General features: G+C 39.9%; 3 protein-coding genes and 1 pseudogene across 4 annotated transcripts; 2 read left to right on the top strand and 2 right to left on the bottom strand.

Annotated features, from left to right (window-relative positions):
• Positions 1-5,309: 5,309 nt before the first annotated feature.
• Positions 5,310-6,227, bottom strand: LOC311090397 (olfactory receptor 51I2-like; the record flags this gene model as incomplete). The annotated part of the gene is made up of 1 exon (XM_084125652.1): positions 5,310-6,227. The coding sequence occupies one exon, from the start codon at positions 6,225-6,227 to the stop codon at positions 5,310-5,312; it is 918 nt and encodes a 305-aa protein (XP_083981778.1).
• Positions 6,228-25,770: 19,543 nt separating this feature from the next.
• Positions 25,771-26,691, top strand: LOC311091052 (olfactory receptor 51I2-like; the record flags this gene model as incomplete). The annotated part of the gene is made up of 1 exon (XM_084126783.1): positions 25,771-26,691. One exon carries the CDS (start codon positions 25,771-25,773, stop codon positions 26,686-26,688), a length of 918 nt encoding a protein of 305 aa, XP_083982909.1. The 3' UTR covers positions 26,689-26,691.
• Positions 26,692-41,789: 15,098 nt separating this feature from the next.
• Positions 41,790-42,707, bottom strand: LOC311090396 (olfactory receptor 51I2-like; the record flags this gene model as incomplete). The annotated part of the gene is made up of 1 exon (XM_084125651.1): positions 41,790-42,707. One exon carries the CDS (start codon positions 42,705-42,707, stop codon positions 41,790-41,792), a length of 918 nt encoding a protein of 305 aa, XP_083981777.1.
• A 12,315-nt stretch (positions 42,708-55,022) lies between these two features.
• LOC311090394 (olfactory receptor 52D1-like) lies at positions 55,023-55,876 on the top strand (annotated as a pseudogene). The gene has a single exon. The product of its transcript is annotated as an olfactory receptor 52D1-like (transcript).
• Positions 55,877-72,089: the final 16,213 nt, after the last annotated feature.

The raw sequence follows: 72,089 nt of genomic DNA, 5'->3' as shown, positions 1-72,089 counted from the left end.
ATGTTAACCAATTCTGTTGTAGCATAATAGGCCTATATTTTTTCCCTAAAAGTTTGTTTTATTCTCTGCTTTGTTTGTTTATATTTTTACATATTCAATCAGTCTCATTTTTGTTCAAATAATGAAAAACGTTTTTTTTTTTACAAGATCTTGCGTCATGTTTTTTTAAATTATTTTTAAAAAAAAAATAAACATATAGGAAACTTACCTTTTCAAATGCCGCAGTTGCTGCTGTTTTGTTTAGCCTAATGACTAAGTCATTTCGCGAACGACTTTGAAATTCGACTGGTTTATTTTTGCTGCGGCAGTAATAGGCATTGTGGTTGATTATTTATTAAAGAATTCAATTGATAATCATAACAACATGTAAGCCTATTTAATTCTGAATATAACAAAGAATGCTTAAACCGACTAACATCGGTTAGTAACTGCAAGTCCTGAAAATGTTTTAATTTTACGGTAAATTATTTTAATTTATTTCACTGTTATGTTTCAGTTAATAAATCTACAAACACATTAAAATAACACAAAGTAAATGACAAGTAACCTATTGACATAGCCTTTCTAAATTATAGAAAAACTGGGCACACAATGTTAACGTGTGTCTACTTTGTTTAAATTTAATGAATTTGAATTCGTTTAACCACAATATTTATCTTGAATTTATCTGTGACCTCAGCTCAGATTACTGCCGCGGCAGATTACGTCATAAAGAGAATAAACGGACACTTTTCAAAGTCTGTGATTACAGCGCCACTCAGCGGTAAAAGGCAGCAAATACACATCCCAATTTTACCGCCGCGGGAACGGCGGCGGTAAAAGTCTCATTCTGGTTGGGCACCATCTGTATATCAAAGAGATCACAAGGAGGAGTGGGACTCCACATGAAGACTTTCAGAAACTGTGACAGAGCAAAGGGTGCACATCGGTGGACACATCCTACACATGCCCAAACAACAACAACCAAAGACAGTGATGAAGTGGACACCACCAGGAGGATGCAGGAGACAGGGAAGACCAAGGAAAACATGGAGACAGATGTTTCAAGATCTGAAGAATGTCAGTGTCCCATGGGAAGATGTGGAGAACTTGGCCACGGATCGAATACGTTGGAGGACACTTGTTGCCCAATGTGCCCAGCAAGGCACAGCACTTGATGATGATGTTGTGAGTTTATCCATAACTGTGGGATATTTTTCTGTAAAGAGTGTTGCATAATTAAATGTTAAAAGCATTTTTATGTAATAAGTTCACTGATATGTGGGCATTTCTATGAATAAAAGTATGTCTTTAATAGCAAGCAATAATCATATGAACTTGTTTAAAAATAACATGATTTACATGCTAACGGGACAGTTATCAGCAGTGTAACTGATCTGATTATGACAAAATAATCGAATATATTATGTCATGTGACAAGTCAGATAAGCTTTTCCAATCTTGCAAACAGAGGTAGGTTATGAGTTGTGGAGAGACATCATGTATCATTGGAACATAAACAGACAGGGACCAATTTGTAATAATTTTAATAAATACAATGCAATTAATATAAACTTTCTGACAGTGTGTGGGACATCCGAGAAGGGGCGCAACTGATTTACAAATATCGCAAATAAATATGTACAGGAATTGAGGCAGTAGCCAATGACAGCACTAGGAGTAAAAGCTGCAGGATTGTGTACGAGTATACAAATATGTACGAGTATTGTGTGAATTTGACAACTTGTTAAATCTTGTGAATTATTAAGACTTTGACCAGCAAGCACAGTACGTCAATGTGACGTCAGGAAGACGTTGGACTCCAACTAATCCAACGTCAGTCAGACATCATATTTTGGTTGAAAATGAAAGTCAGGTTGACGTCTAAACCCAACGTTTGTTTGGCATCAAGCTCCAACGTCAGACAGATGTTGAATTTTGGTTGGAATAAGCACCGCAAAAATATATGACATGCATGGCAGCACATTAAATCTGTGAAGATCTCAGCAGAGGAGGATTAAACAACTCCACAAACAGCATTACCAGCTTCACTTATTACTAACCAGATTTACTTGATTTAATTTCCGGTTTAAAGAAATGAATAGTTGTATTTTAAAGTCACCGTGATGGTGGTTAGCGTTTGCTTTAGTTGGATTCTTGACCCTTGACTTTTTAGTATAGCATTTTCTCTGGCTGCTATAATTTTGTGTTTATAAAGCACATTTATTGCGGCAAAAAAGCCTAGAGAAATGAGATTAGGTGATGTTGGCTGTTTATTGATGATGAAGTCATTATAATGTGATTGCCTGAATTCCTGATCTTATTCAGAATCTGATGTTTTGATTATATTGGACTTGTGTTTTTAATGTTGTTTTATAATAGAAGCTATTTAATTTTACAGCATGAGAGCAATGTTGTTTATAAAATATAAAGGATTTCAAAAACATTTAGTGCATTCAATTTTTTCCTCTACATTATTACTTAGCCATCAAGAATCAGTGTATGACTCTAAACAATGGTGACAATCAATGAAATGCTTCATGCTGCAGTGCATGCTGGGTACCACCAATCAAAACGCACCCATATCTCCTAGCATGCATTGCGGCATTACTAAATTATGCAGCTGGATTTTTTGTAGCTTGTTTTATGCTCAGAGTTGATCTGATTATCTGGATATTTTGTTTGATTGTCACCATTGTTGAGATTCATATGCTGTGTCTTGATGTATGTGTGTGTCTAAGTAATGCCATAGATGAAAGGTTTTTGTGCACTAAATAGTTTTAAAAACCAAGTATATTTTTTGATAAAGAACACTACTAGATATGCTGTAGAATCAAATGGCTTCTATTATGAATAAAACAATATTAAAACCACAAGTCCTATATAATCAAAGCACTAGACGCTGAAAAAGATCAGGGATTCACGCAATTACATTATGACAGTCAACATCACCTGATCTCATTTTCTAATGGCGTTTTTAGCTACAACAATTGTGCTTTATAAACACACAATTATTATATTAAAGAGTCAAGGGTCAAGAGCACAACTAAAGCAAACGCTAACCACCATCATGGTGACTTTAAAATACAAAATATGATTTCATTAAAATGGAAATTAAATAAAGTAAATCTGGTTAGTTTTAAGTGAAGCTGGTAATAAGTGTATGGCCATGCATTTCACCTTTTTGTTTGGTTTATTCCAACCAAAATTCAACGACTGTCCAACGCTGGAGCTTGACGTCAAACAAACATTGGATTCAGACATCAACCCAACTTTCATTTTCAACCAAAATCCAACGTCTGACCGACGTTGTAGTCTATATCCTGTGCCTGCTACACAATGATGAAGTGATGTTTCACTCATAGTTACCACAGGCAGAAAACAAAATAATAATAAGTATCAACAGCAAAAATTGAAATGGCTCAGCGATTTACTGCAGAGCAAGTACTGAACATAATAAAATAATAATGTCACTGTCACTTGATGGTGGATCTGGTGGAGAAGCTGTCAGCGATTAAAATATTGATATTTGAAGATGTTGAAAATTATAGTTTTGAGATTATGTTTCAGTTCGCAAATATGAGCCAGATGCTGAATATATTGTGAAATTAGTTCTATCGAGGACAATGATGATGATATAAAAAATCTTCTTAAACTGAACCCTTCCAAGCTCTAATCTCCTGATTGAGTTTTCTATTATCGCGACAGGTAGAGTTCCATCCATGTTAGATATAGATCTGGGATGCTAAAGACCCGAAAATGTAATAATGATTGGCAAAACCTTCATGCATAGTTCACAGAATTTTTTTTTAATTCTGTCATCATTTACTCACCCTCAAGTTTTTCCAAACATGTATAATTGGTTTTTTGTTCTGCTTAACACAAAGGAAGATATTTTGAAGGAAGTTTGTAACCAAGCCATTTTGGGGCACCATTGACTTCCAATACTAAAAATGTCAATGGTGCCCCAAAATAAAAAAATAAAAAAAAATAAAAAAAATCAAATTATGTATCTTGCACTCAAGCAGCCATTACTAATTTGAAAGCACAACTTTAGAACTATTAATGCGGCTTGGGAAATTATTATAGAAACAAACATATACTTGCTATAGGTCTTTGTCTGCCCTGTTTGCATCCCCAATTTGATTAAATGGCAATGAGTGGGAGAATGACCATATGGAAGGCAAAGAAATGCAAAAGCATGTGATCTAGGCGTATATCAAAATATTTTCTAAATGATGACAGGTCTGAGTTTTTCCAAAACACATTGTGGTCAAAACACATGCATACATATAGACAGTTTTTGAACAGCACTTTATATGTATGTTTTATTTTACATGAACAAAAATTGACTGAGTGCACCTGAATGCAAGAAAAGTTCACCCCAAAATAAAAATTATAATATTTTTTTGTTTCTTCCAAACATAGTTGTGTTGTCAAGGCTGTGCAGCACAGAGATTTTATAGTGGCTAAGTGGGTTTAAATCCATCTACTTCATTTCATGGTAAAACTTTAGAATAACGGTCCGTCATTAATAAGTAATGCAAGACTAATGAATAATATTACATTAACACTTCAGCTACTATTTTTAACTAATACAGAAACACGCTTATAAGTTCACTTAGAAAGTATAAGCAAATAATTAATATACTATTTAAATGTACATATAAAATGTACATATGCTGGTTATAAACAGAACAGTGTTAGTATTCTAGCATTTAATCACTTTAATTATTATTATTTCTATTGAAAATAGATACAACTACACCAAATATCATGATTTGTAATTATTTGATTTAAAGTATGTTGACAGCTATTGTTTGAAGTTCTCCTAAATCCTTATTTATACAAATAAGCCAGGTTCAGTCTGACAGTGTAATGCTTTGCATTCAGAATAACACAATGTCAATTATTTTATTTTTAAATGATACAATTATAAAGAATTAGTTACACTAATAGTCTGTCATTTTTAAAAGATTTAATTGAAGCTCATATTCTATAGTTAAGCTATATTCTAGCTATATTAGCTATATTCTATAGTAAAGTTATTAATCCAAGCTCATATGATATTGATGGCTTCTTTATTCAGTCAATTCTGATTGTGTTTCTAAATCCCTTATACATTTTTTTTTTTTTTTTACACAAATGTACAGTATTTACTGAGGAGGTAATTTAAAGGAAATCTGTATATAATTCAGAAGGGTGAAAACTATCACATTTAGCAGTCACTCACAACTAGAAGGTGAGTGACTACTTGATTGAACAATTATCTTTAAATTTCTTCAAACTTGATTTTCTGTGTTACAGTATTACAACAGAAACAAAGCAGGCTATTTGGAGGCTTTTAAAAGATGCCTAATTTTTTGGCGAATATCAGGAAAGTTTAGTCCATAAACAATAGGGTTTACAAAGGGTGGTATAATAATAAATTCAAGTGAAATGACAACACTCAGCGCTATAGGAAGTTCCCCATTCACAAATCGACTCAAAGTGAGCTCACAAAAAATAGCAACTGAGAAATTTAAAAGGATCACCATGTGTGGAATACAAGTTTTATATGCTTTGCTCCTGAACTCTCGTGTGCTTCTTTGACAAATTATAATAATTCTGGCATAGGTATAAAATATAAAACTCAAAGGGATACAAATTGTTGTGATCGTTACAATCAGGCCATAAATATTATTAATATTATTGTTCACACATGAGAGTTTGACAATTTCATAGTTGTGGCAGTACACCTTTAGCAATTTGTTACCACAGATTGTCAGCCTTGCAGTTAAAAGACCACTAATACCAACAAAAGTAATTGGATAAAACCATGCTATAACTATTAGAAAAGTTAGAAACCGTGTGGTAATTATGTTGTTGTAATGCAAAGGTTTACTGATTGCAACAAACCTATCAAATGCCATTAGCATCAATATTGTAAGCTCAAAAGCTGCATATGAGTAAATGACAAAACTCTGTATGAGACATGCTTCATAGGAGATGCTATGTGCATCATAGAGCAGGTCTGTCAATAACCTTGGGAAAAAGCCAGCTGTACCATATACAGAGTTGATGGACAAGCATGAAATCAAAATGTACATGGGCTGGTGCAATTTCTTCTCCAGAATTATGACAAGAATAATAAGAACATTAAAGTATATGACAGCACAGTAAAAAATAAACCCCAAAGTGAAGAAAGCATATCTTATGCACCCAATATTTTCAAACAACATGAAGTAAAAATATGTTCCATTTTCCATTTTCCTTACACAAGGAAAACTTTCATTGACCTGAGGAAGAGAGCAAACAAAGTCCATATGCTTTTAGACCATAAATAAATAAACACACAAACATTCAGCTTAGAATGTTAAGCCACAGTGTCTTATACCATGTAATGTGACCCCAACTGTAACGTCTTGTTTGATTAGTAATATAATAATTAATTCAGTTAAATGAATGGTTAGCACAGCAATAATTCATCAAAGTCTAAGAAAAAAAAATATTGTTGTTGTTGTTTTTAACATTACAAACATTATTAGAAATACCTTCTGTTATATACTCTGAAATGCCCATCATTGCATCTTCATTAAAATTGCAGGTAATGAACTCTATTTGTGTTTTGATTTAGTTGGACTGTGGAGTCACCAGTGTATGCTAGTGTTTTTATACTATCTAACACATCTCAGGGGCCTGTTGTGGCCTCTCAAGTCCTCTGAAGTTTGATCTCACTAACAACACAAATTAATAGCATATATGTTAAACATAAATAAATATAACATATCAATTAATCATAATTCTGCTTTCCAAACTTTCCACTGCAGATAATAATTATTAACTCTTTCCTCACTAGCATTTTTTTTTAAATATCATTATCACAAAACATTCATGGCCCCCAGAGTATGTTGTAGTATGAATGTCTGGACATGCAATATATCAAAAGAAAAAACAGAGCTTCTGCTTAAACACCTTTTAATTCTGGCTTTATGACATATTGGATTCAGAACAATATTCAAAACATAGATGGAGTAGATCGAGTCCATAAACACCCCTACAGCTTCACAGTCCTATAACTCTTCCTAGGTCAACATTTCATTCGGTAATGTTAGGCCATTTTTATTTATATACTGTTTGATGTTTGATGTTCATGTTATTTTCCATGTGGATTATCAATGCTTCTATCTCTTGTGGATGACAAACAGCAGATAGACCCAAGGGCAGAAGAATAACTTGCAGGCTTAGATGACTGATCAAGAGGTGCTTTTACTGAAGAGTCCAAGTTTAAAAGTACAACAAAAGGGAAACAAAAGGGAGCTTCCACAGAAAAAATACAATAAACAAAAGATGAGCAAAAGGCAAATCCAAATGTAATATTTGTGGAGGAACAATAACACACGCAGAGACGGAGCCAAGGTGAGTGCTGTTTACTTCGTAGTACTTCACTGATACAGATAAGTTCTGGGCGAGAGTGCCCCATCCCCTTTACCGTATTTACTCTAGTACTGATACTATCATTACCGTACAGTATAAACTACTACACTCCTTCCCCCTAGATTTGAACCCATAACAAGAAATAACTGTACTGTTATCACTATTTTGTAACATAATATGCAGTGCTAAAATTATACCACATATACAAACCTCATTAACCTAACAGTAAGCACTCAGAACATGAATACTGTATTCATAACTCATCTCTAATGAACACTTAGAGATTCAATCTAGTTGGTGCTGTCCGCTGCCTTTCTGGATAGCGCCGCTCTTGTTGCACTTCCGAAGATGGACCAGCAGCAACATTTTCTGGCTCTGTGCTTTCTACTGGATCCCCACAGCCTGCTGAGTACTCCAAGAAATCATCGTCATCCCTTCTGCTTGGTGAATATGAAGCTTTAGATGCACGCAGGTGATCCACATGCACATTGACTTGACGATGATCAACTTGTACCTCATAGGTCAGAGATCCTCTTCGTTGCAGAATCGTCCCTGAAACCCACAGCTTCTTTGGATGTCTGAAATCCCGAACTAACACCCTCTCTCCCCGTTTAAACGTCCGGAGTGGCTTTGCTCGCTTGTCATGAGCCTTTTTCTGCTGTAGCTGATGCTTGAGCACTACTTCCGATATGTCCGGCTTCAATAATGACAGGCGAGTGCGAGGTAGTCTCTTTAGAAATATTTCAGCCGGGGTGCGCTCAGTGACTGTGTGAGGAGTGTTTCTGTATGTGAACAGGAACCGAGCAAGCCGTTGCTGGGGTGACACAGACTGAGCTTCCAGTCGAGTCCAGGCTTTCTTGAATGTCTGCACAGCTCGCTCCACTGCTCCATTGGATGCAGGATGGTAGGGTGGTGATAGAACATGGTGGACTCCATTATTCTTGAGGAACTGCTCAAACTCTACTAATGTAAATGTAGGGCCATTATCTGACACCAACACCTTTGGCAGGCCATAGAATGAAAATAGGTTTCTGAGAAGATGTGCAGTCTTCTCAGCTGTTGTCTGCTGTGTAGGCAGAACTTCTAGCCACTTTGAATAGACATCCACTACCAGCAAGTAGTGCTGCTTATTGATCTCAGCGAAATCAACATGTATTCTTTCCCACGGTGATGTAGCCCATGACCAAGGATGGAGGGGTGCTACTGCTGGCCTGTTCAGTGTAATCTCACATGCAGCACAATGACCTACAAAGTTCTCTACTTCTTGATCTAGTCCTGGCCACCACAGGAAACTTCGGGCTAATGCCTTCATTTGTGTTATTCCAGGATGTCCATCATGTATATCAGACAATAGTCTCCATCTGAACTTTGGTGGTATAACCACCCTTGACCCCCAGAGAATACATCCCTGGTCTGTAGACAACTGATCCTTTCTCAGATAGAATGGTTTAAGATCTGGATTTGGCACAAACTTCGGCCAACCTGACAATGTCAGATCAAGAACTTTGGAAAGGACTGGGTCATGTCTTGTCTCTTCTGCAATGTCTTTTGCTGACACAGGCAGCTCATCAATGTGTGAGACACAGAGTACTCCGCCTTCATCTGTAGCGTCATCCGTGTCATGATCACAAGGAAGACGTGACAATGCATCCGCATTGGCGTGGTCACTGGATCGTCTGTACTGAATGTCATAATCATACGCCAACAGGATTAAAGACCAGCGTTGCATGCGAAGTGCAGCGAGAGTTGGAACTGCACATTTGGGGCCTAGAATTGTCAGAAGTGGTTTGTGGTCTGTCAACAACTCAAACTTTCTACCGTATAAGTACTTATGGAACTTCTTGACACCGAAAATTATGCTCAATGCTTCCTTCTCAATTTGAGCATAATTCTTCTCACTAGATGAGAGAGTTCTTGATGCAAAAGCAATTGGTTGCTCTTCACCGGATGGAAACACATGAGAAATTACTGCTCCGACACCATATGGACTGGCGTCACAAGCAAGCCTGAGAGGCTTCTCTGGATCATAGTGTGCAAGGCATTTGCTATTCAAGAGACGTTGTTTACAGCCCTGAAATGCATCTTCACATTGTGGAGACCACTTCCATGGTGCTTCAGCTTGTAGCAGCTGGTGAAGTGGGTGCAGCAATGTGGACAGATTTGCCAAACATTTTCCATAGTAATTAAGCAACCCCAAAAATGATCTTAACTCTGTAACATTTTGCGGAGCTGGTGCGTTTACTATGGCCTCGACCTTGCTTGTGGTTGGGTGCAGTCCCTGTGCATCTATTCTGTACCCTAGGTACTCCAGTCTTGCAGGAATGCACATTTGGAAAGCTTGATTCTCACACCATACTTTTCCAGTCTTGCCATCACTTGATCCAAAATTTCCAGGTGTTCTTCCTTTGTAGGTGCTGACACAAGAATGTCATCCATAAAGCCTCCATCTGGGACTCCATCCCATTCAGTATTTGATCCATTGTGTGTTGAAACACTGCTGGAGCTGTGGAAACTCCATAGGCAAGGCGATGGAATCTGAAGAGGCCTTTGTGTGTGTTCACTGTAAGATACTGCTCTGACTCTGGATCTAATTGCAGTTGTTGATAAGCGAAAGACAGGTCTAGCTTACTGAAAACTCTCCCACCTGCCAAAGTAGCAAACAAATCCTCAGCATTTGGAAGTGGATATTCTTCCGGGAGTATGCATCGATTCACGGTCACTTTGTAATCACCGCACAATCGCACTGCCTTGTCTTTCTTTGGTACCACGACAACAGGTGCCGCCCATTCACTCCTTTCCACTTGTGTTATGATGCCATTCTTCTGTAAGCATTCCAGCTCTTTTTCCACTGATTCCCTCAACGCATAAGGTACTGGTCGTGGTTTGTGGAAGATGGGCTTGGCCTCACTTTGCACTCTAATCTTCGCTCTGAAGTCTTTAATCTTCCCATATCCGTCTTTGAAGAGATCTTTGTGCTTTTCAAGCATTGCTTGCAGGGTGAGCTGTTCATTTTTCTCGCCGCCTTGAAGACTGAAGATCTTACCCCAGTTCAGCTTTATCTTCTGCATCCAATTTCTTCCCAGTAGTGGTGGTTTACTGCCTTTCACCACCACAAGTGGCAGCTTCCACTCAAATCCCTCATACTTCACTGGCACTAGAATTTTCCCAAGCACAGGAATGGTTTCTCCTGTGTATGAAGACAGATGAATGGCTACTGGCTGCAGAGAACAGTCCTTCAGTTAGTCATGATAGAGAGACTCTGAAATTAAGGACACAGATGCGCCGGTATCAACTTGCATTTTCACTGGGTTCCCAGCTTCTTCAACTTTGACAAAAATTCCATCTTTTGTTCCTTGAGCGGTGTACACCGTAAACAAGTCCAGTACATCATCTTTACAATCATCAGAGTCATCAATTACTCCAGTTGCATTCACCATTTTAGCTTTGTCCCTATGCTTTATTTTCTTGCAGACTCTTTTTAGATGTCCGACTTTTCCACAGCCATGGCAGGTTTCGGTGCGATAGTAGCATTCAGTTGATTGATGATTGTCCTTGCCACATTGATAGCACTTCTGCTTTTTCTCTGTAGAGAAGCGTTGTTTAGCTCTTCCATCATCCTGCCGGTTGTAAAATGAACTGTTACTCTTCTTGTGATGCCGCCGGTCACCAGAAGTGTTAAAGACTCTGTGAACTGCCCCTTTTGGTTTTTCAGCATGTTCTCTCAATTCCATAGTGTCTTTGTAAGCCAACTCAAGAGCAAGTGCAATATCGCAGGCCTTTTTGAATGTAAGATCTTTTTCAGATAATAGCCGCTTGTGATATCCCTCCCCAGAGAGGCCGCAAACAAACTGATCTCTGAGGGCATCATTTAAAAATTGTCCAAACTCACAAGTGCTCGCTAATGTCTTCAGTACAAGAATGTATTAAGCCACAGTTTCATCTTGCTTTTGCTGTCTTTTGTAGAATCTGAATCGTTCTGCAATCAAAATGGGCTTTGGCTTAAAATGCAGTGACAGGGCACTTGTGATATTGTCATATGACACTTCTGTAACCTTCTGAGGTGCAATCAAATTTTTCAACAGTCCATATTCAGTGGGACCCAAGACACTCAGAAACACGTCTGCTTTCTTCCCAGCATCAATCTCATTTGCTGACAGTCATCTTTCAAATTGTTCTAAATATGAATCAAAATCTTCTTTCTTACTTTCAAATTCTGGAACTCTTCCTATAAATGCCATCTCTTCAGGTGTTTTCTTTATTTAATTTCTTTACAATTTCCCCTCTTCCAGCACACTTCTTCCTATGGCTCCTTCTGTTAATCTCCACTTTTCATTTATAACTTGCTTCGTCTTGCAAGACACTTTTTTTTTTCTCAGTTACATCCACTCACCACAGGAGGGCGCTCATGCGCTTTCATGCGCTGTCCCTGTCCTAGCCGTTTGAGTAGCTAGCAGTCTCGGTTTCCTCTGAACCTGAAAACAGGCGGAATGTTGCCTTTTTTACTGAGTTTCACTTGTCAGATATCTTCAATATCTTTCCTGATGTGGATTCATTAACTCTATTACCTCGTCGCCACTGTAATATTTGTGGAGGAACAATAACACACGCAGAGACGGAGCCAAGGTGAGTGCTGTTTACTTCGTAGTACTTCACTGATACAGATAAGTTCCGGGCGAGAGTGCCCCATCCCCTTTACCGTATTTACTCTAGTACTGATACTATCATTACCGTACAGTATAAACTACTACACCAAAAATACAACAGACTTAGCTTTCTTGGCAAGAAAATTCAAGCATAGTAGGCTCAAGACTAAACACAACTGAAAGAAAGAGGCATGCTTATATGGGCCAACACAAAGAAGCTAATGAGCCCTACAGCTGGGAGAAATCAAATACTAATGAGTAGCAACACAATTAATTCTACAGAAGCTGGGGCCACCTAGTGGCTGGGAGAATCATTACAGGTCAGCGCCAACTAGAGGCTGGGACAGTCATTACAAGCTGTAGCCTTACAGGAGCCCCTCCTCCAGGAAGTGAACCGCCGGATGTAGGTGAGGTTCCTGTGATCCGTCCAGATAAGTAATGGGTGTTTAGCACCCTCCAGCCACTGTCTCCACTCTTCAAGTGCCAACTTCACTGCCAACAGCTCCCGGTTAACGATGTCGTAATTCTCTCAGCTGGGGAAAGTCGAGGTGAGTGATGAAGTTTGTGGTCATTCCTTGCTCTCTGCGACAAGACCGCTCCTACCCCAACGTCCGAAGCATCCACATCGACTACAAAGGGCACTTCAGGATCTGGAAAAGTTCAATTGGTTGTGGAAGTGAAGAGCTGCTTGAGTCGGTCAAATGTAGGGCTGCAACTAACAATTATTTTAATAATTGATTAATCTGTCGATTATTTTTTCAATTAATCGATGAATTGGATAAAAAATTAAATAAAAAATAAACATTAATTTCCAAACCTTTATCCAAAAACAAATCCCAGAAAACTAGCAAATCCTAGAAAACGTTGGACCTCATTGACGAAGCCTGGTTGGGGCCAGTTCAGAACCACCTGAATCTTGCCAGGATCCATCTGGACATTGCCACTAGAGACAATGAATCCAAGAAAAGAGACAGTGGGGACATGAATTTCGCTCTTCTCTAGTTTGACAAATAATCCATTCCTCAGCAGTTGAGATAGGACGAGTGGGACATACTCTTCATAACAACGAGAGAAGATGAAAATGTCATCAAGATAAACAAATACAAACTTGTTTAGCATATCTCGTAACACATCATTAATAAGTGGCGCGTTTTGCTGGATTTTCTTCACATTGTAGCACAATAAACTTAAATTACTCCGTCATTTATGGTCATACAGAAAAAAGAAATATGAAAAAAGAATCTGTGAGATGTCTACTTTTGTATGTGTCCACTGACAATCAAATCAAAACATTATGCTTTTTTAAAATAAAGAAAATAAACAGGGTGTGCTTTCTGCCTCTCCGTCTCGGTGAACTTTTTTTTCTTGAGCACGTCTATAAACTGAAACAAAACTCAGCGAATACTTGTCACACATTTATGAGCCATATATCTTTATAAACATTTAAGTGTGCACTTTTAAATGGTCGGATTCAAACTGAAAACAAATATTCTCTGTTTAAGTAATTTGTATAAAACCAACAAGATGTCCAGTTTCTCAAACCCTTGCTCATTATTTTTGCCCACACGCGCAAAAGAGATTGACTTGCAAATCGTCCACGTGTCACACAACGCGCTCGTTACCTCAAAAACAAAGCACCAAACTTCATTAGTCTCTGCTTTTCATCGAGTTTGGAAGACATTGGATTTACCTCAGAAGAAGAAGAACGCAATTTGAAGACAAGAAAGATGTAAGGTAAGAAAATTTTAATTATATAGGCTATTATTGTTGCATAAACTTCACATTGCAGTTGAACTGTTGCTAGATATATGGTGAATATTATAATATTTAGACCCGTGTTTACTGTTAAATACTGTGTTTGTGGATATCTGCTCAAACGTAGATATGTATAATATGGTAACCATAATGTTTCATATTTTGGAGCGTGCTGTGCGTTTGAATGTTTCATATTCAAAACGCGTTGTGCGTTTGAAAAGCAAAACGCACCAAACAATAGGCTTCATGTTTTTACTCCAATCTCATTTCATAACATCATGGAAACATTTGAAGTAACATATGATAATCAATATATTTTTCTCTTGCGTAGTTGTTACTGAAGTGTTCCTTTTTAACGATTTATAGGCTGCTATAGGTTATTGTTATTATTATTATTTTATGCAGCACTGCGCATAGCCTATGCCTACAAGGCACAACAAACCTGGTGTTCATTATATCTTGTTGGAAACATTTGTGTGTGTGTGTATTGTGTGAATTTTAAAAAGCAATTTTAACCAGAAAAATCTAAAATCTATTCCCAAAATCGTGCAGCACTACTATGGAGGCAGATTAGTCTCAAATATAAATCACGCAAAAAACATGATTCACAAATGCGTAGACAATTTCACATGCATGAAACCTAATTCACGTACACACAAAAAAAATCCACGTGCGTGAAAAAAAAATTTTTTTCACAAAAAGCAATTCACATGCGCAAAATAAATTTATATACTCATAAAATACATTTCACAAATGCAAAACACAATTCGTAGATATACAACTGTGCACAAAAACCTTTGAATGTTTAAAATGTACGAGTGTATGCATGTGAATGTGCAAATCGTCATTCACGTACGAATCGCCTTAGATATGTGTGTGTGTGTTTTTGAGACTTTCCTGGCAGCATAACACTCGTAACACAGAGCAGAGGGCGGGCCTACCTGCATGTTACATCATCAGCTTTCGACCAGTTCATGGCTGAGCAGAGGTAAGTGCAGTTAATCGTTCATTTCTGTGTTTAGAAGTTAGAGATCAGTTGAAGCAATAGTTTATTAACTGCTGTTTAGTCCACATGTGAATATAAACATTTATTTTTAGTATTGATGGATTTTCATGTCCTGTCCACCACACATTCAACTGATGATAATGTATGTAATGACGTGCATATATAGGAGACATGTTTTGATCTGCATATATTATGTAGTTTTATTGTTTCAGATTTCCAAGACAGATGATGTATGAAGTTGCAGACAACCAGTACTGTTATCTTACCATTTCTACTGTAATTCTTTGAAAACAGTCATGTTGCAAGCCATCCATTTTGACAGTTGTTTCAACAAGTGGTTGAAAGTGATGCATTGTTACTGTATTAATTTGTCTCCTGCGGACTATATGTACACGCTTTAGGAATAAAGCCTTGCTATGCATGCATTATTAAATGTTCTTGTAAGAATTCAGACATAGATTCAGACATAGTTTAATTTGATGTACACGTTTTATTAATTTGAAAGTTTCCGAATCCTTTGGGAATAAAATATATAAAATGACTTGATCATGATTAATGTTCCTGTTACATATGAAGATCATGAACTGACAGTCTAAACTGTGAAGCACAATATTCAGTACAGAGAAATATACGTCTCTTCAGGAGTTGTGAGATCCAGTCAGAGTGTACTTTGCTTTTAAAGTATATAAATATAAGTGCAATACATCAAGTGAAAAGTTAAAAAATGCATTGTGTTCAGTCCGGTCATCAGTAGACCTCTCTGTTAGGACATATAAGATTTTGTCCTGATATTTAAAGTACTAAAACCCTATAGTACAAGAGGTGCAGACAGAGGACGTGGGAAATTAAGTGATGGTATTTGAATAGAGTTTACTGAGTAATCTTAGTCGCATAATCTTAATTGCCTTTCTATGATAAGTACCTTTGTCTTATCAGCATAAAATCAGATTTGCCTATTTTACTAGGCAAAGTAAAATTAATGCTTCACAATATTGTCCTGTGAGACCTTAAGATGACAATAAAAAACCTTATTTAAAAACCTTGAGATTAGAATACAGCACAAAACATAAGGAAATGCATGTCGAATATATTGGTAACACTCTACAATAAGGTACAATAACTAAGTTAACATTAGTTCATGTATTAAATAACCATGAGCAATACATTTGTTGGCTGTGTTTGTTAATCTTTGTTAACGTTAGTTAAAAATACAGCTGTTCATTGTTAGTTTACAGTGCATTTACTAATGTTAACAAGATTTTAATTAAGTATTAGTAAATGTTAACATTAACAAAAAATAATAAAAAAATGGCTGTTCACGTGCAGTTCATTATTAGTTCATGTTAACTAATGAAACGTTTTAATAAAGTGTTCTCTTACGAGAGGTTCAGTAAGTCCTGCAGCTGGGTTTACTTCGAATGCGCCCGCTTCAATGCTGGCTAAAGTCGGAAGTGCCCCGCAAAGCATGGATTTCGGGCCGTGCACCAGTCAGAGTGACTCAGCGCTGTGTCTCAGCCCTGCAGCCCTGGCTGGCGGCCGAATGGTATCAGCGGGGAGTGACGATGGGGGTCATCGCACACCGCAAAGTGGTCTCGACAGACGCGTCCAACATGGGTTGGGGAGCGACTCACGAGGGCAGTCCGATTTGCGGCCCATGGTCGAATACGGAGAAAAACCTTCACATAAACTGTCTAGAGATGCTGGCGGTCGAGAAAGCGCTGAAGCACTTTCTACCGCTTCTACGGGGACACCATGTGCTAGTTCGCTCAGACAACATGTCAGTGGTGTCTTACGTGAACCGCCAGGGCGGAATCAGATCCAGAACCCTGCGCGCTCTCACAGAGCGCCTCCTATCCTGGGCTCAGGGCCCGCTGCGCTCCCTAAGGGCAGCTCATGTACCCGGTCATCTGAACGACGGCCCGGACAGACTGTCCAGGGACAACGTTCCCCCAGGGGAATGGTCTCTACACCGCCAGACGGTCCAAACGCTTTGGCGTCGTTTCGGCGAAGCGGAGATCGACCTCTTCGTCGCGAGCGAGAACGCTCAGTGCCAGAGGTTTTTCTCAAAACACGAGGACGCGCTGGCCCAGACCTGGCCCAGCGTTCCGCTGTATGCGTTCCCCCCGATCTCGATGCTGCCTCAAGTGCTAGCGAGGATCAGGGAGGCGGACTGCGCAGTGCTCCTCATAGCTCCGCGCTGGGAAAACCAACCATGGTTCCCCGAGCTAATAAGACTGGCAGACACAGCCCCATGGCCGATTCCGGTGAGGAGAGATCTTCTCTCTCAAGCCCGAGGATCGATTCTGCATCCCCATCCAGAGCACTGGTCTCTGCATGCGTGGGAAATCAACGGATATTCGTTGATCTGCCAGAAGGGGTAATTAACACGATCACGCAGTCCAGAGCCCCCTCGACGATGCGGCTCTATGCGTCTAAATGGTCGGTGTTTAGCAAATGGTGTGTGGAAAAGGGTTCTAATGCTCAGTCCTGTGGAGTCCCACAGGTATTAAACTTTCTCCAAGAGATGTTGGACGCGGGCAGGTCCCCCTCCACGCTCAAGGTTTACGTCGCGGCCATAGCAGCGTTCGCCGATTCGGCGCGCGGCCGCTCGCTGGGCAGGAACGAACTCATTAACCGCTTTCTGCGCGGGGCCAGGAGGATGAACCCTCCTCGGCCCCCGTCAGTCCCTATTTGGGACCTGTCTCTGGTCCTAGAGTCCCTAAAAGTGCATCCCTTCGAGCCTTTGGACTCTGTGGAGTTGAAATACTTGACACTTAAAACCGTTTTTCTGCTAGCTCTGGCTTCAGTCAAACGAGTGGGTGATTTGCATGCGCTGTCCGTCAGCGCGTCGTGCCTCGAGTTTGGACCTAACGACTCGTTAGCCATTCTCAAACCGAAGCACGGTTATGTACCCAAAGTGTTAGGTACTCCCTTTAGGGCTCAAGTCATTACCCTATCGGCCCTGCCGTCATCCGGCAGTGAGGAGGGTGTTAACCGCCTTTGCCCGGTCAGGGCGTTAAGGTGTTATGTCATGCGCTCTGCAGCCTTCAGGCTCTCAGAGCAGCTTTTCGTCTCGTTTGGAGGGCGCGCTAAGGGTCGCGCCGCCTCGAAACAGACGCTATCCAGATGGATAGTGGATGCTATTGCAGCAGCATATGCGTCAAAAGATTGGGCTGGTGGCTTTAGAGGAATGGGCATCAAGCTTGGAGGTGGCTGGTCATGAATAAGTAGGTGTCTTCAGTAACTCGGAAAATGAACAGAGAGAGATACCTGAAATACCACAATTAGTGCCACAAGCAGTCACTACCCTAGCGGTCCAATCTATATGTGGATTGTGAAGGGATAACCATTGAGCACATCAGGTCCACCAATCGTTTAAACCCTAGGCATTTTGCCATTTTGTCGAGTTCTCCACTGTTGCTTAGTTACCTATGATCACACGCGTGAACTCGACAATCGACTACTGTGGACTTCGACCGAAAACAGGAAGTAAATACAGGTATGTGCGCTGGCTGAATTAACATCACTTTTATTCATATCTTTTACATCTAATGCAGTCAGATTCACCGTGTTCACTCTGAAGGAATCAACTCACATGGCTGGGCACTTGTAATGACACATCAAGGATGTTAAGAGGCTAAAAGCAGGTTTAAAACTTGCCCCATTTAAGTCAACAGGGTGCAAATTTTAAAAAGAGAATAACACGGTGTAGGCAACACCGATTTTTGTCGTTGTTCTCTGTACTGACAGTACTCCAAATTTACAAAATAATGAGCTCAATGTTAAAATTGACCGGAGTTCTCCTTTAAGGCCCATTTCCCGAAGGAAAATGTAAATGTTCTCACGTATTGCCTTATTTTTACTAATACAAATATTTGTTCCTTGCATTGTAAGTCAATTTGTGAAGTAAGTGCTGGCTAACAACATAATAGAACATTTTTAAATAATTTTGTAAAGAATTGTATTATATATTACAAGTATATTTTATGTACTGTTGGAACTGATGTATTGACAGGAATATGGTTGGCAAATTTAAAAGACAGGTAATGCTTGCGTAGACAGGTAAATCTATTTGCGGGTATAGATTGGCAGTTATTTCAAATTAAGGGTCAAAAAGCCTTTAGAGAGCTTGTTAACACTGCTTCTCTTACGAGAGGTTCTCTCGTATTGCGTAAGTTGCTTACGCATCGGGAAAGTCTTCTTTCTTCGAGATCTGAAGCCAAAAATTATCCTTAATTTTGTATTCATTGTCAACGCAGTGCGGCAGCCGGCAGACCATGGCAGGCTGTATAAGCGTGCTCATTGGCTGCTCAGCGGCAACTGCTTAAGCCTACCAGTGAGCCCTGTGTGACGTCACATCCAATGAGGGCGCTTCGCACCCTCCACACCCCTCTAACCGTCAAGATGGGTGTGGCCAGTGTGTATATAAGGAGGGCTCACAGGCTGAAATATCTGATTTTCTAGTCTTCAGCGAAGCTCTACGCATCGCTGGATCTTGAGAGCTTAGGACAGCGCCTGAGGAAGCCGGACGCCTTCGCCGCCTTCAGCCATCCGTGCCTGCTACGCTATCCGGCGACATATCCTTTTATTACTGCTGTGTGTGTTCGCCCTGCGACACACACTTTCTCTCACTGTTCTAAAAGAGCACGAGGCGTTTTTGTCAAAATGTCTCGTTTTTCCTGCGGCTCGTGCCGCGCCCCGCTCAGCAACGGAGACCGCCACCTCATCTGCGCTCTCTGCCTGGGCCGCGAGCACGCCGCCACCGCACTCTCTACGGGCGGCTGCCCCGAGTGCAAAGAACTTTCAATGTTTCAACTTTCGACTTGAAGTTTTCGACCAAGCTGTCGCTCCGCCTGTCCCTGCTGGGCCGCGCAAGAAGAAGCGCCGCTCAAAGAGACCACCGGAGACTGATGTGACTGAGGAGCTCACCGGAACCTCTCCCTCAAGCTTCTCTCTCGCCCTCTCCGCCCCCCCCTCCCGGCCGCTCAACCGCCGGCTCTCGCCCGTGCCGCCGCCGCGTCGGGATGAGGCGAATGAGATAGACACCCTCCCTCTGTTCGAGCCGCGCTACTGCGCCGCTCACAAGGGATGGTAGAAGCGGACGATCTCGGAGCGAGCTTCCTCTCCCTCTGTTCGAGCCGCGCAAACTGTGCCGCTCACAAGGGATGGCATAAGCGGACGGTCTTGGAGCTCTCTTTACGTTACAAGAAAGCTACTCCGTCCTCGCGCGTCACTCACCGGCGAAAAGGACCTCTGTGGCCAGACCTACCTCCATTTCTCACACATTTCTCAGTCCCCTCTTAAGTTCAGGCGACTGGAATTGTTCATATCGCAGTATACGAGCCTGTTATAAATACACGCACGCCTCGCTCTAACCAAAAGCTAATGTATTCTCCCCTGTGGCTCAGTGGCGGAATCTTAGGCTTTCGTGCCAGAGACCCGTGTTCGATCCTAGCTCTCGTGGCAGTTAAAAATTTATGCTGTTCGCTTCTCCGAGCTCGCGGCCAGCTTTTCTTACATACAGAAAGCGAACCCGCTCTCCCCCTTGTTGGGCCGCGCAGATTGCGGCGTTTACAAGGGATGACAGAGCGGACGGTCACGAGCAATGTTCAGCGCGCGCGCCTCATTTACCGACGAAAAGAGGAGAGAGAGTGTTTTAGTCCCGCTGTGGCCGGACAAACCGCCAATTCTCACACATTTCTCAGTCCCCTCTTAAGTTCAGGCGGCTGGAAATATTACTATTGCAGTAAACGAGCCTGTTTTAATACACGCACGCCTGCAAACAAACATGAGGTCGCTCTCTTATATCCTCGCGCTAACTGAAAGGTAATGTGTTCTCCCCTGTGGTTCAGTGGCAGAATCATAGGCTTTCGCGCTAGAGACCCGTGTTCGCTCTCGCGGCAGATAAAAATTTATGCTGTTCGCTTCTCCGAGCTCGCGGCCAGTTTTTCATAAATACAGAAAACGAACCCGCCTCTCGTACCACTCCTACTCATGGTGCTCGAGTATTTATGAGCGTCTAAACACGAGGGAAGAAAAGACGGTTAAGTCCCGCTGCGGCTGGACCACTACCAAAGCTTCACGCTCTGTCAGTCCCCGTTGCCACGGCTACTGCAGATGTTTACCTCGCAGTCAACGAGCCGGTATATCTACCCGCTCGCCTGCGCGCAACCACCGTTCTCACGACGACCCAGAGAAATCTCAAATGAGCATAATGTCTGGTTGCACGGCTCACGCCGTATGTGTTTCAAATGCAGTGAATGTGCCCACGTTTCCATGTTCACCCCTGCACACAAGCACTATAAATCCCGTGTCTCTCACAGAGCCCACTCTCATAAAGCAGGCAGAAGCCGCTTGAGTGTTAAAAGTAGGTCACGTGTCCACCTCACCGTGCCCACACCTACTCACTGCCTGCTCTGTCACACGGCCTCTCACGACCGGTCATGTTTTAAATGTAAGTCCTGTGCCCGGCCTCGAGCGCTCACACATACTAACGAACATTTCGCCCCCGACGCCGCCCTCGCGCGTCGCGCCTCACACTATATGTTCCCCGTCCAAAGCCACCGGGACACTGTGTGTAAAACGGCCAGCTATCGCTGCGTGCGATCCGCCGTATCTAAGCACCAAGAGCGCGCGCGCTGCGCCCACCCCTCCGTTTCGAGCTCTCGAGCCTGCGACGCGCGGCGATCAGAGCCCGGAGGCCATTCTGCCCCTGGCTTCACACTCAAAAGCGTGGGAAGCTATTCCAGGCGCATCAGAATGGGTGCTAAGCACAGTAAAAAAGGGCTATACTCTGCAGTTCGCTCGCCGCCCCCTGCGCTTTCAGGCGCGTACCAAGACGAGAGTGAATGGAGAAGTAGCACATCTACTTCGAGCAGAAATAGCGACACTTCTGTGCAAAGGGGCTATAGAACCGGTTTCCCCCTTCTATGAGTGAGTCGGGCTTTTACAGCCATTCACTCTCGTCTTTTACAGCGTACCAAGACGAGAGTGAATGGAGAAGTAGCACATCTACTTCGAGCAGAAATAGCGACACTTCTGTGCAAAGGGGCTATAGAACCGGTTTCCCCCTTCTATGAGCGAGTCGGGCTTTTACAGCCATTATTTCCTCGTTCCCAAGAAGGACGGAGCTCTCAGAATGATTTTGGATCTGAGATATTTGAACAAAGCTCTTATGAGAAGACCGTTCAAAATGCTCACAACCAGGCAGATCCTCGCGCAGATTCGCCCGAGGGACTGGTTTATCTCTCTCGATCTAAAAGACGCGTACTTTCAGATCCAGATAATACCCCGTCACAGGCCATTCTTGAGATTCGCCTTCGACGGTCAGGTATATCAATACACCGTCCTGCAGTTCGGCCTGTCTTTAGCACCCCGTACATTCACGAAGTGCATGGACACGGCTCTCGCTCCCCTGAGAGGTCAGGGAATGCAAATTTTGAACTATTTGGACGATTGGCTGATTCTAGCACAGTCAGAGGCCGAACTCATCGCCCACAGGACAGTGCTCCTCAGCCACCTGGAAAGCCTGGGGCTCACGGTCAACTGGACCAAGAGCTCATTAGTGCCCAGTCAATCAACCTCTTTTCTGGGTTTGGATCTGGACACTGTGGCAATGACGGCCCGCCTGTCGACTCAGCGCGCGCGCTGCATTCGACTCCTGGCCGCGTCCTTCCAGCCGGGCAGCACCGCACCTCTCAAGACATTTCAGAGGATGCTGGGTTGTATGGCTTCAGCTGCAGCAGTGCTTCAGCTAGGTCTATCGCGTATGCGCCCGCTACAACGCTCGCTGAACGCCCGAGTGCCTCACAGAGCCTGGGCTTCCGGCGGCATTCGAATCAGAGTGACTCAGAGCTGCGTTTCAGCACTGAAGCCCTGGTTAGCGGCCGACTGGTACCAACGGGGAGTGACAATGGGAGCCGTCTCACACTGCAAAGTTATCTCGACGGACGCTTCCACCTCAGGTTGGGGCGTTCTTTTTGAGGGCAAACCGGTCTTTGGCCTGTGGTCAGACCCGGATAAATGCCTCCACATAAACTGTTTGGAGATGATAGCGGTCGAGAACGCGCTCAAGCGCTTTCTCCCATTCATACGGGATCACCATGTGCTAGTCCGCTCGGACAACATGTCCGTGGTGTCCTATGTGAACCGACAGGGTGGTGTCAGGTCCAGGAACCTGTACAAACTGACAGAACGCCTTCTCGTGTGGGCTCACCGCTCGTTGCGCTCGCTGAGAGCCGCGCACGTGCCGGGCCACCTGAATGTCGGCCCAGACAGACTGTCCAGAGACAACATTCCCCCGGGAGAATGGTCCCTGAACCCTCAGACAGTCCAGTTCCTCTGGCGCCTATTCGGCAGAGCGGAGGTCGACCTCTTTGCGTCGAAAGACAATGCTCATTGCCCGATATTTTTTTCGAAAAGCATGGACGCGCTGTCCCAAATCTGGTCCAGCCTCCCGCTGTACGCTTTCCCTCCGATCTCCCTGTTACCACAGGTCATAGCAAGGATCAGGGAAACGCACCACCCAGTGCTTCTTATAGCCCCGTGTTGGGAGAACCAAATCTGGTACCCAGAGCTAGTGAGGCTGTCGCACTCACCCCCATGGCCGATCCCGGTGAGGAAGGATCTGCTCTCTCAAGCCGGTGGATCGATCTGGCATCCCCATCCGGAACGATGGTCTCTGCATGCATGGGTAATCAACGGATACCCGTTGGCGGTATCCACGAGGCGGCTCTATGCGTCTAAATGGTCTGTGTTCTCTAAATGGTGCGCTACTAAGAGCTTGGATCCACGTACATGTGGGGTTCCGCGAGTGCTCTCCTTCCTACAGGAGCTGTTGGATAAGGGCAGGTCCCCTTCCACGCTCGAAGTATATGTGGCGGCTATTGCAGCGTTCGCTGAGACGACGCGCAGCCGAGCAATAGGAAGGAACGAGCTTATTATCCGTTTCCTCAGAGGAGCAAGACGGATGAATCACCCGCGGCCCCCCTCGGTTCCTATTTGGGATCTGTCCTTGGTCCTGGAGGCCCTGAAGGCTTTTGCCTTTGAACCGCTTGAATCCGTGGATCCAAAGTACCTTTCGCTCAAAACCGTTTTTCTGATAGCTCTGTCTTCAGTAAAACACGTGGGGGATCTGCACGCGCTATCTGTTAGCCCTGCATGTCTTGAGTTCGGACCAAATGACTCAAAAGTCATTCTCAGACCGAGACACGGTTACATCCCCAAAGCGATTGGAACCCCCTTTAGGGCACAAATCATCTCCCTTTCGGCTCTGCCAGCATCCGATAACGGGGACAGTGATAACCTCCTATGACCTGTTAGGGCGCTGAGAGTTTACATCACGCGCTCCGCCGCTTTCAGGCGTTCCGATCAGCCCTTCATTTCTTTCGGCGGACGCACCAAGGGTCTCGCCGCCTCGAAACAGAGCCTGTCCAGGTGGATAGTGGACGCGATTGCAGCAGCTTACGCCGCCAAACACCTGCAGTGCCCTTTGGGTATCAGAGCCCACTCCACTAGAGGCATGGCCTCTTCGTGGGCCTTGTCCAGCGGAATTTCTATTCACGATATTTGTATGGCGGCGGGCTGGGCTCCCCATCGACATTCGTGAGGTTTTATAACCTGGAAGTTCCTGCCTTGCAGGCTAAACTGAACAGACTACGTTCATATACTGGTGATATTTCTGGTATGGCACCAAGGGAAGGAGTATTTTGCACTCAGACCGGCTGTGCCGCTCTGTTCCTTATTCCCCGTTACGCGCTTGTGAACCGGTGCTGGCCCGCGCTGCTGGCCGCCCGTCTTACACTCTGTCGCGCCGGGGATTATTCTCCCCACAAATAGACTGGTAAAGCCGCTCTATTTCTTTCCCTAATATGTGCTTATGTACTGTGTGGGCCCGCGCTGCCGGCCGCACTGTTTACATTGATATGTATAGACTGGCTGTGCCGCTCTATCTATATACGAAGTGAAGTGCTTTGTACATGTGTTGGCCCGTTTCTCCGACCGGCCACCTGTTTTCAGCGTTATGTTTTCCCCGGTCTCCCTGGGATTCATGTGCTGGATGCTCGGCGCGCACGGCGTTGACAAGGGGTTCCCGATGCGTAAGCAACTTACGCAATACGAGAGAACCTCTTGTAAGAGAACGTACTCGGTTACCTAATGTAACCTCGGTTCTCTCTAGAAGAGGGAACGAGTATTGCGTAACCTGCCGTGACGTGCCACGAGCTTTTGTGCTTCAGACTATGAAAACCAGATATTTCAGCCTGTGAGCCCTCCTTATATACACACTGGCCACACCCATCTTAACGGTTAGAGGGGTGTGGAGGGTGCGAAGCGCCCTCATTGGATGTGACGTCACACAGGGCTCACTGGTAGGCTTAAGCAGTTGCCGCTGAGCAGCCAATGAGCACGCTTATACAGCCTGCCATGGTCTGCCGGCTGCCGCACTGCGTTGACAATGAATACAAAATTAAGGATAATTTTTGGCTTCAGATCTCGAAGAAAGAAGACTTTCCCGATGCGTAAGCAACTTACGCAATACTCATTCCCTCTTCTAGAGAGAACCGAGGTTACATTAGGTAACCGAGTACGTTATTTCAAGCTGTATCACAGAAGGTATTTCAATTATGTCATGTGTGTTTTAAGGTATAGAAAAATTTGCCTGATGTTCAAAATACATTTCAAAGTTGTTTATTGATATCTCACAAATATATTTTTAAACCAAATTAACCTGGATATTATACGTATACACTTTAAAGTAAATATTAATCTAATGTTAATTTATAAATATTGTATTGTTCATTGATGATTCATGTGTGTTCATAATTCATTAAATAATGAATTATGCTAACAAATTTAACTTTATTGTTCTCAAGTTAATAATGCAAACTGTTTTTTTTTTAAATGGTTTAAAAATCATAGAAACATTGTGTCCTTTCTTCTTCAGGTAAATGAAGTAACTCTGCCTGATGCAAAATGGAAAATGGGACATATTTTTACTTCATGTTGTTTGAAAATCTCGGATACATAAGATATGCTTTCTTCAGTTTAGGATTTTTTCTGTACTGTGCTATCATATTATTTAATGTCCTTATTATGCTTGCAATATTTATGGAACGGACTTTACACCAGCCCATGTACATTCTGATTTCATGTTTGTCTTTCAACTCTGTGTTTGGATCAGCTGGCTTTTTCCCAAGAGTACTGATAGACTTGCTGTCTGATACACACTCAATCTCCCGTGAAGCATGTGTCTTACAGTCTTATGTCATTTTCACGTATGCAGCAAATGAATTTACAATATTAATGTTAATGGCAATTGACAGATTTGCTGCAATCAGTAAACCTTTACAATACCACAACATAATTACACCAAGGTTTTTGATTGTTTCAGTAGGTATAAACGTGGCTTATCCAATGATTTTACTTGGTATTAGTGGTCTTTTAGGTACAAAACTGAGAATGTGTGGTAACAAATTGTTTAGAGTGTACTGCCACAACTATGAAGTAGTCAAGCTTTCTTGCGAAAGCACAATAATTAATAATGTTTTAGGATTGTTTATATTAATCACAACTACTGTCATCCCTTTAAGTTTAATAATATATTCTTATGCAAAAATTCTTATTGTTTGTCAAAAAAGCTCATCACAGTTCAAGGGCAAAGCTTTTCAAACTTGTATTCCACACATAGTGGTCCTTTTGATTTTCTCAATTGCTGTTATTTCTGATGTCACTTTGAGTCGAGTTGTGACCTTACAAATTCCTATATGGCTGTCAGTTTTTCTTTCACTGGAGTTCCTTATTATACCACCCATCCTGAACCCCCTTGTTTATGCTTTAAACCTGCCTGATATTCGCAAAAAGATTATTTGTCTTATAAACCCCTCCAGGTAGATGTTTTTTTTTCTTTCTTTTTTTTTTTTTTTTTTTCTGGTGTAATGTTACACAGAATAATATACAGACTATTATTAATATTATTTTATAACCAAATTAAAAGTTTAACACTCTAAAGTTATGCCTTCCATGCTACACTGTTAACCCTTGCTGTAAACAAAGGCCAAATTCTGACAATATCATACCAGTTTCCATTAAAACAGTAATATACCTTAGAAAACAAAAACAGCCTACAGGAATATACTGTAAATTAACAGTGCTCAAAATCGACACTCAGAGGCTGTTTTCCCAATCACACCCTCTACCCTCATTCACTATTCCCTACATTAGTTCACTAATATAGTCACCTTGACAGAGTAAATGAAAAGAAGTGAGTGAATTGAGACTCTGATGAACACCTGATAAGCAGAATCACTGAAGGACAGAGAAACAAGAACAGAAAAAAGAGAAACACAAGAATAATGAACTGACTTCCAGCCACCGAGTGTGAAACCAGTTTACAAACCAGTTTAACATTATTTCTTTCACACATGTACAAAAGTTCTTGTTGAGAATTAACAGATATTTAGTTGGTGATATTTTATTGAAAATAATAAAGTTTGTTGTCACCATAATGGAGATCAGTATTTGCTTTGGTCTCTTGACCCTTGACTTTATAACATTACTTTATCTCTGGCTGCTGTAACTCTGAGTTAAAAAAACACATTTGTTATGGCAAGAAAAAGAGGAAGATGAAGTTGATCAGATGTTTTAGGTTGTTGAGATGATGCCATAATCATCCTGGATATGTCTGATTCTCTGATCATAGCCTGTACATAAGCTTTGAATTTATGGGTATTTAATATTTATCATATATCTGTTAATCTACAACATGAAATCTGCAATTAGTTATTCTGAAGAATATTGAAATCATATAGTGCATTAAAACATTTTAAACTCCTGCTTAACTCAGACACACACAGACATCATAAATCAGCACATGATTCTCAACAATGGTGACAGTCAAAAGTTTCATGTCACAATGCATGCTGGGTTCCAGGATAGTATAAAGCTCCCAGCATGCACTGCTGCATGAATAAAAAAAAGATTGCCACCATTGTTGAGAATCACGTGCTAATTTTTGATATCTCTGTGTTTCTACAATACAGTGTAGCTCTGTTTCTTTGGTTGTACATGATGTGCTAAAAAAATTCATCAGTGTAACTCATTGATGTAGTTTAACAGTGATATGGTAATGTAACACTTTTGATACATGATTAATCTATGAATGAGATGTAGTGTGTAGTCTGAGTGAATGAACAGGCTAAATTATGATTTTGGCATCATAATCAATATAACTGCAATCATTTACTAACCATGTGTGAATGCATGGTTAACTGTGTGAATTAAACATTGATGATATGCTGCATGTTGCTGTATTTAACAGGCGGTGACTGTGTATTTGTGGTCCAGTGGAAATCTTTTTATGTTAGTTTTTTAGTGGTCTCAAATGAAATAAGTTCACAGTAATTTGCTCACATTATTTATGCATTATACATTTTTGTTAATGCATTTAAATGACATTTGGTCAATTTAAGGCAGTCGGTTTCTGCAAGTGAAATTAGTCAACTCTAGTTTTAATTTAGTGCTTTTTTACAGTAACATACTGTAGATTACAGTAAAGAACTGTACGATTAACAGTAAATTACTGGCAACAGTGTTTTGCAGTGTTAAACCTGGTAAGGTCTAACAGTGTACATCACTGTAAAAAATTGCTGGGAAAAAAACTGCCACATTTTACAGTAACATGCTGTTTTCCATTAAAACAGCAATATACCATAGAAAAAAAAGAAAGCATTCTGGGTGATATTTATTGTTTTCGAGAAAGTAGCCTATAGGAATATACTGTGAATTAACAGCGCTCAAAGTCCACACTCAGAGGCTGTGTTCCCAATCACACCCCATACCCTCATTCACTATTCCCTACATTAGTTCACTAATATACTGTAGTCCACTTGACTGAGTGAATAATTTCATAGTTGAGACAAAGTTAATTGAGACACTGATGAACACCTGCTGTTAACAATCAGAATCCCTGAAGGAAAGAAGAACTAGAAGAACAGAAAAAAAAGATGAAATCAAGATAAAATACATTAAATCTTAGCAAAAGATCTTAGCAGATGAGGATTAAACAACTCCACAAACAGCATTACCTGCTTCACTTATTACTAAGCAGATTGGCTTTATTTCTGTCAGACTACAGAAGTTCTTATTAAAAGGTGGCAGAGGTTTAGATGTCATTTTATTTTCATTTGATGTTACCATGATGGTGATCAGTGATTAATTTAGTTTGGCTCTTGACCCTTGAACAATATATTTTCTTTGGCTGCGATAGCTGTGTCTTTAAAATAGATTTGTTATGGCAAAAAAGCTGAAAGAAAACAGGATCAGATGACAATGGCTGTTTGTTAATGGTCACAATATATATAGTTTTATTAATGTACAGACATGCTATTTACAGGTACAGAGTTTAAGATGTTATGTACAGATGTACAATTTTGAGATGTTGTGTACAAATTGTTAGTAATGATAGACAATAGTTATGAGATAGCCTGACGTCGGCATACTCAGATTCTAGTCAGAATGTGAGTCTGATACTGCTCCTTTGAGCTTTGATTATGGGGGTGTTTCAACCGAACCAGGAAGGAAAATGCCTCTGCACTCAATTGGATAGTCAACGGCTCTGCCTACAACCAATCAGAGCAACGGAGTAAGTGATGTATGTTTTTCATTCATGTTTCTGATCGACAAATGCCTTGATCGCGGTTCTCTGTTCCTCTTTTAAAATGAATGCACTGTCGATATCTTCTATAACAGTTGCGATGGCGGAATCTACACATAATGTTTTATAAACAAAGTTCGAGAGGAGCACGTTCAAATAATCAATCCAAATAACTTGTCATCAAACAATGACCATCTACGGTCTACACTATCAGCATGAGAGGAAGTATATTATTCACTCTGTCAACTCACCTAAAATTTCTCCGAATACCGAGCCCGGAGCCTCTCCTCGGACAGCACGCCAAATATGCATTTATTCTATCTGACTTATTTGTAAGTGTGAACTCGTGAAATAACAATTCTCCAGCGGCAGTCATCTTTGTTGTAAACTAATTCAACCCAAGCGCTCATTGGTGACGTGGATGATTACGTTACGTTGCTCATCTGTCCATCATCGTATAAAGCCCGCCCTGACAATTTGATTGGTCCGAACAATTTTTGTTCGGGCATAATAGCTCCTCAACGGATCGAGTCCAGACCGAACTTCCCGACCTAAACATTTTGTGGGCGGGGCTAAGTTCGGCTGGCATCCAGGCTAGTTATGAGAGTTTTAACTGTTCAAACTGAATAAAGCCTGAGGGGGGAAACTGTTCTTGTTCCTGGCTGTTCTGGTGCTCGGTGGGTGGGGTCCAAAGTGGTCCAACTCATTCTGGAGGTGTAAAGATCTTGGAGGGTGGACAAGGGGGAACCACTGTCCGTTGAAGTCTCCTGATGTCTGATTTGGTGGCTGAACCAAACCAGACAGTTATAGATGAGCACAGGACAGACTCAATGACGGTGGAGTAGAACTGTGTCAGCAGCTCTTCTGGCAGGTTTAACTTCCTCAGCTAGTGAAGGAAGTATAACCTCTGTTGAGTGTCCCATTTCAGGTCCTGAGTAATGGGGGACCTTAATGATTCCATTGCACTGTTTTGAACATGTTCAGCTCAAGGTTGTTATGACTACAACATACAGCCAGTTGTTTAACCTCCAGTCTGTAAGCAGACTTCTCATCATTTTGGATAAGGCCGATGACTGTTGTGTCATCTGCAAGTTTCAGGAACTTTGCTGAACTTAATATTGTAGATTCATAGATATATACATATATATGTATAACATGAGATCAAATGTCCAGGATGATTACATCATCACAAAAGCCAAGAAACACCTGATTAACCTCCTCTTGACATTTGCTTACCATAACAAATGTGTTTTATAAACTCACAGTTACAGCAGCCCAAAAATAACTGATAGTAAAAAGTCAAGAGCCCAACTAAAGCAAATACTGATCTCCATCATGGTGACAAACTTTATTATATTCAATAAAACATCAACAACTAAATATCTGTTAATTCTCAACAAGAACTTTTGTACATGTATAAAATAAATAATCTTTAACTGGTTTGTAAACTGTTTTCATACACAGTGTGGCTGGAAGTCAGTTGTAGTTCTGTCCTTCAGTGATTCTGCTTATCAGGTGTTCATCAGTGCCTCAATTCACTCACTTTTTTTTCATTCACTCTGTCAAGTGGACAATAAATTATTTTTGGGAATAGTGAATAAGGGTATAGGGTGTGATTTTGAAAACAGCCTCTAAGTGTCGACTTTCAGCACTGTTAACTCACAGAATATTCCTGAAGGCTATTTTCTCAAAAATAAAATGACAAATATAACCGAGAATGCATTGTTTTCTACAGTATATTACTGTTTTAATGGAAAATGGTATGATATTGTCAGAATTTAGCCTTTTTTTACAGCAAGGGTTAACAGTGTAATATTACCGCCCCTTAATCTGCACTTTTCCGCCATTTGGCTTTCACAAGCGACAACAGTGTAACCAGTTCTAATGCAATGGCAAAAGTTTGAGCAAAGCATGCAAATTGTTCTGTTGTTGGCTGCACAGATGAGCACAGAACAATCTTTGACCAAAAAATGTCACAGCTGTCTTATAAAGACCTCAGGGAACTGTCAACTTGTGTAAAAGTTAAACATGACAGTCGATGAGATTAATCAATGTAACTCAACAACGATATCCATGTATCCACTACCCATTCAGAAACGTCCAGGTGCCTCTAAAAGTTACAATCTTCCTGAGTCTCTCCCCAGCTAGCAATTAGGAGCGGGCCACTTCCGTAAAACCTGAGGCGCTCTTGACCGAGTCGCGGCATCGGCTGAGTCGTGGCAACCGCAATTAGGCCTAGTCATTTTGCAGGCATCCTACCGCACTTACAACTTTTGGCTCGTCGACCAATGGTGGGTAACAGAAACAAAATGCCGGCCAAAATATTTTTCTACCGTAACATAATTTTTAAGATGTAGACTATAATCCTGTGTTTACTAGGGTTGGGATGGGATGGGATGGGTAGCCTACATGTACAACGTCTTGTTAGCTACATTGAGACTGCAATTAATTTTACTGGCCAATTAAAAATGTTACCAGCATTGACTGGTGACAGCTGTTAATTTTAAACTCTGGGCACTCAGCTCAGACCCTTTTTACCAGTATGAAGCCAATTTCAACGGTTACTGCAGCAAGCGTCAAGCACGCATGCTCAGCTCATCACTGGAGTGACCTGTGCACACACTGAAAAAAGTGAAACATCAGTGCAATTCATTCAAAATATATATTTACATTGGTCCAATGGAAAATTGTGATTTTCAGTTTATACCTTCTGTCTTCAAGTAAGTGTATCACTGAAAAAAATTATACTTTGGATTAACTTAAAACAATTGATGTAATTTTGTTACAGCTAATTTTTTTGTTGATTTTCTCAAATTGTATTTAGTTAAAACCATAAATTTTTATTAAATGTCAAACCAAAATTTTAATTTTTTCCAACTCAACGTTTTACCTTAACCCAAAGTACACAGCAAAAACTCCAGTGTTAAATTAACACTCAAGAGTGTTAAAGTTAATGAGATAATTAAGTGATTAATTGAGTGATGTTTGACCATTATTGAAGACACCTGATGTTAACAAGCAGAATCACTGAAGGAGAAAATCACAAATTGTAAGTTACCATTATGGTGATGGGTGTTTGCTTTAGTTGGGCTCTTGACCCTTATATGCTTACTTTAGATTTTGTTTGGCTGTTGTACCTGAGTTATAACTCTCAGATGAACAAAGAAAAAAAGTGATCTGATGGTGTTGGTTATATTATGACAATCATAATTTGAACTTGATCACTGAACTCATTAAGACCCTTATTTCTGACGTAGATTTATGTTATTGACTACAGAATAACTGTGATTCTGCATAAATATCCAGAATTTTAGATATAATACAAAGGATTTCTTAAAGGTTGTTTTGAAAAACAAAACAAAAACAAAGCTTCTTTTTAGGCACACACAGACGTCAAGATTCAGTCTATGCATCTCAACAATGGTGACGAGCAGAATATTCAATTAGGAAAAGTAAATTACATAGACAATTCAGATCATAATTTATTCATACCGCAATGCATGATGGGAGCCATTAATGAGTTGTGATTGGTGGCAGCCCCTGCAACATGCTTTATTATTGTCACCATTGTTGAGATTCACAGGCTGATTATTGATGTCTGTGTTTCTAAATAAATTCATTTGAAAGTCTTTTGATCAGAACAAGGTTTATTAAATATTTTGGATTATATGGAAAATACTGAAAATCATATGCTGTAGAATCACAGAGCTGCTGTAATTAACGAGTTAAACCAAACTATCTCAATAAGTTTCATTTTTTGGATCACAACATGATTATGTCAAAACATAACCAACACCATCAGATCACATTGTCTCTTTGTGCATCTGACTGTTATAAATCAATAACAGCAGACAAGCAAAATCTAAAGTTAATAATGTAAGGGTCAAGAGCCCAACTCAAGCAAACACCCATCACCATAATGGTAACTTACAATTTGTGATTTTCTCCTTCAGTGATTCTGCTTGTTAACATCAGGTGTCTTCAATAATAGTCAATCATCACTCAATTAATCACTTAATTATCTCATTAACTTTAACACTCTTGAGTTGAGTTGGAAAAAATTAAAATTTTGGTTTGACATTAAATCAAAATTCATGGTTTTAACTAAATCATAAATACAATTTGAGAAAATCTAAAACAATTAGCTGTAACAAATTACATCAATTTTTTTAAGTTAATCCAAAGTATCATTTTTTTCAGTGCAACTATCGGTGAGATAAAACTCATCGTCTGACAAAAGCCCTATTCGCACAGGATAAGTATTACCTGGTGACCTCTAGTCATTTGTAATAATTGCGGAGGTTGTCTGTGATCTTAATCCCATGCGAATCGGCCATGTCTGTAATTTGTCAAGTTAAAATTCCCCCGCAAATGACCAACCATATTTCGCCGAACACCGAGGTCCTGTGATAATTTTATATTAAGTTAAAAATCACCTGTGATAAATTAGTCATGTGCGAATTGGCATCTCTGTGATTTGACGGGGTCGTTTATAATATTTTCAAGGTTTTTGTTTCCTGTGCGCTTTTTTATCCATCTTTTGTGAAGAATGGAGGCTGTGTTGGAGTGTTTTGATAGTATTTTGGGTGCTGGGTCATATCGCTATACACCATACAACTATACAATTTGCAGAAAGAGAAAGCTGAAAATCATCAGAAGAGCAAAAACAAAAAGAATGATTAGATGGAGATGAATGACATATATAGCAGCATGAGGTAAGGAACATTCTTCTGTTTATGATATATCATACAGCTAGACCTATAACGACAAGAAATGTCCAAGCAATAGCCTATTATTGACATCATATCCGGGAGATAAGTCAGTAAATTCGAGTAAAATCACAGGCTTCGCTTATCCCGTGCGAATGCACCACACGAAATTCAGATGTCGGGGAGCAATTTCTAAATCACACAAGGTCCCCAGATATTACTAATCCAGTGCGAATAGGGCTTTATAATCATCCCTTTTCGATCCTGCACAATTACGGTGAACTTGAGGTTCCATTTCCTTAAAAAGAATAATTTAACGCCAAGCATAGTTTCAATCGAGTTCCCTTAACATCCTATATTAACTCTACTTTCAAAATGTTGCTGATTAAATGTTGATTATTATCGATCTGTTTAAACTTGGTTCGTGAATGTGCTTCCCTTTAGATGAAACGAAAAGAAAGAATTCAGAACTTGAATTCAATTAAGAATTATTAATTAGGACAACAACAGAAAATTCTTTATGTCTAAGTAAAGTAGTGCAAGTTGGGGGTAATACGAAAGTGGCTTCGACCTGACTGTCCATTAAACAACTTAATTTGAATGGTTTGTGTTTTTGTTTTACTTTCAGACCAGGACTGGAGAACACCTGACGATGGGATGTTGAGACTTCTTCCTCTGATTGAGAAAAAGCTACACCACATCAGTGATCACATCTTCTGTTCATCTGTTGTACTGTAGGGTACAACTGAACAAACTGTTTAGACGAGGAAGAAGAACATGAACACGATAGAGACATGTACAGGGAAGAGCAAGAAACGTCTCGGTTACCAATGTAACCCTTGTTCCCTGAAGGGACCACCGGTCAGCGGTGGTCCAGTAATAGTGGCAAGGGGACTAAGTCTCCGTTCCCTCCTTCAGGGAACGAGGGTTATTGTGAGAATACACGTAGCAAGCCGACATGAGCTTGCTTGACTCAAGGGTGCCCTCTATTTGAAGAGAGCACCTGAGAAGCTACTGGCTCAACACGTAAGCTATAAAACCTAGCAGACTATTAGGTGTCGCCCAACCTGCAGCTCTACAAACATCTGCCAGCGAGGCACCCTGTGCCAGCGCCCAGGAAGCAGCAACACTCCGGGTGGAGTGGGCATGCAACCCTGGGGGACAAGGTACACCTTGGGTATCGTACACCAAGATGATGGCATCCACTATCCAGTGGGCCAACCTTTGCTTAGAGACTGCCTTCCCTTTCTGCAGGCCTCCGAAACAGATGAAGAGCTGATCTGAGGTTCTAAAGCTTTGCGTTCTGTCCAGATAAGTCCGTAAGGCGCGGACTGGACAGAGAAAAGCTAGGGTTGAGTCCTCCAGGGGCAGCGCTTGCAAGTTCACCACTTGATCTCGAAAGGGAGTAGTGGGAACTTTCGGCACATATAAGGGCCGTGGTCTCATTTGTCTTTATGCTACGTTATCAACTTTATGCTGTGTCCTCTAATAAAGTGTTGTGTAATAAAGTATGGTGAATATTGTGTATTGAAAGTGGTGTTTGGTACAGAAAATTGTATTTGAGAAATTTTAATTTCTTATTTATTTAGTTTAGTTCATAATTTAAAAACAACTACATATTATTAATTACCATGAATCTTTTACTTAGGACATAAAAAATTAGATCTGGTTAATGATATTTGGGACAACAATGCAACAAAAGTTGCACATACTTGCATGTATGCCAGTTTTTTTAAATAAAGGGAAACTGTGAATAAACAAGAGGCTGCAGTGGGCTATCTTGCTATAAATACTTCAAGCATAATTGAAGATGATCCATGTTGATCATTCTAGTACATCTACTACTGCTTTTAAAATGAAAGCATAGACATTACTGATGTCAGGCATATAAGCATCAATCAGAGGGGGTGAAAAGGAAATGTTGGCACTGTTTTTTGTTGTTTTACTGAATGGTGCATTAGCCTTGTGTAATAGAAATAGTGTGTGTAGATCTGTGTAGATTGTACTGCCCTTCCACCCCCAGGGGCCCAGCAACGGCCCCCAGAAGAGCAAAAAAATGCACATTTCAAATGGCTGTAACTCAAAGTCCAGTTAGTGTATCAAAGAGAAAATTGTCAGGACAACTGCTTAATGCTATGTTTAACAAATAATGTTGGCCAGAGTTTTCAGACATATGGAAAGCTGGCTTAAAGGTTATTTTTAAAGTGCTCACAGTAAAATATCAAATTTCAGCCTGTCCCTCATATGTGTCATAAAGGTTTGCACAATGAACAAATTTAGATATCCAGTTGTCCATTAAAGATATTATTTATTTAACATTTATTGCTTCATTACAAAACGTTTTAAACTACATTTCCCACATATCTCTGTCATTCTATCAATGGAACATGAAAAATGGTGCTGTAGTTCATTGAAATGTGCAGACATGCTTAGGGTTAGGGTTAGGATCTCGGTAAAGGAGTAATTTCTCACAACATAGAGACACTTTATAGTTAACTTAATGTATAACTAACGTAATAATAACACCAAAACATACTTTGTAACATGAAGCGGCGATTTATATGGGTTAAACGATAGTCCAATCACAGCGAGTTCTGCGATAAAGTCACAGCCAATAACAACCCAGCTGAACAGATGCGTGGCATTTACTTGCCCATTTATGGTAAATGATGACAGATCTCTTCTGGTTCTGGCTGCAGGGATAGATACCTTAAATTATGTATTATTTGGGCTATTAAACATGTATTCCTTCTAATTAAATTATAAAACTTATATTTAAAAACAAAAGACTGCTGACAATCTATCAGCAATCTATCAGGGGCAATCTATTATAGTGACACATACAGTAAATTAAAAAAATCGCTATGATGAAGTTATATTTTTACAAACAAAGAGATGAGATTCAACTTTGTTATGTGAAAATATATTTGTTTCTTCGCTTTAAAGAACAAATGGGAAAAACCGTAAGCACAACATTTTACATTCTCAACTTTCATTCTATATCCTTGTGATTATTGGTCACTTTTATTGTAACTATGCAATGAATATGTCCTTTAGCAAAACACCTGATGAGCAGTGACGCTTTTTTGATAAAGGCATTAGGCAGAAATCAAGTACAGTTTATGAAGCTGAAAAGAGAAAACAAAATGCTTTAATAATATGGAAAAAGATAAATCACTATTTTCAATTATTGGTTCTGCATATATCAAAGAGATCACAAGGAGGAGTGGGACTCCACATGAAGACTTTCAGAAACTGTGACAGAGCAAAGGGTGCACATCGGTGGACACATCCTACACATGCCCAAACAACAACAACCAAAGACAGTGATGAAGTGGACACCACCAGGAGGATGCAGGAGACAGGGAAGACCAAGGAAAACATGGAGACAGATGTTTCAAGATCTGAAGAATGTCAGTGTCCCATGGGAAGATGTGGAGAACTTGGCCACGGATCGAATACATTGGAGGACACTTGTTGCCCAATGTGCCCAGCAAGGCACAGCACTTGATGATGATGTTGTGAGTTTATCCATAACTGTGGGATATTTTTCTGTAAAGAGTGTTGCATAATTAAATGTTAAAAGCATTTTTATGTAATAAGTTCACTGATATGTGGGCATTTCTATGAATAAAAGTATGTCATGCAAACGGGACAGTTATCAGCAGTGTAACTGATCTGATTATGACAAAATAATCGAATATATTATGTCATGTGACAAGTCAGATAAGCTTTTCCACTCTTGCAAACAGAGGTAGGTTATGAGTTGTGGAGAGACATCATGTATCATTGGAACATAAACAGACAGGGACCAATTTGTAATAATTTTAATAAATACAATGCAATTAATATAAACTTTCTGACAGTGTGTGGGACATCCGACTAGTTTCCAAGAAGGGGCGCAACTGATTTACAAATATCGCAAATAAATATGTACAGGAATTGAGGCAGTAGCCAATGACAGCACTAGGAGTAAAAGCTGCAGGATTGTGTACGAGTATACAAATATGTACGAGTATTGTGTGAATTTGACAACTTGTTAAATCTTGTGAATTATTAAGACTTTGACCAGCAAGCACAGTACGTCAATGTGACGTCAGGAAGACGTTGGACTCCAACTAATCCAACGTCAGTCAGACATCATATTTTGGTTGAAAATGAAAGTCAGGTTGACGTCTAAACCCAACGTTTGTTTGGCATCAAGCTCCAACGTCAGACAGATGTTGAATTTTGGTTGGAATAAGCACCGCAAAAATATATGACATGCATGGCAGCACATTAAATCTGTGAAGATCTCAGCAGAGGAGGATTAAACAACTCCACAAACAGCATTACCAGCTTCACTTATTACTAACCAGATTTACTTGATTTAATTTCCGGTTTAAAGAAATGAATAGTTGTATTTTAAAGTCACCGTGATGGTGGTTAGCGTTTGCTTTAGTTGGATTCTTGACCCTTGACTTTTTAGTATAGCATTTTCTCTGGCTGCTATAATTTTGTGTTTATAAAGCACATTTATTGCGGCAAAAAAGCCTAGAGAAATGAGATTAGGTGATGTTGGCTGTTTATTGATGATGAAGTCATTATAATGTGATTGCCTGAATTCCTGATCTTATTCAGAATCTGATGTTTTGATTATATTGGACTTGTGTTTTTAATGTTGTTTTATAATAGAAGCTATTTAATTTTACAGCATGAGAGCAATGTTGTTTATAAAATATAAAGGATTTCAAAAACATTTAGTGCATTCAATTTTTTCCTCTACATTATTACTTAGCCATCAAGAATCAGTGTATGACTCTAAACAATGGTGACAATCAATGAAATGCTTCATGCTGCAGTGCATGCTGGGTACCACCAATCAAAACGCACCCATATCTCCTAGCATGCATTGCGGCATTACTAAATTATGCAGCTGGATTTTTTGTAGCTTGTTTTATGCTCAGAGTTGATCTGATTATCTGGATATTTTGTTTGATTGTCACCATTGTTGAGATTCATATGCTGTGTCTTGATGTATGTGTGTGTCTAAGTAATGCCATAGATGAAAGGTTTTTGTGCACTAAATAGTTTTAAAAACCAAGTATATTTTTTGATAAAGAACACTACTAGATATGCTGTAGAATCAAATGGCTTCTATTATGAATAAAACAATATTAAAACCACAAGTCCTATATAATCAAAGCACTAGACGCTGAAAAAGATCAGGGATTCACGCAATTACATTATGACAGTCAACATCACCTGATCTCATTTTCTAATGGCGTTTTTAGCTACAACAATTGTGCTTTATAAACACACAATTATTATATTAAAGAGTCAAGGGTCAAGAGCACAACTAAAGCAAACGCTAACCACCATCATGGTGACTTTAAAATACAAAATATGATTTCATTAAAATGGAAATTAAATAAAGTAAATCTGGTTAGTTTTAAGTGAAGCTGGTAATAAGTGTATGGCCATGCATTTCACCTTTTTGTTTGGTTTATTCCAACCAAAATTCAACGACTGTCCAACGCTGGAGCTTGACGTCAAACAAACATTGGATTCAGACATCAACCCAACTTTCATTTTCAACCAAAATCCAACGTCTGACCGACGTTGTAGTCTATATCCTGTGCCTGCTACACAATGATGAAGTGATGTTTCACTCATAGTTACCGCAGGCAGAAAACAAAATAATAATAAGTATCAACAGCAAAAATTGAAATGGCTCAGCGATTTACTGCAGAGCAAGTACTGAACATAATAAAATAATGTCACTGTCACTTGATGGTGGATCTGGTGGAGAAGCTGTCAGCGATTAAAATATTGATATTTGAAGATGTTGAAAATTATAGTTTTGAGATTATGTTTCAGTTCGCAAATATGAGCCAGATGCTGAATATATTGTGAAATTAGTTCTATCGAGGACAATGATGATGATATAAAAAATCTTCTTAAACTGAACCCTTCCAAGCTCTAATCTCCTGATTGAGTTTTCTATTATCGCGACAGGTAGAGTTCCATCCATGTTAGATATAGATCTGGGATGCTAAAGACCCAAAAATGTAATAATGATTGGCAAAACCTTCATGCATTTAAAGGGATAGTTCACAGAATTTTTTTTTAATTCTGTCATCATTTACTCACCCTCAAGTTTTTCCAAACATGTATAATTGGTTTTTTGTTCTGCTTAACACAAAGGAAGATATTTTGAAGGAAGTTTGTAACCAAGCCATTTTGGGGCACCATTGACTTCCAATACTAAAAATGTCAATGGTGCCCCAAAATTTAAAAAAATAAATAAATAAAAATAAATAATTCAAATTATGTATCTTGCACTCAAGCAGCCATTACTAATTTGAAAGCACAACTTTAGAACTATTAATGCGGCTTGGGACATTATTATAGAAACAAACATATACTTGCTATAGGTCTTTGTCTGCCCTGTTTGCATCCCCAATTTGATTAAATGGCAGTGAGTGGGAGAATGACCATATGGAAGGCAAAGAAATGCAAAAGCATGTAATCTAGGCGTATATCAAAATATTTTCTAAATGATGACAGGTCTGAGTTTTTCCAAAACACATTGTGGTCAAAACACATGCATACATATAGACAGTTTTTGAACAGCACTTTATATGTATGTTTTATTTTACATGAACAAAAATTGACTGAGTGCACCTGAATGCAAGAAAAGTTCACCCCAAAATAAAAATTATAATATTTTTTTGTTCTTCCAAACATAGTTGTGTTGTCAAGGCTGTGCAGCACAGAGATTTTATAGTGGCTAAGTGGGTTTAAATCCATCTACTCCATTTCATGGTAAAACTTTAGAATAACGGTCCGTCATTAATAAGTAATGCAAGACTAATGAATAATATTACATTAACACTTCAGCTACTATTTTTAACTAATACAGAAACAAGCTTATAAGTTCACTTAGAAAGTATAAGCAAATAATTAATATACTATTTAAATGTACATATAACATGTACATATGCTGGTTATAAACAGAACAGTGTTAGTATTCTAGCATTTAATCACTTTAATTATTATTATTTATGTTGAAAATAGATACAACTACACCAAATATCATGATTTGTAATTATTTGATTTAAAGTATGTTGACAGCTATTGTTTGAAGTTCTCCTAAATCCTTAAATACAAATAAGCCAGGTTCAGTCTGACAGTGTAATGCTTTGCATTCAGAATAACACAATGTCAATTATTTTATTTTTAAATGATACAATTATAAAGAATTAGTTACACTAATAGTCTGTCATTTTTAAAAGATTTAATTGAAGCTCATATTCTATAGTTAAGCTATATTCTAGCTATATTAGCTATATTCTATAGTAAAGTTATTAATCCAAGCTCATATGATATTGATGGCTTCTTTATTCAGTCAATTCTGATTGTGTTTCTAAATCCCTTATACATTTTTTTTTTTTTTTTACACAAATGTACAGTATTTACTGAGGAGGTAATTTAAAGGAAATCTGTATATAATTCAGAAGGGTGAAAACTATCACATTTAGCAGTCACTCACAACTAGAAGGTGAGTGACTACTTGATTGAACAATTATCTTTAAATTTCTTCAAACTTGATTTTCTGTGTTACAGTATTACAACAGAAACAAAGCAGGCTATTTGGAGGCTTTTATAAGATGCCTAATTTTTTGGCGAATATCAGGAAAGTTTAGTCCATAAACAATAGGGTTTACAAAGGGTGGTATAATAATAAATTCAAGTGAAATGACAACACTCAGCGCTATAGGAAGTTCCCCATTCACAAATCGACTCAAGGTAAGCTCACAAAAAAGTGCAACTGAGAAATTTAAAAGGATCACCATGTGTGGAATACAAGTTTTATATGCTTTGCTCCTGAACTCTTGTGTGCTTCTTTGACAAATTATAATAATTCTGGCATAGGTATAAAATATAAAACTCAAAGGGATACAAATTGTTGTGATCGTTACAATCAGGCCATAAATATTATTAATATTATTGTTCACACATGAGAGTTTGACAATTTCATAGTTGTGGCAGTACACCTTTAGCAATTTGTTACCACAGATTGTCAGCCTTGCAGTTAAAAGACCACTAATACCAACAAAAGTAATTGGATAAAACCATGCTATAACTATTAGAAAAGTTAGAAACCGTGTGGTAATTATGTTGTTGTAATGCAAAGGTTTACTGATTGCAACAAACCTATCAAATGCCATTAACATCAATATTGTAAGCTCAAAAGCTGCATATGAGTAAATGACAAAACTCTGTATGATACATGCTTCAAAGGAGATTATATGTGCATCATAGAGCAGGTCTGTCAATAACCTTGGGAAAAAGCCAGCTGTACCATATACAGAATTGATGGACAAGCATGAAATCAAAATGTACATGGGCTTGTGCAACGTCTTCTCCATAATTATTACAAGAACAATAAGAACATTAAAGTATATGACAGCACAGTAAAAAATAAACCCCAAAGTGAAGAAAGCATATCTTATGCACCCAAGATTTTCAAACAACATGAAGTAAAAATATGTTCCATTTTCCATTTTCCTTACACAAGGAAAACTTTCATTGACCTGAGGAAGAGAGCAAACAAAGTTCATATGCTTTTACACCATAAATAAACAAATAAACATTCATCTCAGAATGTTTAGCCACAGTGTCTTATAAATGTAATGCGACCCTAACTGTAAATTCTTAACTGTGTTCAGTAATATAATAATCATTCAATTAAATTAATGGTTAGCACAGTAATAATTAAACACAGTCTAAAAAAAAAATATTGTTGTTGTTGTTTTTAACATTACAAACATTATTAGAAATACCTTCTGTTATATACTCTGAAATGCCCATCATTGCATCTTCATTAAAATTGCAGGTAATGAACTCTATTTGTGTTTTGATTTAGTTGGACTGTGGAGTCACCAGTGTATGCTAGTGTTTTTATACTATCTAACACATCTCAGGGGCCTGTCGTGGCCTCTCAAGTCCTCTGAAGTTTGATCTCACTAACAACACAAATTAATAGCATATATGTTAAACATAAATAAATATAACATATCAATTAATCATAATTCTGCTTTCCAAACTTTCCACTGCAGATAATAATTATTAACTCTTTCCTCACTAGCATTTTTTTTAAATATCATTATCACAAAACATTCATGGCCCCCAGAGTATGTTGTAGTATGAATGTCTGAACATGCAATATATCAAAAGAAAAAACAGAGCTTCTGCTTAACCCTCTGAGGTCTGAGCTGTTTTCTGGGCCCTGGAGGTGTTCTGACATGCTCTGACATTTCTGGTTATTTCTGTTACTTGTGACATTTTCATGGCTAAAGTCTAATTACACTATATTCAGCACAAACTCTGCTACGATAATATATCAGCAGCATGTATGTAAAAGTTTGTGGTTTTGAGATAATGACATTTATGCGTGGTTTGTGAAAATACAAAAAAAAATTCTCACTGAAATAAGGCCATGAAACCCATACTGATTATTTCTTCACAAGACTTTTGAAAATTGTATCACGTAGCCTAGAATATTTGCTCTAAAACTATGTGAAAATCACCCTGACTGCTCATTCAGATAAGACAATATATTGATTTAAAATTTTTATGACGTGTTTTGTGTGAAAAAGCTTTATGCGGAGGTCATTAATATGTATTGTTTTCACACCTGAGAAAGACAAAGACCCTCCCCTAACGGCCCTATTAGGAGCTATCAGGCCCTGTCATTCTGAGCAACCTTGCACAATACTGTAAATGAGGAGATTTAAAAAAGAATGGCTTTTAAATTGTTTGGATTTATTTACAACACAACATAGTCCAAAGATACACACAACAAATGCCAAAAAAGCACTTATTGAAAACAGTGATCCAAAGACAGAGACCTTTGTGCCATTCCTAAAAACATTGTACATACCTTTCATTTCCAAGGTGTTTGATTTTCACTTTACCATGTTCATGTTCACTGAAGTCCTCAGTGGCATCTGGGCCCTGAAAAAAAAAAGTGAACATACTGATATCAAGAGAAAGGCCTGCACGATTTTGGGAATAAATCTTAGATTTTTCTGGTTAAAATTGCTTTTTAAAATTCACAGAATACACACACACACACACACACACACAAATGTTTCCAACAATATATAATATAATGAACACCAGGTTTGTTGTGCCTTGTAGGCATAAGCTATGCGCAGTGCTGGATAAGATAACAACCCACATAGCAACATTGTTTCGGCCCAGATCCGGCCCACATCTGGCACTTGTGGAATGCGGATCTGGCCCACATGCAGCGTGGAATGATGGCACTTGACTGGACCGCTCCTGTTTACCAGATCTTGGCCACAAGCAGGACATAGAAATGCCACATGTCAGCCAAGAGCAAAGAAATAAACCAGAACTGGACCTTATCTGAGCCACAAAGTCTGTGTATATTAAATATGGAGTCATCTCATCCTTAATAAGCCTGTTAACAAGCAGAATCACTGAAGGAAAGAAGAGAACAGAAAAAGAGACGAGCAGAAACACAAGAACTACAACTGACTTCAGACACAGCCTTAGATGAAATCAACTGAAGAGAAAAGAAGACATTAAATCTGTGAAGATCTCAGCAGAGGAGGATTAAACAACTCCACAAACAGCATTACCAGCTTCACTTATTACTAACCAGACTGACTTTATTTCTGTCAGACGTCTACAAAAGTTTTTATTGAGAATTAACAGAGGTTTAACTCTAATGTGTTTCATTTGAAGTCACCATAACAGTGACTGGTGTTTCCATTAGTTGGGCTCTTAACTCTTCTTTTATGTTTTGTCTTTTTTTGGCTGCTGTGACAGTGTGTTTGTCAAACACATTTGCAGCAGCAAAGAAAGCTAAAGTGAAATGAGATCAGGTGATGATGGTTACCTGGTGATTGTATTCGCTGAGTTTTGTTTCAGTTTATAGACGTGCTCAAGAAAAAAAAGTTCACCACGACGGAGAGGCAGAACGCACACCCTGTTTATTTTCTTTATTTTACAAAAGCACAATGTTTTGATTTGATTGTAAGTGGACACATACAAAAGTAGAAATATCACAGATTCTTTTTTTATATTTCTTTTTTCTGTATGACCATAAATGACGGAGTAATTTAAGTTTATAGTGCTACAATGTGGAGAAAATCCAGCAAAATGCGCCTGCGCGTTTGTCGACCTCAGAGGGTTAAACACCTTTTAATTCTGGCTTTATGACATATTGAATTCAGAACAATATTCAAACCATAGATGGAGTAGATTGAGTCCATAAACACCCCTACAGCTTCACAGTCCTATAACTCTTCCTAGGTGAACATTTTATTCGGTAATGTTAGGCCATTTTTATTTATATACTGTTTGATGTTTGATGTTCATGTTATTTTCCATGTGGATTATCAATGCTTCTATCTCTTGTGGATGACAAACAGCAGCTAGACCCAAGGGCAGAAGAATAACTTGCAGGCTTAGATGACTGATCAAGAGGTGCTTTTACTGAAGAGTCCAAGTTTAAAAGTACAACAAAAGGGAAACAAAAGGGAGCTTCCACAGAAAAAATACAATAAACAAAAGATGAGCAAAAGGCAAATCCAAATGTAATATTTGTGAAGGAACAATAACACACGCAGAGACGGAGCCAAGGTGAGTGCTGTTTACTTCGTAGTACTTCACTGATACAGATAAGTTCCGGGCGAGAGTGCCCCATCCCCTTTACCATATTTACTCTAGTACTGATACTATCATTACCGTACAGTATAAACTACTACACTCCTTCCCCCTAGATTTGAACCCATAACAAGAAATAACTGTACTGTTATCACTATTTTGTAACATAATATGCAGTGCTAAAATTATACCACATATACAAACCTCATTAACCTAACAGTAAGCACTCAGAACATGAATACTGTATTCATAACTCATCTCTAATGAACACTTAGAGATTCAATCTAGTTGGTGCTGTCCGCTGCCTTTCTGGATAGCGCCGCTCTTGTTGCACTTCCGAAGATGGACCAGCAGCAACATTTTCTGGCTCTGTGCTTTCTACTGGATCCCCACAGCCTGCTGAGTACTCCAAGAAATCATCGTCATCCCTTCTGCTTGGTGAATATGAAGCTTTAGATGCACGCAGGTGATCCACATGCACATTGACTTGACGATGATCAACTTGTACCTCATAGGTCAGAAATCCTCTTCGTTGCAGAATCGTCCCTGAAACCCACAGCTTCTTTGGATGTCTGAAATCCCGAACTAACACCCTCTCTCCCCGTTTAAACATCCGGAGTGGCTTTGGTCGCTTGTCATGAGCCTTTTTCTGCTGTAGCTGATGCTTGAGCACTACTTCCGATATGTCCGGCTTCAATAATGACAGGCGAGTGCGAGGTAGTCTCTTTAGAAACATTTCAGCCGGGGTGCGCTCAGTGACTGTGTGAGGAGTGTTTCTGTATGTGAACAGGAACCGAGCAAGCCGTTGCTGGGGTGACACAGACTGAGCTTCCAGTCAAGTCCAGGCTTTCTTGAATGTCTGCACAGCTCGCTCCACTGCTCCATTGGATGCAGGATGGTAGGGTGGTGATAGAACATGGCGGACTCCATTATTCTTGAGGAACTGCTCAAACTCTACTGATGTAAATGGAGGGCCATTATCTGACACCAACACCTTTGGCAGGCCATAGGATGAAAATAGGTTTCTGAGAAGATGTCCAGTCTTCTCAGCTGTTGTCAGCTGTGTAGGCAGAACTTCTAGCCACTTTGAATAGACATCCACTACCAGCAAGTAGTGCTGCTTATTGATCTCAGCGAAATCAACATGTATTCTTTCCCACGGTGATGTAGCCCATGACCAAGGATGGAGGGGTGCTACTGCTGGCCTGTTCAGTGTAATCTCACATGCAGCACACTGGCCTACAAAGTTCTCTACTTCTTGATCTAGTCCTGGCCACCACAGGAAACTTCGGGCTAATGCCTTCATTTGTGTTATTCCAGGATGTCCATCATGTATATCAGACAATAGACTCCGTCTGAACTTTGGTGGTATAACCACCCTTGACCCCCAGAGAATACATCCCTGGTCTGTAGACAACTGATCCTTTCTCAGATAGAATGGTTTAAGATCTGGATTTGGCACAAACTTCGGCAAACCTGACAATGTCAGATCAAGAACTTTGGAAAGGACCGGGTCATGTCTTGTCTCTTCTGCAATGTCTTTTGCTGACACAGGCAGCTCATCAGTGTGTGAGACACAGAGTACTCCGCCTTCATCTGTAGCGTCATCCGTGTCATGATCACAAGGAAGACGTGACAATGCATCCGCATTGGCGTGGTCACTGGATCGTCTGTACTGAATGTCATAATCGTACGCCAACAGGATTAAAGACCAGCGCAACGCAATGCGAAGTGCAGCGAGAGTTGGAACTGCACATTTGGGGCCTAGAATTGTCAGAAGTGGTTTGTGGTCTTTCAACAACTCAAACTTTCTACCGTACAAGTACTTATGGAACTTCTTGACACCGATAATGATGCTCAATGCTTCCTTCTCAATTTGAGCATAATTCTTCTCACTAGATGAGAGAGTTCTTGATGCAAAAGCAATTGGTTGCTCTTCACCGGATGGAAACACATGAGAAATTACTGCTCCGACACCATATGGACTGGCGTCACAAGCAAGCCTGAGAGGCTTCTCTGGATCATAGTGTGCAAGGCATTTGCTATTCAAGAGACGTTGTTTACAGCCCTGAAATGCATCTTCACATTGTGGAGACCACTTCCATGGTGCTTTAGCTTGTAGCAGCTGGTGAAGTGGGTGCAGCAATGTGGACAGATTTGCCAAACATTTTCCATAGTAATTAAGCAACCCCAAAAATGATCTTAACTCTGTAACATTTTGTGGAGCTGGTGCGTTTACTATGGCCTCAACCTTGCTTGTGGTTGGGTGCAGTCCCTGTGCATCTATTCTGTACCCTAGGTACTCCACTGAGTCTTGCAGGAATGCACATTTGGAAAGCTTGATTCTCACACCATACTTTTCCAGTCTTTCCATCACTTGATCCAAAATTTCCAGGTGTTCTTCCTTTGTAGGTGCTGACACAAGAATGTCATCCATAAAGCACACAACCTTCTCCATCCCATTCAGTATTTGATCCATTGTGTGTTGAAACACTGCTGGAGCTGTGGAAACTCCATAGGCAAGGCGATGGAATCTGAAGAGGCCTTTGTGTGTGTTCACTGTAAGATACTGCTCTGACTCTGGATCTAATTGCAGTTGTTGATAAGCGAAAGACAGGTCTAGCTTACTGAAAACTCTCCCACCTGCCAAAGTAGCAAACAAATCCTCAGCATTTGGAAGTGGATATTCTTCCGGGAGTATGCATCGATTCACGGTCACTTTGTAATCACCGCACAATCGCACTGCCTTGTCTTTCTTGGGTACCACGACAACAGGTGCCGCCCATTCACTCCTTTCCACTTGTGTTATGATGCCATTCTTCTGTAAGCGTTCCAGCTCTTTTTCCACTGATTCCCTCAACGCATAAGGTACTGGTCGTGGTTTGTGGAAGATGGGCTTGGCCTCACTTTGCACTCTAATCTTCGCTCTGAAGTCTTTAATCTTCCCATATCCGTCTTTGAAGAGATCTTTGTGCTTTTCAAGCATTGCTTGCAGGGTGAGCTGTTCATTTTTCTCGCCGCCTTGAAGACTGAAGATCTTACCCCAGTTCAGCTTTATCTTCTGCATCCAATTTCTTCCCAGTAGTGGTGGTTTACTGCCTTTCACCACCACAAGTGGCAGCTTCCACTCAAATCCCTCATACTTCACTGGCACTAGAATTTTCCCAAGCACAGGAATGGTTTCTCCTGTGTATGAAGACAGATGAATGGCTACTGGCTGCAGAGAACAGTCCTTCAGTTGGTCATGATAGAGAGACTCTGGAATCAAGGACACAGATGCGCCTGTATCAACTTGCATTTTCACTGGGTTCCCAGCTACTTCAACTTTGACAAAAATTCCATCTTTTGTTCCTTGAGCGGTGTACACCGTAAACAAGTCCAGTACATCATCTTTACAATCATCAGAGTCATCAGTTACTCCAGTTGCATTCACCATTTTAGCTTTGTCCCCATGCTTTATTTTCTTGCAGACTCTTTTTAGATGTCCGACTTTTCCACAGCCATGGCAGGTTTCGGTGCGATAGTAGCATTCAGTTGATTGATGATTGTCCTTGCCACATTGATAGCACTTCTGCTTTTTCTCTGTAGAGAAGCGTTGTTTAGCTCTTCCATCATCCTGCCGGTTGTAAAATGAACTGTTACTCTTCTTGTGATGCCGCCGGTCACCAGAAGTGTTAAAGACTCTGTGAACTGCCCCTTTTGGTTTTTCAGCATGTTCTCTCATTTCCTTTTTGAATGTAAGATCTTTTTCAGATAATAGCCGCTTGTGATATCCCTCCCCTGAGAGGCCGCAAACAAACTGATCTCTGAGGGCATCATTTAGAAATTGTCCAAACTCACAAGTGCTCGCTAATGTCTTCAGTACAAGAATGTATTCAGCCACAGTTTCATCTTGCTTTTGCTGTCTTTTGTAGAATCTGAATTGTTCTGCAATCAAAATGGGCTTTGGCTTAAAATGCAGTGACAGGGCACTTGTGATATTGTCATATGACACTTCTGTAACCTTCTGAGGTGCAATCAAATTTTTCAACAGTCCATATTCAGTGGGACCCAAGACACTCAGAAACACGTCTGCTTTCTTCCCAGTATCAATCTCATTTGCTGACAGTCATCTTTCAAATCGTTCTAAATATGAATCAAAATCTTCTTTCTTACTTTCAAATTCTGGAACTCTTCCTATCAATGCCATCTCTTCAGGTGTTTTATTTATTTAATTTCTTTACAATTTCCCCTCTTCCAGCACACTTCTTCCTATGGCTCCTTCTGTTAATCTCCACTTTTCATTTATAACTTGCTTCGTCTTGCAAGACACATTTTTTTTTCTCAGTTACATCCACTTCACCCTGTCCTAGCCGTTTGAGTAGCTAGCAGTCTCGGTTTCCTCTGAACCCGAAAACAGGCGGAATGTTGCCTTTTTACTGAGTTTCACTTGTCAGATATCTTCAATATCCTTCCTGATGTGGATTCATTAACTCTATTACCTCGTCGCCACTGTAATATTTGTGGAGGAACAATAACACACGCAGAGACGGAGCCAAGGTGAGTGCTGTTTACTTCGTAGTACTTCACTGATACAGATAAGTTCCGGACGAGAGTGCCCCATCCCCTTTACCGTATTTACTCTAGTACTGATACTATCATTACCGTACAGTATAAACTACTACACCAAAAACTGACTTAGCTTTCTTGGCAAGAAAATTCAAGCATAGTAGGCTCAAGACTAAACACAACTGAAAGAAAGAGGCATGCTTATATGGGCCAACACAAAGAAGCTAATGAGCCCTACAGCTGGGAGAAATCAAATACTAATGAGTAACAACCCAATTAATTCTACAGAAGCTGAGGCCACCTAGTGGCTGGGAGAATCATTACAGGTCAGCGCCAACTAGAGGCTGGGACAGTAATTACAAGCTGTAGCCTTACAGGAGCCCCTCCTCCAGGAAGTGAACCGACGGATGTAGGTGAGGTTCCTGTGATCCGTCCAGATAAGGAATGGGTGTTTAGCACGCTCCAGCCACTGTCTCCACTCTTCAAGCGCCAACTTCACTGCCAACAGCTCCCGGTTACCGATGTCGTAATTCTCTCAGCTGGGGAAAGTCGAGGTGAGTGATGAAGTTTGTGGTCATTCCTTGCTCTCTGCGACAAGACCGCTCCAACCCCAACATCCGAAGCTTCCACATCGACTACAAAGGGCACTTCAGGATCTGGAAAAGTTCAATTGGTTGTGGAAGTGAAGAGCTGCTTGAGTCGGTCAAATGTAGGGCTGCAACTAACAATTATTTTAATAATTGATTAATCTGTCGATTATTTTTTCGATTAATCGATGAATTGGATAAAAAATTAAATAAAAAATAAACATTAATTTCCAAAACTTTATCCAAAAACAAATCCCAGAAAACTAGCAAATCCTAGAAAACGTTGGACCTCATTGACGAAGCCTGGTTGGGGCCAGTTCAGAACCACCTGAATCTTGCCAGGATCCATCTGGACATTGCCACTAGAGACAATGAATCCAAGAAAAGAGACAGTGGGGACATGAATTTCGCTCTTCTCTAGTTTGACAAATAATCCATTCCTCAGCAGTTGAGATAGGACATAGAGTGGGACATACTCTTCATAACAACAAGAGAAGATGAAAATGTCATCAAGATAAACAAATACAAACTTGTTTAGCATATCTCGTAACACATCATTAATAAGTGGCGCGTTTTGCTGGATTTTCTTCACATTGTAGCACAATAAACTTAAATTACTCCGTCATTTATGGTCATACAGAAAAAAGAAATATGAAAAAATAATCTGTGAGATGTCTACTTTTGTATGTGTCCACTTACAATCAAATCAAAACATTATGCTTTTTTAAAATAAAGAAAATAAACAGGGTGTGCTTTCTGCCTCTCCGTCTCGGTGAACTTTTTTTTCTTGAGCACGTCTATAAACTGAAACAAAACTCAGCGAATACTTGTCACACATTTATGAGCCATATATCTTTATAAACATTTCAGTGTGCACTTTTAAATGATCGGATTCAAACTGAAAACAAATATTCTCTGTTTAAGTAATTTGTATAAAACCAACAAGATTTCCAGTTTCTCAAACCCTTGCTCATTATTTTTAATTTGACCACGCCCACACACGCAAAAGAGATTGACTTGCAAATCGTCCACGCATCACACAACGCGCTCGTTACCTCAAAAACAAAGCACCAAATTTCATTAGTCTCTGCTTTTCATCGAGTTTGGAAGACATTGGATTTACCTCAGAAGAAGAAGAACGCAATTTGAAGACAAGAAAGATGTAAGGTAAGAAAATTTTAATTATATAGGCTATTATTGTTGCATAAACTTCACATTGCAGTTGAACTGTTGCTAGATATATGGTGAATATTATAATATTTAGACCCGTGTTTACTGTTAAATACTGTGTTTGTGGATATCTGCTCAAACGTAGATATGTATAATATGGTAACCATAATGTTTCATATTTTGGAGCGCGCTGTGCGTTTGAATGTTTCATATTCAAAACGCGTTGTGCGTTTGAAAAGCAAAACGCACCAAACAATATGTTTGTGCAACAATACTTCATGTTTTTACTCCAATCTCATTTCATAACATCATGGAAACATTTGAAGTAACATATGATAATCAATATATTTTTCTCTTACGTAGTTGTTACTGAAGTGTTCCTTTTTAACGATTTATAGGCTGCTATAGGTTATTGTTATTATTATTATTTTATGCAGCACTGCGCATAGCCTATGCCTACAAGGCACAACAAACCTGGTGTTCATTATATCTTGTTGGAAACATTTGTGTGTATTGTGTGAATTTTAAAAAGCAATTTTAACCAGAAAAATCTAAAATCTATTCCCAAAATTGTGCAGCCCTACTGCCCGTGCAGTTTCTCTTGATATCAGCATGTTCACAGTTTTTTTGTTTTTTTTACAGGGACCAGATGCCCCACTGATGAGTCCTGCTGACTTCAACATTCACATTAGTCTCTGTCCATGAACATGGTAAAGTGAAAATCAAACACCTTGGAAATGAAAGGTATGTACAATGTTTTTAGGAATGGCACAAAGGTATCTGTCTTTGGATCATTGTTTTCAATAATGTGCTTTTTTGTCATTTGTTGTGTATCTTTGGATTATGTTGTGTTGTTTATTGTAAATAAACCAAACAATAAAAATAAAAAAATAAAAAATCTCCTCATTCTTTGTGCAAGGTTGCTCAGAATGATAGGACCTGATAGCTCCTAATAGGGCCATTAGGGGAGGGTCTTTGTCTTTCTCAGGTGTGAAAACCATAAATATTCAGGATGTGTTTACGCCTCTTTGCATAAAGCTTTCTTACACAAAATTTCTTTAAAAAAAAATTCTTACAAATTTTAAATCAATATATTGTCTTATCTGAATGAGCAGTCAAGATGACTTTCACATAGTTTTGAAGTAATATTCTAGGCTATGTGATACAATTTTCAAAAGTCTTGTGAAGAAATAATCAGTATGGGTTTCATGACCTTATTTCAGTGACAATTTTTTTTTTTTTTTCACAAACCACGCATAAATGTCATTATCTCAAAACTACAAACTTTTACATACATGCTGCTGACATATTATTGTAGTAGAGTTTGTGCTAAATATGTAATCAGACATTAGCCATGAAAATGTCACAAGTAACAGAAATAAGCACAAATGTCAGAGCATGTCAGAACACCTCCAGGGCCCAGAAAACACCTCAGACCCCAGAGGGTTAAGCTAGGGAATAGTTAGCACCTCTGTGGATTGGGCTGGTGGCTTTAGAGGAATGGGCATCAAGCTTGGAGGTGGCTGGTCATGAATAAGTAGGTGTCTTCAGTAACTCGGAAAATGAACAGAGAGAGATACCTGAAATACCACAATTAGTGCCCCAAGCAGTCACTACCCTAGCGGTCCAATCTATATGTGGATTGTGAAGGGATAACCATTGAGCACATCAGGTCCACCAATCGTTTAAACGCTAGGCATTTTGCCATTTTGTCGAGTTCTCCACTGTTGCTTAGTTACCTATGATCACACGCGTGAACTCGACAATCGACTACTGTGGACTTCGACCGAAAACAGGAAGTAAATACAGGTATGTGCGCTGGCTGAATTAACATAACTTTTATTCATATCTTTGACATCTAATGCAGTCAGATTCACCGTGTTCACTCTGAAGGAATCAACTCACATGGCTGGGCACTTGTAATGACACATCAAGGATGTTAAGAGGCTAAAAGCAGGTTTAAAACTTGCCCCATTTAAGTCAACAGGGTGCAAATTTTAAAAAGAGAATAACACGGTGTAGGCAACACCGATTTTTGTCGTTGTTCTCTGTACTGACAGTACTCCAAATTTACAAAAAAATTAGCTCAATGTTAAAATTGACCGGAGTTCTCCTTTAAGGCCCATTTCCCGAAGGAAAATGTAAATGTTCTCACGTATTGCCTTATTTTTACTAATACAAATATTTGTTCCTTGCATTGTAAGTCAATTTGTGAAGTAAGTGCTGGCTAACAACATAATAGAACATTTTTAAATAATTTTGTAAAGAACTGCATTATATATTACAAGTATATTTTATGTACTGTTGGAACTGATGTATTGACAGGAATATGGTTGGCAAATTTAAAAGACAGGTAATGCTTGCGTAGACAGGTAAATCTATTTGCGGGTATATTTGCGGCAGTTATTTCAAATTAAGGGTCAAAAAGCCTTTAGAGAGCTTGTTAACACTGCTTTTAATGTTTGTGGTCAAGGCATGAGACCAGTGTCCATAAATAGCAAACCAAATGGTACAATGGGAGAGCACAATGGGAAACATGACAACAGAGGAGATGGTAAGGTCTTGTCACTAAACTAGCAATGTGCTACTGTTAGAAAATTTAATATTTTACCCTTTTTTTCCATCTACAGACAGCCTAGCTAAAGACAATTCAAATTGTCTTGAATTCATAAAAATAACTTTCTATGTCTAATTAGCTTACCAATGACTTAAATATAATATAAAGAAAATCTACATAATAACTGCATATCCTTCCAGATGCAGCCACCACTGGAGAATGAGTCCAGTGTCTTAGTATTTACACTCTCTGGTCTGAATGAAACAATGGAAAACAGATTTGTGTTTTTTTCTTTCACTGCACTGTTTTATCCCCTTATGGTGTTTTGTAATGTAACTGTAATTTTCACCATCATACTACATAAGAAGCTTCATGAGCCGATGTTTGTGTTTTTATGTAATCTCTGCGTAAATGAACTTTTTGCCACTTCTGGATTCTATCCTAAATTCATGTATGATTTATTAGCACATGATCATGTGATTTCTTATACTGGATGTCTGATTCAAATATTTGTAATTTATTCATCTGTTGCGTGTGACTTTTCAACATTAACAGTGATGGCATATGACAGGTATTTGGCAATATGTAGACCACTGGAGTATCATTCAATAATGACCAATCAGATGGTTTGGGTTTTAAATGTATCCTTTACTGCTGGCTGGCTCCATTTTTTTTTTTTTTTTTTTTTGTGTGCATGTCTATTGTAATTATTTTAACATCTAGACTCACCTTGTGTGGCTCTACTATTGAAAAGTTATTCTGTGAGATTTGGGCAGTTGCAAAACTTTCTTGTTTTTCTACAACTGTAAAAAATGTGTTTAGGTACATTGTTATTCTTACAAATGTTGGAGATGCAGTATTCATATTTTGCTCATACATTCACCTGATTAGAAAGTGCATAAAGTCAATAGAGAGCAGGCACAAATTCATGCAAACATGTGTGCCACATCTGGTTTCATTGATCAATGTGACTGTTGCTTTTCTGTTTGATGTGCTGTACAGTCGTTATGGCTCAAAGAATGTGCCTCAAGGTGTGCGTAATTTCATGGCCCTGGAATTATTACTTGTACCACCTATTTTAAATCCACTTATTTATGGACTAAATCTGACAACAGTACGCCAGCAAGTTATGAGAATGTTTTTCAAGAAACAAGTGGGAATATCTGAGTGAATATTTTATCAAGTTAACCCTCTAGGCGCCACGGTCGAGTTTAAACATGTGACTTTTCATGAAAATTCTATAATCCAATATGGCCGCCACCGTATGACGTCATAATATGCAAATTAGATGGGAAACTGTAATCCCTACATAAACTTTGGGTCATCCTTAATATTTCTCTAATTTACAGAAAGTCTCTATCTTTTATCACTTTTAAGATATAGCCTTTTGAAATTAAGATGTCAAAATCGAACGTTTTAGGAAAAAACCTCTGGCGCCTAAAGGGTTAAAAGACCTTATGCTTTATGTGTTTTAGAATGAGTGTGACACTTTTTTTTAAGAATATCTGAAATATTTAGAAGATTTATTTAATAGATATTGTTCATTTATTATTGAGAACATAATGAGACAATGGGCCCTATCTTGCACCCAGCGCAATTGACTTTGTACACCGACGCATGTTTCATTCCTATTTTGCACCCGCGCAAAGCGCGCTTTTCCCTCCACAGAAGCACGTCGCTAAACTAGGGAATGAACTTGCGCTCCCTGGGCGGTTCAGCACAAAAAAGGAGGCGTGTTCCAGCGCAAACAATCCCTGGTGCTATTTTACTGTTCCATAAAACAATTGCGCCACTGGCCAGAAAAAACCTAGTCTAAAGTCAGTGGCGCGTTGTGCGTTGTTCATTATGCTATTTTAAGGGCGCATGCTTGACCATAATGTATTGCGTGCACAACGCGCATACACTTTGATTCTCTAATCTACACAGAAGCAGCAGTTTTCATTTTTGCAAATCATTATTACAAACAATAGATAGATAGATAGATAGATAGATAGATAGATAATTTATTATAAAAGCATACATCTAGCATACATCTAGCTTACACATTTACCCACATTATTATATACCTGTTTAACCGAAGCTAATCTAATCTAAACTTCTCTCTCTTTTACGGCCGTGACGAGAGCGTTGCTCTCCTCGGCTGTGAACCGCTCCTGGCGTGCGCCGATTGTTAAATGGTTAACAATTTTTTTTTAAACAGTTTTAAATCAGCTAAAATAATCATTCATTTGATGCATATGAGACCCCTTGAGTGGGATATACAGTATCATATACTTAATATGCTGACATGACTGTTGACTTTTAACTGACAGATTGATCTTGAGTTGTTGGTACTCAATCTACAGAAAGTTAGTTGACAATTGAAAGTTAGTCGTCAATTGGTTAATAACCTGTTGCAAAATAATATTGACAGTCAACAGGCACTTTTTTGTAAAATCTGTAGATTAACACTTGAATTGTACCTTATAGTCTATAGGCAGTCAGTTGAACGTATGTTACTTGTCTGTTGAAACAGTGTTGTTGAATGTCAACTGATGCACTGTTGACAAGCTACTGAATGGCTACTAATAACTAGTAAAGTCTCAACAAACGGACTATCAAAATAAAGTGTTACCTCGCATGGTCCAAACATCAGACAGGGGACCAAATCTCCTTACAAGCTGAGGGTAATGTTCCACAAAGTGATGCTTTGGCCTTAAACGAAAATCTGGAAATGTTGACAGCAGCAGCTGTCTGTGCTCTGCTATTTTACAGTCCAGGAAATGCAGTGTCTCCTCAGTATGCCTTGGTGCAACAGCTAGCTCAACCACATCTTTGAGAAGCATGACAATTTCGCAAGTGTTGTCACCCTCAGGGACACAGTGACCAATATGAAATGGAAGGAGCCTTATGAGACACCAATTCTCATGGGCATTTCCACCAATGGTCCCTTTGGCGGAAAATCCCTTTCCAATAATCTGAGGTCGGTCTGTTTTGTCAGTAAATGTGTAGTTAAAGTTTCTGATGGCCTGATTTAACATGTCTAGTGTGAAATACCCCTTGTCTATCAGGTCTTTAAGACAAAGGGACAACTCAGTTGGAACAATGCCTTCCAATATATCATGCAAGATGTCAGGAGGGTAACCAGTGACTGCATGAAAGTGCTCAAGATTCTCAGTTAAAGAACATGCTCTTTTCACACCATAAGTCCGACTCAATGCTGGGTCCTCTCTCACCTCCTGTACCTGCTTATCATGGGAGTCTTTGTCTCGGAGTTTAAAGAAACCAGAACATACCTCTTGGTGTTGTGTGTCAATACTGCTTGCCGAACAGAATCTGCAGAACTTGTCAGTAGTGAAGCTCTCCAGGAATCCTGCCAGGGAGTGGGCACCAAGATGATCAGAAACAACATACAAGACTGTGCCTTTCACACTCTCACCTAGTTGCTCCAAGTAAACACCATTTTGCTCCAATGACTTTAAGAGGTTGCAGAACTTTAGCGTAACCACACTCTTTGACTGTTGAGGTATTGCACAGTAGTGCAAGTTGGATTGAGTTCAGGGTTGACCTATATTTTGCAGGTATGTTGGCAATGACCCAGTATATGGCACACATTTTATGTTTCAGCTTTGATGTTCCTAGAGGATTGACTACTTCGAAGTCATCAATGTAAAGTCCAAGAGCAATTGTGAACTCGTCCCTTGCAAGAAGAGAGTTTTCATTAAAGGGGACCTATTATGCCCCTTTTCACAAGATGTAAAATAAGTCTCTGATGTCCCCAGAGTGTGTATGTGAAGTTTTAGCTCAAAATACCCAACAGAATTTTATTTACAGCACGTTTAAATCATCATTTTTTGGGTCTGTGAAAAACGCACTGTTTTAGTGCTTCTCCTTTAATGCTAATGAGCTGCTGGTTCACGGCACAAGGGGCAGAGCCTAAGCAGCCGCGATCAGAGCCAGAACAGGGAAGATGATAATAATAAAACAGACAGTCACAGTAATGGTGTTCATTTCGACCATAAAAATGCCTACAGAGTCAGAGAATATATGCTGTATGGAGTTGGAACAGGTATAGTTTAGTTTAATTACGATTATAACCTATTTGGCATTGCTTGTATACACTATTAATGCAAGCCTGCTGTAGGATTCCATCTGACGATCTGAATTGTCTGAATGATGACACAAAATATACTGATGAGTTTAATAAAGTTTACTGTATGTCACACAAAAGATGAAGCATAAGTTTTTCTTCAGAAAACCACTGTTAGAGCTGAGTAAACAGTATAAGAAGTGCATAAGTAACTTACATAAATTTCTGTAGAGTAGAGGGAGCATTTTCTTTGAAAACAAAATGAATCCACCTCGTCTTCAGTGGCTGCCAGATTTCAAGAGTAAATAGAGAGAGCTATGTGAATGAATACATTCAGCTACAACACCTTCAACGCTTGGGAGATGCTTCAACGCTTCTCGTGAGTGCATTGCTGCAGCAATGGCTGATGTGTACAACTCGCAGTGAACTCGATCAGGGCGGGTCTAAGTTATAACGGCAGTGTCAGTCAACACTCGTGGGCGGGGCCTGTGGCTTTAGTGATGTCACTAAAGCCACATTCTGAAAACAGGTCGTTTGGAGAGACTGCTTATGATTTATGGGGATTAAAAAAAAAGGAGTGAGTGGATTTTTATCACTGTAGGGTGATGTGAGTTGTGTACACACACTGCCAACACACATTTATGTCCAAACACCATACAAAAGTGAATTTTGCATAATAGGTCCCCTTTAAAGCACTGGCCATCTACATATGATCTATATTCCTGTGGGACATGGACTTTTTCTGACATGGCTTTATCTAATATGTCAGTTTTGTTCAGCAACTTCTGGAGCATGGGAACAATAGGGACATATGCAAGTGTTTTTTGCCAGTATTCAATGGGGGTTCACCAGTGGAAACTCTCTACGTACATAGGCCGCTCTCCTTTTAGCAGTTCCTAGGGATCCATCTTTGGCACAAAATGCCATTATGTTACTTTCTGGCACAACACTGGTAAGCTCTCTCACAACTGTTTCATTGATGTCAACTTTAGAACGATAGAATTGAACTTTCTTTAGAACGGCCCTCACTCTGTTATGCAGAAGTGGCTGTGACAGCTTATTGATTTGACAAAGCTGTTGTATTACTTCTTGCACAGAACTCTCTGGTATGTGCAGGACAGTTTGCATCTTTAACAGAAGAGATGCTAAGTTGTGCTCAAGCTGTTTTTCTAAATCACGAAGATCAGTCTCATTGGCTTCTACACTGACATCTTCTAAATCGTTCATATCATCAGCATGTGACATTTGGTCTTGTGCAGCATCACTGTCATCGCTTATATTATCCAAACCAATGATTTCTGACTTGAACCTTTTCCAGTTCTGGTCCTGGTGTACTTTACTCTTGTTTGCTTTGAAAGTGGAGTACATACTGGTTTCAAAGTTACAGTCTTTATACGGGCACCTGACTTTATGGTTTACTTTTAAGTGTGCAGTATGCAGTTGAGTAAAGTAGTCGGTCTGAGAACAAGACTCGGCAAACCCACATGAAAGACAGCAAAATTTAACTGGTGCATCTGGTTGCTGCTGATCAGGAGTTTTGGTGTGAAGGCGGGATAAATGTACTTTTAGTGCACTGAGTGATTTAAATGTACATGGACATTCCTGATGTAAACAAGGAAAAGGCTCTGTTCTTGCATAACTTCCATGTTTTAGTCTATAATGTTTAAATAGCTGTGCTCTCTTTTCACAGCTAAGAGGGCAATACTTACACTTCCAAAGCATATTTTTCAGAGATTGGTATTCAGTTTGTTGCTAATTTCAGGATATTGGGTTCAAAATAATCTCTTCCCATGACCTGCAACACAATAAAACAAAGAAAATAAGAGACAAGGGAACTTATATAAGCTACAGTAGTCTATTGCAACAATATACCTGTATTTTCAAATAAGCTAACATTAAAGCCATAATGTCATTATTAGGGGTGTATTGCTAATATACTCAGTTTGCATAATCCGGTTGCAATTCACTTTCGTGAAGGTAAAATAATCACTAAAGCGGAGCCTATGTCATGCATAAGACAATAATAAAATGAATGGTCAAAGTTGTCATTCACATTTAATACTAGGAAAAAACAATCAAATGTGGTCGCTAACACTCCTCTTCCCACCGAGTGCGTGTCCCTCGTTCAGCGTGGATCGGGCGGTGTCACCAAGACGCTAAAGTTACAGGTGAAAAACGTCCAGTTGAACTGGTTACAACAATGGTTTTACACTGCTCACAAAAGCCCCTCCAGTAAGAAAAAAAAGTTAGCAACGTTACAACGTGGTTGCGCTCCCTTCCCCGCCATGAATGTGCGTGGTTTTCGTCCGCAGCGTCTCTTAATCTGCCGAGAGGCGGTTCAAAGCGTGGCGGTGTCCGCCAAGACGCTACAGGTGAAAAATGTCCCGTTGAACTGGTTAAAACGACAGTTTTCCAAGTTCACAAACAGCGCGTCAAGCGAGAAAGGCAATTTGGCTAGCTAAGCCATCAAACTGGTGGCTACAGGTGATGTCCGTTGACCTTGACGTTGAAAACGTCTTTCACTAAGGTTTGTAGCATAAACGACTCGGGGTAAATGCGAATTAGCTCAAGGATATAGGGAATTTTGGAAATATTAATAATCATAACTCATGGTCATAATTCATAAGTCGCATGTACATTTACTTTATCAATTATCGAGATTACCTTGTTCTGTAACGGTCTGGTCATCAGTCATTCGTCCAGCGAATAAATGTAAGATCATCACAGTTAAGAAGGGGTATTTACAAACTCCAAGAAAGTTTTATCTTCTGGCCACGAACATCAAACTTTCTGAGTTTATTAATTAAAACTACTCAATGTAGTCTATAATATCGAGCTTGTAGCTTAATTAGATCTTTTGTTTCATTGACTTTATAAGGTGGGGTTTCACACACAGAGACAGTTAAAAGTATAAATGGATTTTAATAAATGTAAAACTAGAGATTATATGAGCTACAAATATAAACGTACGTAAAAATGCAAACAATAAAACACAAACATTTAACCAAACAAAAACATAAGACATAACTTAATTCACAGACCTAAGAGCCAGACACCTGAAATCAGCTTTACAGAGAGATCAAAATTACTTGCACGATTTTGTACTCTTTCAGTGGGATGCTGGAAAAGGATGCGCGTGTGCACGGGTCCGGCTGGTTTGCGTCTAGCGTCGTCTTCCGGTGTCGTTTCGCAAGACGATGTAAGGCTCACTTGAATTTAACGTTACCGAGAAAGTTCAGATCATTTCCCTTGTGGAGGGGGAAAGGCAGGGATGAGCTTAGTTGCAAAAGACGGCAGGGCAGCTCCTACATGACGCGGGGCATGCGTCCCAGAGGCCAAGGCAAGGCCTGTCCAGCTGGTTCCGTTGGGAGGAGCAGCGCTGCGCGTGGAGAAGAGGAGGTCAGAGCGAGAGCAGGAGAGAAGAGAGAGAGCGATAAGAGGAGGTCTCTTCTTTTTAAAAGACATCTGTTTACGCCCTCTTTTTGGACAACAGCAAATCAGGTCTTCTGATCTGAAGCGGGAAAAAGTTTCTTTGTGTGACGAAGACACGCCTACTTTGACCATATGTCTTATGAGAGAAAGAATTCATATTTCCTCTTAAGATTGTACACACAGAACAATACATCTTACTGTAATCTCCTATATGTGACTGGTTGAATTAAAACAGGACGGTCAGACAGATACCAATTATGACAGGTAAAGATTAGGGAAACATAACGTTACATTTATATGCATAATTACACACAAATAAAGTTTGATTAAACACACAATAAAATTGTCAGTATTTCCGTTATGGCATGTGAAGACACTTGAGAAACAAAGGAATACGTATCAAACATTTGAAGAGTTTTCTCTGAAGAGTTCCATGAAAAGTTCCATGTGTGTTAATGTGTTGGAACGTTGGCTTGCAGACGAACTGGATGAGCTGCAGCTTTGGGGTCATAAAGTTTATGACCATGTCGAGGTCGGGTTACAAGACACTATTGAGGAACCTTCTTTCAGTGAACATTTAGAATTCAAAACTATACTCTAGCAAACCACACCTCTATTATAAAGCAAAACTAATCACACATACATATCGGAAGGTATACATTCAAGAGCCATATTTCTATATGAAGTTGCACCCAAAGGATGTTTTGTGTGTGTGTGTGTGTGTGTGCACGCGCTCTGGAATGTCACGAGGCTGTAAAGTCACGGGAAGTTCACGCTGAACTAGGGGGGGAAACCCCAGCCACAAGGGCGCTGGTAAATTGCCCCGTGGGGAATAACTAACCAGCGCTGTCTTCCTAAGGACAAAGACGATGTGTTCGACACCCTCATGATTCACTTAATGTGAAAAGCAGATGTCATTGTTGCTACAGGTTACTCACAAAAAGCACCTCCAGTGATAAAAGTAACTTACTTAGCTTTTAGCTAGCTAGCTAAGTACCTTAACGGGTGACAATGTTAATGTCCATCAACGTCAAACTGCTTCACTTGGACTTCTCACAAACAGCGCACCAAGTGAAGAAAACTTTCAAACTGTAACGTTAGCTAGCAGGTGAAAATGGCTGCCGACCTAACGTTAGTTAAAGTTATACCATCCCACTACTCATCAATATCACATTAAGTTGACTGACTCCTCAGCAGCAACGTTAGCTAAACAATGGACAGCGGGAGGGCGAGACCAAAGCTACTTACCATCTCTGGCGAGTTTTAGCAGCAACTGGACTGTCCGGTGCGCGGCAGGAAAGTGACGTCTTCTCAGCAAAAAGCATAGACACGGCGGCAAAGTGACGGCTTTCACGTTCCCATCGTGCATTGCATGACTAAAACTTGGGAATTTTAAGCTATTTCACTTAAAGTTATTCACAGACTCAACTAGGTCTACAAATTAGTTTAACATACTTACATTTGCTAGTAATGCAATCAAAACTTAATCGATTTGAGTCATGTAAGTACATTATACTTTAAATGTTTGATTAGATATGAAATCCGGGTTTACAGTGAGGAGGATTAAACAACTCCAAAAAATAGCATTACCAGCTTCACTTATTACTAACCAGATTGACTTTAATTTTTTTCATACGTCTACAGAAATTCCAATTGAGAATTAAAAGAGGTTTAGATGTTGTTTTGTTTCATATGATGTTACCATTATGGTGATCAGTGTTTGATTTAGTTGGGCTCTTGACTCTTGACTTTAACATTAGTTTTTCTTTGGCTGCTGTAACTGTGTGTTTTTTAGACACATTTGTTGTGGCAGAAACAAAGCCAACAAAAATGAGATCAGGTGTTTCTGATTATGATGTAATCAATGAATCTCAACAATGGTGACAATCAACAAAAAAGATAACATCAAATCTGAACATCACAAAATATGCTACTAAAAGTCAACACAAAACCAACAACAAAAATTAAAGTAAAAATTAAAGAAAATAACCAGACAATTAATCTGCATAATTTATTCATGCTGCAATAGATTCTGGGAGTCATGGACGATTGTTTTGTACTATGCTGGTACCCAACTTGCATTGCAACATGAAACTTATGATTGTCACCATTGTTGAGATTCATACGTCGATTCTTGATGTCTGTGTGTGTGTGGCTGATCTAGAAGTTCAAAATGTTCTTAGAATAAACTTTTTAAAATCCTTCATATTTTCTGGATGTCAAATCGCAGTGACACAATAATAATAAAACATCATCCAAATAAATACATTCGACAATAAATGAGATCAGTGAATCGGATCACTAAATGATGTTCGTGACCATTAACAAACAACCACTGTCATCTGATCCTGATTTCTTTCAGCTTTTTTTCCATAGCAAATCTATTTTAAAGACACAGCTAACGCAGCCAAAGAAAAAAAAAAGTTCTTCCAAAGTCAAGGGTCAAGAGCCCAACTAAAGCAATCACTGATCACCATCATGGTAACATCAAATGAAAATAAAATGACATGTGTCACCTTTTAATAAGAACTTCTATAGACGTCTGACAGAAATAAAATCAAACTGGTTCGTAATAAGTGAAGCTGGTAATGCTGTATCCTCCTCTGCTTAGATCTTCAGAGATTTAATGTATTTTATCTTCAGATGATTTAATCTTTTTTTTTCTGTTCTTCTTGCTCCTCTTTCCTTCAGTGATTCTGCTTGTTAACAGCAGGTGTTAATCAGTGTCTGAATTAACTTAGAAAATTAACTGAATTAACTATGAAATTGTTAACTCAGTCAAGTGGACTATATTAGTGAACTAATGAAGGGAATAGTGAATGGGTGTGATTGGTATAGGGTGTGATTTGGAACACAGCCTCTGAGTGTCGACTTTGAGCGCTTTTAATTCACAGTATATTCCTGTAGGCTACTTTCTCGAAAATGACAAATATCACCCAGAATGCCTTTAGGGGTACACTGGCTTGTCACTGGGGCTGTACCCTCAAGGGTACAATATTGTACCTTAACCTTTAAAAGAAACGGTACATATATGTGTGTATCCAATCAATAAAGAAGAGAAGAAAATGTACAAGGAGTATGATTAACTGTCAATCAATTGATTCTCCCATAAGGAGTACATAAAGACAAGGAAGGCGCCTACTCCCAATCTTACAGTAGACTAAAGAGATGCCTGTTACACCTCAAAATTTCATTATATACTAACTCCCAATTTGATTTCAAATCTCTGTATCAATATGTTCCCTTTATGTTCTCAACTATGCATGAAATCAAATGTCACTGTTTATGTGAAAATGCTTTTAACTAAATAAACAAAAGAACTCACTGTAGAGTCTGAACTTTCTATGTGTTGTTTGTTCATTTCATAAATCAGTCTTTTAGGAGGCTTAATGACTCTGCCAAGTCTTGTTTGAGTTACTGCGGCATCAACATGTCTTGGCTGTGTGCACACCACAGGTTCCTTTGCAGCTTCATGCTTAAACTGTCCTCCTTGAGTCGAATCAGTGTCTTGACCATCCACTTCAGGTAAATTGATATCACTTGTTACATTTTCATCACTTCTTTCGACATCACTTTGCACTTTGACTTCACTCCTTTCATTCTGGTTCCCAGTGTCAACACTCACGGAGTCCAAGATTTCCGACACACAATCCGACACATCAGGTAAGTCTGTTCGGTTGGTATGACCATCTTCCTCAACAAATTCATCAGGATTACTCAATACCCAATTTGCAGTTCTGTTATCATGGTCAACATCTCCTTGAGCAATTTCATCATCATGGTCAACTTCGTCTCCTTGAGCCATGTCATCATTCACGTCATTGCACCTCTGATCCTGCTCCTGAGGTTCATCAATCGGTAGGAAGTTCACAGGTAACAAAAGATTTCTATGGACTACCCTCACTTTGTCTGAGTTGATTGACCGGATCCTGTAAACATTGATGTCAGGGTAGACAATCATAATGACTTCATAAGGAGATGACTCCCATTTGTCAGCAACTTTTCTTCTCCCTTTTTCACCTCTGTTCGCAACCAGCACTCGATCACCAACAGCCAGTGGACATCCTTTCACCTTTCTGTTGTAAAGTCTGCCATGTCGTTCCTGTTCTTTCAAGGTGTGTACCTGTGCTATACGTGCTGCTTCACGCAAGTCATTCTTCAACTTAGACACAAAATCCTTTAAATCCACCACATCCTCATTTAAAAGCACATTCTGAAACAGGACGTCAATTGGGAGACGAGGAACTCTGCCAAACATAAGAAAGAATGGCGCAAAACCTGTCGTCTCATGTTCTGTGCAGTTGTAACAGAAGGTAAGTTGCTGTAGCATCTGTGGCCATTTCGATTTTGCTTTAGGAGGCAATGTTCTGATCATGCTTCCAAGAGTCCTATTGAACCTCTCAGCAATACCATTACCCATAGGGTGGTATGGTGTTGTGTGTGACTTGTCAACACCCGCCATGGTCAATAGTTCCCTGATAAGCTTGCTTTCGAAATTAGCCCCCTGGTCAGAGTGAATTCTCTTGGGGAATCCATAAACTAGAAAGAAGTCATTCCAGAGTCTTTTTGCAACTTGTTTGGCTGACTGATTCTGGCATGGAAAAGCATGGGCGATTTTTGTAAAATGATCTGTCACAATCAGCACGTCCACAGACTTTCCTTCTCTGAGCTCTGCAGACCAAAAGTCGATGCAGACCAGCTCCAGTGGCTCTGATGTTCGGATACTTTCTAACGGAGCACAAGCATTGGGTTCTGAGGTTTTACCAACCACACAGCGGCAGCAATTCTTCACATAATCATCAATATCTTTTCTCATTCCAATCCAGAAGAATCGTTGTCTCGCTAGTGACAGTGTTCTACTACATCCTTGATGTCCTGCTGCATCATGGATTCCATGGAGAACTTGTGCTTTTAAGGAAGCAGGCACAACAAACAGGTACAGTTTCTTGTTCAGCTTCAGATCTCTTTTCACCTTGTACAGTACACCATCGCAGATGACAAGTTTATCGTGATGTTTCAACAATCTACGCACACTTTTGGATTCTCTTGCTTGTTCTTTCTTAGATGGTTTCCGACATCTTTCAATATAGTACCGAATCTGACACAAGGTGCTGTCCTGCTCCTGCTCATTAACAATGTTGCTGTGCTGTAGCGGAGGGCTTAACTGTTGCGGTTGTGAGATGACTGGTACAGTCCCCATGACTTCACTCAAGCCGCCAGTAGAATGAGCTGCCAACACCGCAGAAACTTCCTGGCTCCCGGAAGAACCTGAAGGCAACAGTCCATCACTGTTTGGGTCACAAGAAGCTTTGTCACCCTTAAGCACCACCTGATGATTACTTGTGCACTTGAAAGCATTTTGGACCGAATTGTCAACAACACCACTGACATCCTTCAAGAGAGACAGGTATGGTTCAGTGATAAGGCGATGTCCTATACAAGACTGGACAAATGGCTCACGACTCAGAGCATCCGCAACAACATTTTTCGATCCTGGGACATACTTAAGATCAAAACTGTAAGAGGCTAGTTTTGCCACCCACCTCTGCTCACATGCATCTAGCCGTGGCTTAGTCAGAATATATGTAAGAGGGTTATTATCGGTCCACGCCGTAAAGTGTCTTCCTCTTAGCCAATGGCTAAACTTCTCACAGATAGCCCACTTTAAGGCAAAGAATTCTAATCTGTGAGCTGGATAGTTCATTTGTGAGCGAGACAGAGTTCTACTTGCAAAGGCTACAGGCCTGGCAATCTCTTCACCTGGCAGAACTTGCGACAATACAGCTCCCACTCCATCAAAAGATGCATCTACAGCCAGAATGAAATGTTGGTCAAAGTCTGGATGAACCAATGTCACATTTCTTGTCAGTTCTAGTTTTAGGGTGCGCAAAGCTTCTTCACAATCAGTTGTCCAATCAGCTGGGGAAAGTTTGAGGTAACTAATTTTCTTTCTTGGTTTGCGTCCTTTCGTGATAGGAGTCTGTTTGACTGAACCTGATGTTAACTTGAAAAGAGGCTTAGCTTTTGCTGAACATCCTTCAATAAAATGTTGATAATATAGAACCATTCCAAGAAAGGACCTGATCTTTTTCTGACATGGTGTTTTTCCATCGGGTTCCATCAAATCAGAAGCTTGTATGTTGTTAATTGCCTCAACTTTACCAGGATCAGTCTTAATCCCTTCTTCACATACAATGTGTCCAAGGAATTTCACAGATCGTCTCAAGAAAAAACATTTTTTCGGAGCCAGCTTTAGATTGTGATGTGCCAACCGCAAAAGGACCATCTCAAGGCGTTGAAGGGCTACTGACTCAGAAGGAGCAAACACCATCAAATCATCAAGGTAACAGAGAACACTACTGAAATCTCCAAAAATAGACATCATCATTCTCATGAAAGTGGCTGGGCTATTAGAGAGACCCTGAGGAAGCCTATTGTAATCATGGAGACCAAATGGCGAAGAGAAAGCAGTGTACTTTTTGTGTTCTTCCTCTAAGGGGACATTATAATACCCTGAGGTAAGATCCATGGTGGAAAAGAATGTGTTGCCACCCAATGCTGCCAACACATCGGACTGGTGTGGTAATGGGTAGGCATCTCTGACAGTCCTCGCATTTAACCACCTGAAGTCAGTGCAGATCCTGAGATCGCCATTCTTCTTCCAGACTAGTACGAGAGGGGACGCATAGTCACTATGTGACTTGCGGATGATACCTTTTTCCTCCATCTCATTTAATGCTGTCCTCAGTTTAGCATATTGGCTCGGTGGTATGCGTCTGTAAGGAAAACGGAAAGGTCTGTCATCTGTGAGGTTGATTCGATGGACAATGCCTTTGGCCTCTCCGCAGTCCATTTTGTCTCTTGAGAAAACTGACTCATGCTTCTCAATAAGCTGCAACAACTTGTCTTTCCAGTGGGCAGACACTTCACATAACTCCAAGTCAAGTTCACCAAGGTTCAATTCACTCAAGACACGCTTCATCTCTTCACCGGATCTAGGTGGTAAGGGTTCCTCAATACACTGTAGATTTGACTGAATCTGTTTTGGTAGCGGCAAATCTTGCACTGCAATACAAGGCGACACGTCAGCTATTTTTGCATTTCTCTTCAACACAACTCTGTGATTAGTGGGGTTGATGACTTTCAAGGGGATAGAACCATCTCCCCATAGTGGTGTTATGACCCTCCCGACCAATATTTGCCTTGGTCTCGATCTAGACTCGGTTGGTTCCACGATGACAGTGCTGCCAACTGACAAGACAGAAGACTGAGGTAGCTTACCCCAAACTAGATGTTCAGTTTGTGGCTCTAACGTCACACTCCTCTGCAACTTTACAGTACCGACTTTCTCAGGTATGGATTCACCTCTCCACCTCTCGGCATTTGAGAAAAGGGATAGATACATACAGCACTCATCACTCTCATTGTTACTTGACTTAGACATGAGCCTCCAGTAACCGTCAGTTTCTCTTAATTGCATCAGGACTCTCTTTATGACGTTCGTGCCCAAAATCATCTCTTCAGTCTGTCCAGGCACAACCAAAACAGGAATTGTCATGGAGCAGCCGTACACTGTAGCATTAAGATCATAGATTGCAGTAGGGGAAACATGATGGCCACCACAACCAACAATGACAATATCTTGTGCTGACTGTCTCGTCATATCTGGGTTACTTTTCAACAATCGTTCTTCTGCAGACTCACTAAGAGTACATGCCATTGATCCACTATCAATTAAAGCTTTGAAAATGAGATCAGTCTCAACTGAAACGGATGTGTAAAACAAGCTATCAGCTTTTTGAACTCTCTGAACACTCTGAAAGATGACTGTTTTGTCTGAAGTTACATCACTGAACATTTCACATAAGGACTCATAATCTCTCATCTCACCAAAACTGGATACGGGAGCTTCACTCTCAAGATCTACGTGATCCTCCCTCACACGTAGATCACTCAGTTTGACTGCTGATTGCCCAAGGGAGCATTCTTCCTTTCCTTTGGACACCGGTTTCTGGGATGGTCAGGTGAAAAACACTGGAAACAGAGCCTGTTGTCTTTACAGTGAGTAAAAGCAGAATGTGAGGTGTCCTTGCACACCAAGCATGGCGCCTCATTCAAGCCTGGTATTCTAGACAAGCTGCTTCTCTTCCTGTACTCCTTGCTTGCTTGTGCTTTACCACTATTATTCATCAGAACCCGTTCCAGCATATCGATCACCTTTTCCAAAGCCATATTTTCTGACTGTTTTGACTGAAGAGAATCCTGTTCAGCTTTTACCGTGCATGGGCCAGGACTTACACGCATCTCATTCATAGAAATTTTTTCACATTCATTCGGCCTATTTCCTTTTCCCGTGGCTCTGAGACTTTTCTCTGAATGATACTCATTCAGGATCTCTTGCACTTCATAAGCCGTCCATTTGTCAATGGTTTTTGAACGAAATGTCAGCGCTAGATCTGAATCTGGACAATTCCTAATGAACATACGTGTAACCTCAATCAGTTGATTATCTAGAACCTTGCCTTGCTGTTTTAAACACTCAGCCGTAATGTCAGCAGTATGGTTCAGGCGCAACCAGTAATCAAAGGGATCCTCCTGAGGATCTGGAAGAGTTGTATAGAAATCTTGCAGTGGGATAGGAGAATACTGTTGGCAACTGAAATGCTTCCGTAAAATGGTGTAGATTGCATCAGGATCTGTTCTGATATTCAATCCGCTAGATAGCATACCCACTTTAACAACATCTTTGGCTTTGCCTCTCAGGTGGATTAAAATTTCTTCACCCTGCTCTTCAGTAGGCAGAAATCCCTTTCTTATGAAGTTTTTCATGAGCTCCACCCACTCATCAAGTGTAACAGTGTCTGATGCGTTGCCTCTGAAAATTGGAGGATCTTTAACTTCCCTCTGACGCACTACTTGAATCTGTGATGCACTTGACGTGGAACTCTGGTCAGGCATGTATCTACTATTGTGGCTATTTTGAGTATGCTTAGGTGTAACTTCTGTCTGACCGTGCAAATTCAAATGTTCAAGGATACTGTCCGCCAGTTGTAGGCCTACTTGCTGCACTATGATACCCATCTGACTCATCATGTCACTGGTAAGGACTGGAGTTGATGTGCTAATTGGCTGTGTCGTTTCAGAACTGCTGCCATTTACACTAATAGGGTTCTCATTACCATTTGGAGCGGGACTCACATTAGCTTCTAACCCCATACCATTGCTAATGTTTGGGAAGGGAATTGGTGTTGTTAATAAACCTCTCCCTCGACCAACACTAACTGGAGTGCCCATGTAGCGAGATTCAGTTAACCTTGCTGTAGTAAGGTTCAATATTATGTTGAAAGGAAGGAAGAAGACAGGGGTCGGCTTGACTGGAACACTCACTGTTTTATTCACAAAAATAATAAATAAACAAACAAAAAGGTGCGCACGTAGCGCGTTCACCGTGCCAAGCACAGCACTCACAATAAACAGATAACAAGACAACTTTCTCTCAGACAGTCGCGTTCGCGTGAGGTTCCAGTCCAACTCTCTCTCTCATCTCCTCCCGCATGCTGGCTTATATCCGGTCTCTCCACGCCAATCACTGCAATCAGACACAGGTGTTCATCATTTTGCACTTGACCTACTTACTCACCGATCGGCCCCCTCCTTTCTCTCCCGCTACAGACTTCGTAAAACCACGCCCCCCTCGCCACACTTGCGTTCTCCATAATCAATTAATGAGAGCATAAAAGTAAGAAAAGAAAGGAAAAAAAAATGCAAAATATATTCTATAATAGCAAATATTCCTGATCTCAATAATAAAATAAAATCACTTCAAAGTGTCTATTCAAAAGTCTCTTTTCATTTTTTTCTTTGTCCCGTGATAACTTTAAAG

This window comes from Abramis brama (assembly GCF_963993115.1).
Source record: "Abramis brama genome assembly, chromosome: 10".
NCBI lineage: Eukaryota > Metazoa > Chordata > Actinopteri > Cypriniformes > Leuciscidae > Abramis > Abramis brama.
Note: the sequence above shows the minus strand (reverse complement) of the source record. Positions and strands in the feature narration are given on the sequence as shown.